Genomic DNA, 71524 nt, shown 5'->3' on the forward strand with positions numbered 1-71524 from the left:
GATTTATGGTACTCAGATTCTCCAAACATAAAGAAATTTTTTGTGGGACTTTTCCAAGTTCAAAAACCAATTGGTTTTGGTGATTTATGAATTTTGGAAATTTCTAATTCCTTCTCCAGCCCTTTAAGACTTATGAGAAATTTCATGTCCTAAAGGATTTTTGGAAATGAGTAAGGGAAATGTGTCCTTTTAAGTGATAAATATGACACTTATCATAAGGAAAGGTTAAGTCAAGCTTGGGTGAAGAACCAACCACCAGTTCTTGAGTTTTTGAAGAAAAAAAAAGATTTGAATTGATATTGAACGAGTAATTGATCTACTCCACTTAAGGTACATTTTTTGGTTTATTTAGAGCCTGATTTAGTGACTAATATAGTGGATAAGAATTTATCTTTCTTTGAAAGGGGCTGGTACTTGAAAGAAAGTTGTTCAAATTTGATTAAGCGGAATATTTTCAAATTTTATCTATGGATATTTTTTGCAAACATGAGCTTCCCAAGATTGAGATCTCAGTTTGAATACAAGCTCAAATTGTATTGAACCCTTACAAATCCCTCTTGGCTTAAAATTCAGATTGGGAGGAAAATTCCCTTACTAGGGTTACCTATCTTTTTGGACAACATATCATTGCTTTAAGTGGTTCTCAAGCTTTACAAAGTGACCTTACTTCAGTCCCAATCAATTCTTAAATATTGGATTATAGCAATTGTACCATCTTAATTGGACTTTTAGTTTGATTGGATCTCAAATGGAATTACAGCTCTTCTTGTTTGTGCTTTGTTAAGCATTTGTTAAATTAAGATGGCTAAAAGAAATAAAAGTAGTAAGAGTGACATACTCAAAATTACTACCATCCCCGTAAGAACATTATCTAATTATCTTAGTTGGTCTCAATCGGTTAGAAGGTTTCTTATTACTTGACACCTTCTCAGTCACTTAACTAAGCCTTTGCCCCCGCTTTATGAAGAAAGTCAATCCTATCTAAAGTGGGTTAATGATGACAGTTTTATAATTAGTTGACTTATTAATAGTATGGGAGAGCGTGTAGCCAACAATATTGTCCACTTAGAATCAACCAAAAATATTTGGGACACGTGTACGGAGTTATACTCTAGTACGACAACTTTATAAAAGTTATTTGATGTATTGAAAATTATGCTCAATACTAAGCAAGGAGACAATATTCATGAATATTTGGCTCAGTTCCGAGGTTTACTTCAAGAGTGGAAGATCACTCAATCATACTCCACTGATATTTCGGTTCAATAAAAGCAAAGGGAAGCTTTAGCGGCAACAATTTGTTTGACAAATATCAAACCATACCTTGAAGTTACTAAGACCCAACTTCTTAGCTCCTTCGTACTTTCGTCCTTTGATGATATAAGTGCCACATTACTGCGAATTCCCGATCCGTCTCCTAACTCAAATAAGGATATTTTATCTGCTTTCAGGTAATAGAGGTTCATCATCTTCCAATCGAGCCGTGAGAGAAACTCTAAAGGAGGCAGAACAAGAGTGGTAGAACCAGTCCTAGTTCCGCTCGCACAAAACCTCAAATATGCACCTATTGTGGGTCAAAACCACCTTGTGGAAACTTGTTGGAAGCTTCATAGAAAACTGGAATGGGGCACGACTACTCTAGCCTCTATTGCCAATCATAAATGGGAAAAAAAGGTTGAATCACAAATCGGGAAGATGACTCTCACTCATGAAGACTATGAAGCGTTTTAGAAATTGAATTCATTCATGGGGTCTTCCCTTAAATCTTCACCTACAACTGCACCACTATTGCTCCAGGTGTGTTTTCCTCCACCTCTTCCTCTTCATCTTGGATAATAGACTTTGGGGCCTCTGAACATCTCTCGGGTAACAAACATATACTAAATTTTTTATCTCCATGTATTCTTGATAAGTTCCAAAGTACTTGGCAAGGGATCATCTCCTATTACACCCACTATCCCACTTCGAGATATCCTATTTGTTCCTTAATTCCCTTTAAAATTACTCTTGGTAAGTTAGCTCACAAAAACATCTAAATTTTTTTGTCACCTTCTCACCCTCTTCTCGAATATTTCAAGATCTAACAACGAAACAGGTGATTGGTGGAGGCCATGATAAAGGGGGTTTGTATTACTTGGACCTACCTCCGTTAGCTGCACTTTCATCCTTGCCATCCAAGGTGCAACTTTGGCATAACTAGCTTGTCCATCCATCTACATCTTCTCTTCGGCATTTATTTCCTTCTCTAAAGTCTTTGTCTATTTTAAATTGTGAGGTTCGTTAGTTAAGAAAACACCAGAGGAGTACATATTCTCCTCGCCCTACCAATAAAAGTGTTTCTCCTTTTTCTCTAGTACACTCTGATGTATGGAGACCTTTGAGTGTCTTGAATATTTCTCAAGTTAAATATTTTGTTACTTTTGTTGATGATTTTACCTGGGTTACTTGGTTATATCTATTTAAAGAAAGATTTTAAATCTTTACTTTCTTTAAGGCCTTACTTAATTACACCCTTGTGTCATCCTTATGAAAAAAAACCATTTATTTACCTTCTTTGCCACCTCTTGACGTGGGAGTTTTTCCTAGTGTTACACTTGTGCCACTTAAGTTGTGTCTTCCAACACTCCCCCTCAAGTTGGGGGAGATAAAACATCTTAGATGTTGAGCTTGTTGCAAATAGTGATCTATATCTTCAATGTGACCGGCTTTGTAACAATATTTGTCATCTATCCTTTAGATGAAACATATCTGAGGGATAAAATTTTGGCTTGAATTTTTTTTTGTATAAAATAGCAATCTACCTCAATGTGTTTTGTTCTTTCCTGAAAGACCGGATTTGAAGCAATATGAATGGCTACCTAGTTGTCACAAAATCATTTCATAGAGGCTTCCTTATAGAACCCCAATTCAGTAAGAAGAGATCTGGTCCATAGAAGCTCAATGACTACATGGGTTATAGCTCCTGCTTCTGGAATGGACCTCACAATTATATTTTGCTTCTTACTAGTTCATATAACCAAGTTACCTCCAACTAAGGTAAAATACCTAAAAGTGGACATCCTATCAACAGGTGATCTATCCCACTACCTCCACAAAACCTTGAATGTTGATTGACATATCATCATTCTTGTGTCCTCAAGTAGATCAAGAAGATACTTTCTTTGAGATAATATGATCTTGTGCTTTGATTGGATGACCTCAATACCCAAGAAATATTTTAGAAGTTCCAGATCCTTTATTTTGAATTCTTTGCATATCTTATCTTTGACTTCTTCTATATTATCTTCCTCACTACCAGTTAAGACAATATCATCCACATAAACCACCAACAATACTCTTCCCTTTAAGGTATTATTGACAAAGATCTAATGATCTGTTGAACATTAATTGAATCCAAAATGCAACATTACTTGGCTAAATTTGTCAAACCAAGTTCGAGGAGATTTTTTTAGGCCATATAAAGACTTCCCCATAAACCACAAAGTCAGGTGGTTGATGGATATATATTTCTTCTTTAATGTCACCATTTAAAAATGCATTCTTCACATCTAGTTGATATACTAGCCAAGAGGAATTAGCAGCAATTGATAAGATTTGTACCAAGTTTAATTTAGCATTGTGTATACTCCTTTGAAACTAGGCAGGCCTAGTGGTGAGCAAAAAAACCATTTGGATTGTAAAAACCCATTTACAACCCGAATGATTCTTGTCGGGAGGAAGTTGAACTAAGGCCCAAGTCTGATTCTCATATAATGCATTCATTTCTTCTTCTATAGCCGCCTTCCCTTCTGGATGACTCATAGCCTCTTGATACGACTGTGGAACAGAGATGGAAGAAAGAGATGCAAGAAATTAAGAGTAAGAAGAAGACAAACGATGGTGAGAAACAAAATTGGATATAGGATGAGAAGTGGAGGGCCTAGTGCAAGTCCTAGGTTCCTTTCAAAGAGATATGGGTCCAGTATCAAACTGTGGACCAAATACAACAGGGGATGATAGACTTACCTCAAAGGAATACGTAAACTCCACAAGTGTGGTATTGGCCGATTCTTCAGGGGGCTCAAGTAGATGCACATCAAGTGGCACAATAGGCTTCAGAGCTGATTGAACAGATGAAAGATCCGAAGGACCATCCTTTGAAGAATAAAAGGATGTGTCCTAAAAAATTGACATATCTGGAGACAATTAACTTCCAAAGAGACGGATTATAGCACACATATCCTTTTTGGGTATGAGAGTAACCCAAAAAATACACTTAAGAGCTTTGTGGTCCAGCTTACTCTTGTATAGGGATGTGACATGAACACAACACGTGCAACCAAAGACCTTCACAGGAAGTGAGAAGGGTTCTTCATCCAAAAATAACAATGAGTATGGGGAATTATGACTCAGCACTGAAGATGGTAGCCTATTAATAAGGAAACAAGATGTAAGAATTGCGTGAGGCCAGTAAAAATAGGGAACATTCATAAAGTAGAATAGATTACAGGCTACCTCAAGAAGATGTCGGTTTTTTCCTTCAACTACATCAAGTGATAATCATGCAAGTAATCAAGGAGATTTTTACTCCACGTGTTAATCCAAATCTTTCTCAATTAAGAAAGAATTATAAAGGCCAATGAAATCTCAAGGGATCTTTGACAACTTAGGATCTTCTAAAGGAAACTTTCCTTCTATGTCACTTGCGCCAACTATCAATACAAGATCACAATCTTTGATTTCCTTCTTTCCTTAAATAATTTAGGAAAGAAATTCTAGAGAATAATCTAATATAGGAAGCCTTGAAATAGATAAATCACAACACTATCTTTTTTCCAACTTTCCTATTGGCAAGCTTTAGAAGAAGGAAATTTTTCTTCTATAGTGTGCCAACTTTGTGACTAAATCACAGCTTGCTCTTACCTTTTCTCCTCAATTTTCTTAGGTAAGATAATCCAGAGGATAACACAACTAACACAAGGCCAAAAACTGTTCAAAGGACCAGCATCTTTTCAAAAAAAAAAAAAAAAAGTTCTCCTCTCCGTGACCAAAAAATAGCCTTCATCGAGCACTTTTTAGAGAGTAAACATACAAACATCAACATAAACCAGTCTTGAATGAATTCAATCATGTTTTGATCTTGATAATCCACATATCGAGCAAATCTTCATCCAATATATGTTTTTCAAGGAGAGAAAATTGAACTTCTATGCTTAAACCAAGTATTTAACATTCTATTTATCATCTTGCATGATTCAAAGCAAACCGAGCAAAAGAAATCTTGCATGAGATGTAATACTTATCTTCTATCCAGATGAGAAGAATCAACCAGTAATGATCTTGCCGAGATCAAGACGTCATAAAAAAACATCATAAGAAAGGTAGAGAAACAAAAATAAAACTTATCTTGGCTTGCAGAGGCTTTGCTTTGCCAACAAAACCACATGAAGCTTAATCAACTCACTTAATCACCTCCTTAATGTCGGGATCCTAAATCCATAGCTTTGATACCATGTTGGATTTAGGATGCCATGATAAGGACCTCAACCAAGATGGTGAGACAAGAGAGAAAGAGGAAAAGGGGAAGAAAATAGAGGAAGAACGAAGAGATGAGAAAGGAGAGGGAGAGGGACAACTAAACGAATGGAGAGAGAGAGAATTTGGGAGAAAAGTCTAAGGACAAAATTGAGAGAGAAGAGCGTAGACTTAATGCTCTACCTCATGAATTGAGCCTCTATTTATAGTAGAGAAAAAAAGTTTACAATAACTACAATGCCCTTAGGACTACAAGCACTAAAAAAAAGACATAAGTATACATACGTCATATTCTTTAATTACACTCTTGTGTCATCCTTATGAGAAGACCTTGAATTTACATCCTTTGCCACCGCGATGTGGGGAAAGTATTTACCTTAATACTACTTTGAGGTGTCTTCCAACAATTAGTAAGAGTAATTGAGGGTGTAGCAGAGGAAGATCCCTTCCCAAGAACTTTGGTTTGGGTTCTATCGGATATGGTAACAAATTTATTTGGTAAGCATGGAGACATGGAATGTAATAGACTCTTATCATCTATAATATGCTCGGAGGCTCCCGAGTCAATGATCCAAGATGAAGACAAGGAGGTAGTAGTAATAGAAGATGTAAGAGAAAATACCATCAAGGTCTTCATTATCTTTAATAATTCATAATCATCATCTGTGACAGTATTCTTGTCTTTTTGTAACTGATTTTTTCTTCATTTTTCTCATTACTATTAATCGAGGCCTGGTTTGTAGTAACCAAGTTTGATTTGCCATGAAGCTTCCAACAAGTGTTCACAAGATGATTCAGTCCACCATAGTGAGTACAGACCCAATTATGTTCTTGAAGGACTAGAGCCAGTTCTACCACCTCTTGCTCGGCCTCCTCTATAATTTCTACTACGTCCTTTGATGGAAGAATTTGTACCCCTAGTACCTGAGTACATGGCAAATGATACCTTGGCTTGAGATGTAATATTTATGTCATCGAAGGATGGAAGTGCGGAGGAGATGAGAAGTTGAGTTTTGGCCACCTCAAGATATGGCTTAATATTCGCCAAACAAATAGCAGCTACTAAGGCCTCCTGTTGCTTTTCTTGAACTGATATTTCAGTGGAGTAAGGTTGAGTAATTTTCCTTTCTTGAATATATCCTCTCAAGTATTCATGTAGATTTTCCCCTTGCTTTGTATTAGATATGTTTTGGAACACATCATATAATTTTTGTAAGTTCTATGTACAAGAGTACAAGTTAACACATGTGTCTCAAATCTGTTTTGCAGTCTCAAGGTAAATGACATTGTTGGCTACATGCTCCTCCATGCTATTAATTAACCAAATAATAACCAACGTGTCATTCCTGGGCCATTTAACATAAGAACTATCTTCTTCATCATTCGGTGGAGCCGGTTTGGTTAGATGTCCTAAGTGGTCTCAAGTAATGAGAAACCTTCTAACCGATTGTGACCAGCTCAAATAGTTAGACAACCCTCTCAAGGGTATGGTAATTATTTTGAGAATATCACTTTTACTTCCCATGTAATCTTCAGCCATTAATCAACAAGTAAACAATCACTTATAAGCAATATGTCAACCAACTACTAATCCAAAAAAAATCGAAGCAAACAATATAAACCAACTTGAGCCAATATGTCACTTGAGAGGAAAGCAATTCAAGCTCAATTATGATTCACCATCAATCAGAACACCACATGTTGTCAGTAGGATAGATTTCATTCCTTTCTCACATACGAACTTAAATAAGCCAAGGGAATCTTAGGCCGAGAGAGATTAGAAAGTAAATTACTATCTTGTTTTAATCATGCACTTAAACTGGTATAGAAAAATAATTACATCTTGGTGATGTCAATTAGAGAAGATTTTAAATCTTTCTCAATTATGAAATTATCTCAAATCAAATAAAATCTGTAAAAGGTCTTGAGTCAAACAAGAATCTAGCTCGGGTATCTTATAAAGATGGAAACTTGCCTTCTTTGCTACTTGCACCACATAGCAAATAAAGATCACAATTTTTGCTTTTCTTTCCTTTAATCAATTAGGAAAGGAATTCCATAGATTATTCTAATAGAGTAAGGCTTCAAATAAGTTAAATCCAGCACTTTCTTGCTTAAAAAAATCTTGGTAAGCCTTTGAAGAAAGAAACTTTCCTTCTATAAATATGTGCCTACTTTATGATTCAATTACAGCCTAATCTTACCCTTTTTCCCTCAAAAAGTTTTAGGGAAGTTTCTCAAGATAAGGCCAAAAATTCGTTGCAAGAACCGCAACTCTTTCAAAGAAAAATTTCCTTTACGGTAATCAAGAAAAACCTTTACCAAGCTTTTTTGTGAGCATGCCTTACAAACATCAACTTAAACAGTTTTAAACGAAATTCAATCATGCTTTGGTCATAATAATCCTCATAAACAGTAAAAAACTTAACTTATCTTCTTCCTCCAACATGTATTTTTCGAGGAGAGAAATCGAACTCTAATGCTTAAACCTGTACTCAAAAAATTGTCCATCAATCTTGCATGATCATAGATAAACCATGCACTAGAGTTTCATAAATCATATAAAACTCAATTTTGTATTCAATTTGAACAAGAATCTCATGTATCAATCAATCTTTCGAGACTCAAGAATGATAAAATATGTTATGAATGAGAGGGAAAAAAAGCCTAATCTATGTGCAAGACCGAGTTCTTGTTTCACTTAGCAAGAGATCCACTTGAAGATTGATAATCCACATGTATTTAACACCATACTATTTTCAGGATCCTAAATTCATTGCTTTGATACCATGTGACAAAGAACCTCAATCAAGAAGAAGAGGAGAAGAAAAGAGAGGAAGAAAGAAAAAGAGAGAAGAAGGAGAGAGACGACTAGAGAGAGATGGAGAGAGAGAGAATAGACTAGTGTAATCCCTATGAAAAAAACATTTATTTACCTCAATTATCACTTAAGTTGTGTCTTCCAACAAAGCAGAAAAGTTGAACCATCGCAAGAAAGCAGCAATGTTGAATTGATGCGTAGAGGCAGTGAAGTTGAACCAACTCACTAATACAATGAAGTTAGTCATTAAAATGTAAACATGATGAACTTGGCTCAAAGTATGGATTTGGCAAAGTTGAATCAAGTGTGGAGTTGAACTGAGTCACAAACAAACTAAGATGTGGTCTAGCAATTAAAAAAAAAAAGAGTTCAAGCATCATGAAATGAAAAAAGAAAAGAAAAAAGAAGACAAAATATACAATAAAAAGAGATAGAGAAAAAAAGTGAGAGAATAAGAAGAAGAAATAACATAAACTAAAAAGAAAGGAAAAAAGAGGAGAAGAATAAGCAAGAAAATAAATCAAGAAAAAAAAAGAGAGGAAGGGAAAACAACAGTCCCTCTGCTCTCTGGATTTATCAGGTGACTCCATATGATCAACAATCTCTGGATAACTAGTAAAAAGACAAAGAAAGGAAAAACTGGAAAAAAAACTAGAGAATTGAAGCCTTACCTGGAAGAGATTCTCGAAGGTAGAGAACTCAGTAGCACCAGATGACTCTTCAGTCAGTCACGAACTCCACAAAGCAGCATCTCGAATTAAACTTCTTACAATACAAATGGGGAGAAAACTACTAAGATGACGAAACAAGAGGCAAAGTTAGAATGATGTTCTAAGTCTGTAAGGAGGTGAGCTCCAAGAAAGAACCACAATGCTCTCTCATGGTGACAACAAACTCTCTGATGAATAATTCAGTTATGAGTAAACATATCATAAATAAGCAAAGAGTGTATTATGAGAGTCGAAGCCTACCTGAAAGCTGAACAACTGGAGAAAGCTTGAGTTATGCCATAAGGTCAATGGGAGCAAAATAATTTTCTTAGCCCTATATGTAGATGATATTCTACTTACTTCAAGTGATTTAGGATTACTTCATGAGGTCAACCAATTTCTTTCGTTGAAATTTGATATGAAGGATATGGGCGAAGTTGCTTATGTCATAGGCATAAAGATTGATAGAGACAGATCCCAAGGGACATTAGGATTGTCTCAAGAAGCCTATATCAACAAAATTCTAGAGAGATATAATATGAATAATTGCTCATCTGGCGTTGCACCTATTGTGAAAGGTGACAAATTAAGTTTGGAACAAGGTCCACAAAATCATTTAGAGAGGGAACAAATGAAAAATGTTCCAGATACTTCCGCAGTTGGGAGTTTAATGTATAGTCAGTTTTGCACAAAACCTGACATAGCATATACAGTGGGAATGTTGGGCAGATATAAAAGTAATCCCGGCTTGGGCCATTGGAAAGCTGCAAAGAAAGTCATGTGATACCTTCAGGAGACTAAAGAATACAAGCTGACGTACAGATGATTGGATCATCTGGAAGTGATTGGATATTCAGACTCTGATTTTGATGGCTGTCTTGATTCGAGAAAGTCGACATCGGGATACGTCTTCTTATTAGCTGGAGGAGTCATTTCTTGGAGAAGTGCAAAATAATCCTTGATTGCAACTTCTACCACAAAAACAGAGTTTGTAGCATGTTTTGAAGTGTCATCACAGGCTATATGGTTGAGGAGTTTTATTTCAGGGCTTAAAATTGTTGATACCATTTCTAAGCCATTAAGGATTTATTGTGACAATTCCGCAACAGTGTTTTTGGCCAAGAACAATAACAGTTGAAGTCATAGTAAACATATTGACATAAAGTTTTTAACTATTCAAAAACATGTCAAAGCAAACAAGGTGGTTGTGGAGCACATCAGTACTGGATTAATGATTGTTGGTCCGTTCACAAAAGGTCTACCTCCTGCTATTTATAAGGGACATGTTAAACATATAGGACTCGGTTCTATTAAGTAATTTCTATAATTGAGATTCGTTTATGTTTGTATGGCAATTTTTGTCAATGAAAAACTCCATTAAGTTCTTTTGTGTCTTCTATTATTTGGATATATACATAAAGTTTAGAAAATGACAATATAAGATGATTCCGAATGAGCATTATGAAAGTTCATCCATAAAAAAATGTGCCACATAAGGTTCTCATTCAAAGGAGACAGTTGCATTGTAATACGTGGAAGGTAATACTTTCTCTAAATGACATACAGTCACGATTCATGTAATTTAATTTTCTTTGTTTGAGTATAAGGATATTATATTTATGGAAAACATTCATGAAGATGTATCAATGATACATATTAAGTAGACGTATGGGTCAAGTAGGAGAATGTAAGATGGTTCACGATCCGTCACTTAAGTGACCCATCCGTCGGACGGTTTTCCACTGATGGTGGTCGCCGGTTACAACCTTACGGTTTCCCATTGATTTGGTGGTCTCGTTTGATGGAGAGGAGGCTATAAAAGGGGTTTGGTCTAGCAGAGGTAATGCCTGAAGGTTGCCATCGATGAACCTTTGTGATATACGAGACATTTTGTTCGTCAAAGACGATAGCTGAGAAGCTTTGTTCGTCGGAAGTTGACACCATGTTAAGAGGTACGATTTTGGTTTATGAATTTCATATAAGCTTTCGAAATTCATTTTAAAGTATTTCTACTTGAATTTTGATTTATTTACTTAATTGTTTCTCTACTTATGTAGACCTTAAAAGCATCTAGTGTTTCACTTCTATCATAAAGCAAATAGAGATACATATATCGTGTATGGTCATCAATAAAGGTAATGAAATACTTTTGACCATTGAAACATGGATCATAAGAACTTGAAATATCAGTGTGTATGATTTCTAAGACATTAGAAGTCTTCCTGGCACCTTTCTTGTACTTGTTGGTTTGATTTCCTTTAATGCAATCCACACATGTACTAAAATCAGTAAAATCAAGAGCCTCGAGGACTCCATCATTAACTAATCTTTAATTCTATTAATGGAGATATGACCTAATCTCCTATGCCACAACATGGAGGATTTCTCATTTATAACACTTCTCTTGATGCCAACATTAATACCATGTACAGTAGTAAGAATGCAATCAAATGTAGGGTTTTAAAGAAGTTTGAACAATCCTTCTTCCAAAATGCCATTTCCAACAAGAAAATGGTCTTTATACAAATGAAGGGAATTTCCAAGAAAATTAAAACTGAATCCAAAGGGTAAAAGTTTGAAAACTGAGATAAGGTTTCGAGAAAAAGATGGAACATAAAATGTCCTTTCAAGGTCTAAGACAAAGTCAGTATTTAGGACAAGTCTGAAAGTTCCAACCTCCTCTACATGTGAACCCATCTTATTTCTTGAATAGATGGGGCATTCACTTGGTGTCGGTTTTCGTTGGTTCAAGAAACCCTACATGATGTTGGCAACATGGATTGTAGTACCAGAATCAATCCACCAAGTATTATAAGAAGCATGAGTCATATTAGATTCAAAACACAGTAAGGAACACATTTAGGTTATCAGGGTGCTTGCTAATGCCTTATCGGAATTCTCAAACTGTTCCTGAATAGCTTGAAGATATTCCTTGGCATCGGCACATTTAGGAATAGATCCACGAAAACTCTTCCCAATATGAGACTTAATAAACATCAAACTTAATCAATTGGATCTCTCCCAAAGTTCAAATGATGTTTTCTCAATTTGGGTACTGGATTTCATGGGTTTCGGAGGTTCATCCACTCTAAGTGCCAAGTCAAAATCCATGCACTCTAATAACAGGAGAAGTTTCTCCTTCCACTCAATATAATTTTCTCAGGAACAATAGAGGAATCAAAGGTTGGGATAGATAAAGTTTGAAGAGTTGCAAAAAGTAGATAACAAGCTTACTAAACATGTAATGAAGCCAAAATTTGAATATTTACCTATAAAAATCATCCAAACAAATAAATCAACGAATCATTATAATCTTTCTTGTGGGCTTAGATTATAACACAAATGCGATTTATGTCTCTTTATGATGGGACCTAGAAATTTGCCAAGGAATATTCTAGGTAATCCAAACAAATAAATCAGCGTGCCATTATAATATTTCATGTGGGCTTAGATTATAACACATATGCGATTTATGTCTCTTTATGATGGGACCTAGAAATTTGTTTGTCAAGGAATATTCTAGGCATGTGGGCAACTAGAAATTTTTTTTAAATATTTCTTTCCCATCCTAATTAATCACGTAAATATAACATTTACCTTGTGGAATTAAATTATTATATCTCCATGATGAATCACAATTTTTTTTATGTCATTAACTTTATGTGACTAAACTTAATGGTACTAGATATTTGCATAATTAAGAATGTTGTGGCAATTACTCTATTATTCAAATGTATGCCAAAAATATGACATACAAATAATTGGCTAAAATGAATGTCAATCAATAATCCTTATATTTAGGTCAACATAAAAATATGCATAAAAAACTAGAGTATGCATAAAACCTAAATAATTATTTTGTACAATTATAAAAATTGCATAAAAACAGATTACTGCAATTTTAATCTATATTTTATGTGTATCAAACAATATGTGTATCAAACAATAACACATACAGCCAGACAGCCTAATGGTCTCAAGGGTTTTACCTGTTTCCTACGCTCGGGTTCGAATCCCCACAGGCGTAGGATTTTTATTCTGTCGACCGAGTCGACTTGGCCAATTCACGGACGGGACGGGTCAGCGAGTTGGAACCGGCAAGCAGAAACGATCCACCCGTCCACGCCACGACTCAACCTGTTCGAGTCTACCCAAACGACTCGTTAAAATCCAACTCGAGGCAACTCGTCCGACTCGCTTCAGTTAGACTGATCTTGTACAACCGGTACAAGTCGACTCAGCCGAGTCAACTCGTTATTTAAATGAACTTCCATACCTAAGTTTCTATTTTTTTTTATTTATGTGCGCTAGAGATTGTCTTCAACCTCCAGCCACGCATAGAGAACACGCTCAGCGTCTACCGTTGCTCTCTGTCAAACGTTGTCTCCCGTCGGACTTCGGCCATCGTTGTCGGATGGAGATGTCGGCCGACGCACAACACCGAGCAAGACGCCGGTTGGTTCCACAACATTGGCGCTCGCAGCGTACGCAAAGAGCTCATCTCCACATAAATGACTCCATATCAGAGAGGGGGGATCTGATACCACAAGTAGGAATACTTTAAAATGAATTTCGAAAGCATATATGAAATTCATAAACCAAAATCGTACCTCCTGACATGGCGTCAACTTTCGGCGAACAGAGCTTCTCGGCTATCATCTCTGGCAAACAGAACGTCTCGTCTATTATAGAGGTTCATCGATGGCAACGTTCAGGCATTACCTATGTTAGACCAGACCCCCTTTTATAGCCTCCTCTCCATCAAATGAGACCACCAAACCGACGGGAAACCGTAAGGTTATAACCAACGACCACCATCAGTGGAAAACCATCCGATGGATGGGTCACTTAAGTGACGAATCATGAACCGTCTAGGTGACGATTCGTGAACCGTCTTACAATGAATAGCCACAGACGAACCAGTGAAACTAGGACTGAGAAGAACTCGAACTTAACCACAAAATGATAGCAGTAAAGTTCTCCTACAATCTCAAACCACTAAGAACCACTAAATTTATTGAGATATCAAGTTGGAAATTAATTAGACCTGGTTTTCCGCGACAAACAGTATCTAAGTTTGATTGGGAAAATAAAAATGAGTTGTTTCTGACAAAAACTCTCCCTATCATCTTAGTTACTCAATTGAACCAGAGTCTGAACATAATATATAACTTGATAAGTGAAAAATGAGTATTTTCAGCTTCCATAATGTTTGGTAAGTCGGGTTGATCCCAATAAATCAAACAGGATATGCCTTGAATTTGATTCAAATTTCCATCGCCAAATACCCTCATTTGAGAAATTCTATGTTACTTAGAAGAATCAAAAGCCAATAGATTAGCTTGCATTGTGCTTTAAAATTGAACCAGATAATGGTATTCAGTGGTTCATCATACATTGGCTTCTAAATCTTAGTAGGAGATACGAATTGGAAAGGCCAGTGTATGACTCTTATAAGTTAGAACCGCCAAATCATGCAAGTCCATTCTCGTTTTGGTTCAAATTGATCGTAGGCACATACTTCTCTTGATCATGGCAATGGAATACGCACAGACCGGTTCTATGAAATCAACTGAAGACATTAGAACCAATCAAGAAGACAAGGAAATGCTAGGAGTTCAATCAACATCCAGGTTTTCTTAAATTAAGAATTGAGATGGTTGTATCTTAAGTCGGGACCTCTTTACCAAACCAGTGCAAGCTTGAAATTGAAGGTCAAAGGCGTGTAAAAAAGAAGAAGAAGAAGGGGCTTTTAGCCTTATCCATCCACCTCATGAACAAAGTCTTGAAGAGGGGGCATCTGTAAACATGGAAATTTGATCGCCAAAATTAGAACATCGATCTACGATCTAAATCATCGACATGGATCAATAACCAAATTGATTGATCTACGATCCAAATCATCGACATGGATCAACTACCAAATTGAAGGCTGAAGAAGAAAAAGAAGAAGGAGTTCAAGCCTTTTCCACCCACTTGATGAACAAAGTCTTGAAGGGGGGGCATCAGTAAGCATGGAAATTTGATCACCAAAGTTAGAACCTCAATATACAATTCAGATCATCGACATGGATCGATGACCAACTTGATTACTAATTGATTAGAGATCAAAGTCAAAGTTCTCGATGGTCAATGAATAGATATTTGGTCAAACAACTCACTAACTGTCAAAATCAAAACTTTTGTCAAAATCTGAATCAATTATCAAGATCATAGCCCAATCAACGATCAAGAGGAAGTTGATTGATTTGGGCCACTATTACTACCAAATTAAAGGAAAATGCCACTTGGATACCACCTAAGTACCACACAAGCAAAGCAAAAGACTTAGTTCTACCACATGTTGCTATCTCATGGAGTGAAGAGTTGGCTCTGCCACATGTCACAATCTCATGAAGTGAAGACTTGGCTTCTCCATGTGTTGAAATCTCTTAGAGTAAAAGCTTGGGTTTGTCATGTGTCTAAATTTCACCAATTGAAGACTCGGTAAAGAGAGATTGAAGGAGAAAAATGTTGAACCACCCCTCACCTCTATATAAATAGTGAGTTCTCTTTGCCATTTGATGGAGCTTAATAAGAGTCACTAAGTTTGGACAGTTGAAAAAGAATCTCTATGCTAGAGAAGAAATTCTAGAGGTTGAATCGCTCGAATATTGATACTTTATTAAACTTTCACTTTAGAATCACAACAAGAAGAACGTTCTTGTCGTTACTCTATTGTAACTCAATTTTTTCATACAGAAATGCGAGACCAAAATTTTTATGCAAGCACCAAGTGAAGATTACCAAATGTATCAAAATCAAGCCAACATTACTTCTTCTATGAAGGTGGTCCCAATTTGTCAAGTGGATACCAAATCAAAAGGTTACTAGAGACAGGACATGAAAATCATTTGAAATTTTCTCTCTCTATGTTATACTGCTCTAAAAGGTTGCATTGTTTTATGAGTCATCTCATTTGTATGTCTCTGTAACACGACTAAAAAGTGCAAATATGGCCTCTATATGAGTCATACTTGTCAACCTTGTTCTACAGTCTTACATGACTCATGATATGTCCTTATCTCACACGCTACATGCTTTATTTACCTTGAAATTTAACAACTGTATATTTTGAAATTTTACATATCCTTGAAATTTTAACAGGTGTACATTTGAAATTTTACATGTCCTTGACATCTTAACAAATGTATATTTACAAATTTTACATGTCTTTGAAATTTTAACTAGTGTATATTTGAAATTTTGTGTCCTTAAAAATTGTAATAGGTGTATATTTGTTGAGCAAAATAACAACAGTATTTTCTAGGTTGTACTTTTAATATAGTGAAAATTTATATAGTAATTGATAATTAGTTTAGACATAACCACAACTCACTTAAAATCATTCACATTTGTGTGTTTTACTCCTAATTCGTGTCGATCATGGGGTTGAGAATAGGGTTTTTGCATATCAATTTGTTGATCTTTTTTAGTTGCATGGGGTATATTCATTAGTCTCCAAGAGTAACACAGGACTATTACAATCCAATTATCAAAAGATAGTGACATTATGTATATCACTAGTTGCTTCCCTCCAACCATCTCCCTATCCAAGTAAGAAGTGCGGATCTAAGGCATCAATTGCAAAGATACTCAAAATGCATCCCGTGAGAAATTTTTATGACAATAAAATAAGGTGGTTGAGCAGCCTCTAAAATATATGCAATCTTATTTTGTGTCGCTTATGTTGTTCATTTATTAAAACAAACATATTTTATTTTGTATTTTATAGGTTGGAATATGTTTCTTAATATTTTTTATTAATAATTCTTTCTGTTGGATTTTTGGAACTGAGAAAAATTTCACTAACTTGATATAATTTGAATATATAAACCTCTATTTATAATAGAAGAAATAAGTAAAATCCAATTTCAATTAAATTACCCTTGTCTCAGTTACACCCAAAATTAAATACTAAAAGATAAGTTTAAGAATAATTGAACAACTGGACATCAATATAAGACTAACATAACTAAACATCTCTAACCGAGATTTCTATGAGACATCTCTTGTGACTCTTGTAAGCCTCCACCATATTGATTCTGGCTCTGTGCATATATGTTCTTCAACACTTTCATTTTGTGCTTTACTTGCTTACAAACAAAAGGATCAATTGGATTTGGTTTGTCAATCAACCCAAATCAGAATTGAAGGTATGAATGCCATTTTTACTGTTTTTAGCTTTCTGTAGTTGAAGCTCGGCATAGTCGAAACATGTATGGGCACTGAATTCCCTCGTTACAGGGAAATTCGGTGACCATGAAAGTAAGCCTTGGCATGATTGAGAAGATGCACAAAGAGGCCGACAAGAATGATTCTTCCGAGGACTGCAAAGAGCTTCGACAGTGAAACAAGCCGTACCCCTTACTCTCTGATTAAATTCTTGATTCAGTGATTGTAATTTTTTTTTTTTTCGTACTTCCAGAACGATGAGGAACTAAATTACCTGCCCAGAAGACCAAAAATGATCTCTCAATAAATTGCCAGACGTCCAAACAGTCCGAATTATAAATAGAAACTTCAACATTTATCCAGTTGAAAGGTCGATGAACAATTCAACAATTTCCTTTCTTCGTCTTTACATCCAAATTCACAAATCCAATCGCGAATTTCTGGTTTCAGACATTTAAGATTTAAGGAAATTTACCGAGTATGAATCCCTTACTTTTGTCCGTATCTTTCGACTCTCTCGTCGATCCAGTCTCTCATGTCCTTGAGGATTCTCTCGCTGTTCTCGTCCAGCTCCCCCTGTATCAAAGAATGGTACATCCCTTCGTACAGCTTCAGCGTCTTGTCCTCGCTCGACGCCTTTTCATACAACATCTTGGACGACTCGGGGGACGACACTCCGTCGTCCGTCCCGTGAGCCGTCAGAAATGGCGCCGTCACTCGCTCGAAGTTCGCTTGTATGTAGTCGCACACTCTTAGCAGTTCCCTCATCGTCCCCACGCGAGGACTCCCGGTATATCGTCTTGGATTCCCCGCGATGATCTTCAGCTTTTCCGGATCCTTGATCGACTTACCCACCATCTTTTTGTCAGGCATGGCGGCCCAGGTGTCGGCGAGCCCAAATAGCAGTCCATATGCGAAGAGATGAGGCCGGGAAGGTTTCATGTCTTCAGGCATGACGAAGAGGGCAGCCGAGAAGATGAGGCCTGTCCAAGTCCCCGGCTCCGACTGGAAGTACATCAACATGGTGGCGGCGCCTCCAGCTGACTCGCCCAGGAGGAACGCCGGGAGATGGGCGTAGGGCACACGCTTACGCACGCTGAGGAAGAAAGACAGCGAGGTGGCCGCGATCTTCTCCATGTCGCCCAGGTAGCATCGAAGGCCTTCGGACCGCCCGTGGCCGAGCATATCGGCGCAGTACACGGCATAGCCCCACTGCGCGTAGGCGATGCAGATCTTTTGGAAGAGCCAGCCGGTGTCGGAGCCGTAGCCGTGGGTCATATATACTGTACCCTTGATTGGGTGATCCAACGGCAGGAATTCCTGCGTGAAGATCTTCCCGTTGGGAGTGTCGAAGTAGGATTTGGTGTTTTTAACGCACTGTGAGGTATAGTACTCCTCTTCCGGCATGTCTCCCCAGAAGTTTGGTGGCCGCAGAGGCGGCGCTTCCGACGACATCGTGGCTGAGTTGAGACAGCGGACGGATCGGAGTGGAAAGACCTCCACGGGGTTTTAAAGTAGACAGCGTTAGGACAGGCAAGAGGAGGGAACTGGGAAGGAAAAAAAGTGGTTTATACCAACCCTGCGCTGGTTTTGGCCGGTAGGAGTTGGTGTACCGACTTCGAGGTGGTGGAGAGGTCACGATGCACGTCGATGAAGTTTGATTCTTTGATAGAGGATACGGAAACCATTTTCTTTTTGCTTTTCTTAAAAGATAAAGTTTGGTAGATCGAAATGCATTTGTCCTTGATCACCGAGAACTGAAGTAGTACAGGTTCTTCACCATGTTCCATTTGTCCTTGATCACCGAAAACTGAAGTAGTACAGGATCTTCACCATGTTCCAGTGAACTTTTCTAACTAATAAACTCAATATATTTGTTCTCATTAATCTATGTAAAACTATTATTAAATATTTATATCAAAATATCGACTTTAGAAAATACAACTGGTATATTTCCTGCATTGAGCCTTATTGGGAAAATGCAACATTCATAACTGTTGAAGAGACTCAAAAACCAATGTTAATCACTATCAACCTATACTGGCAAAGATGCACAAAACTAAACAATTGAGATGACCTAAATTACGTAAGACTAGTGCACCCACCATGAACCAACCAGAACATCGTTCCAAAATCCAGTGAACATACAGAATCTAAAGAAATTTTCAGCTAGCACATCCATCTAGTAATACAAACCAGTTATGATGTCTTTGCTGGCCATGTCGCTTGAGCGGACATAATGATCCCAACAATAACTCCGAACAGCCCAAGTGCACTTCCAAAGATTTCAATCACCAAAATCTTTACAAAGAGTGAGGAATTCTGGGCATCAGATAATGCACAGCTGCTTCCAATAATTCCCACACAGATCCTGATGAGAGGTAACACATACAGAATAATCCCACACAAAGTAAACGTTAGTGATACAAAATCAAGAGTAGTAGTATAAATCACCATGCTCCATCTTCAATTTCATTCTTGATTTAATTAAATTTGAAGTGATAAACATACCCGCAGACCAGGTTTGCAAACCCCACAATGATGCCAGAACAAAAGATTGCATACCCAGCTCTCAGAGATTCAGGGGCATACATTTTCGATGAAGGAACACTCTCTAACTTGGTTTGTAAAATAATTGCCACAATGACTCCATAAATAGCAACGGCCTCACAAAAAATAACACTGAAAGAGAAGACACACAAAAGATATGTCCACACCACTTGCATGGGAAAAGCCAATACTACATTCAAAGTATAAGAAACAAAACATAGCAAAAAAACACCTAAATAAAAATTAAAAAAATGTCACTTCTGGAAACGTGCATTTACTTTTTAGTACTATATAAATACTATATGATGCAGATGAACCAACAAACCCATATGCCAGCATGCTAGCAGTACACCCAGTAAAAATAATTATGCAATGTGGATAAGATTCATCAACAGTTGGAAAGTAACAGGGTCCATTTGATAACTGTGTATCTGCAGTCTCAATAATGTTGGGTCAAAATTTCAAAACCCCATGCTTTTTTCTGCCTACCAATCATATGAAAGTGGAATAGCCCAAGGTTTGCAGAACTCGTTATTAGTCACACAAAAGTTCAATACAGAAAAGTAACAGACCCATAAGTCATCATACTATCACTACACACAGTTAAAATAGTTATGCAATGTGGATGAGATTCATCAACAGTTGAAAGTAACTAGGATCCATTTCAAAACTTTTTATCTGCAGTCTTACCTAATAATATTTGTGTAAAAATTGCAAATTCCCATGCTTTTTTGTGCCTACTAGTCATACGAACACGGAATAGCCCAAACTTTGCAGAACTCTTAATCAATCTTATAAAAAATCAATACAGAAAGAATGGCATGGTTCAAATTGGCCAGTTTAAAAGGGATGAACAAAACTAGACCAAATTCAGTATGTAAATATGTCTTAAAAAAGAGAAGGCTAATGAAAAAAGAAAGCTAACCTAACTTAATAATAGGATTTTTATACTATTTTAAAAAAGACAGTTGTAAAATTTCAAAGGAAAGTATGATGAACATAACTGTTGAATCAGAAAAAGTACTTAAACCAGAATACATGTTCATCTAACTGAATCCAAAGTAAGAAGAACCAGTGCCTTTGATTCATTCAATTTGCACATAATTTGGAATTTCAGATAACGTGGAGTCTTAATGTATTAGTCATGTGGATCCACCAAATCAAGTTTTTCAATACATGAAACTCTGATCAACAAATTGAAAAGAAAAGATAGTTACAGTTATGATCTCCTATAAATGTTCTCTTGGCTTAGAGGGACTGCGAATTAGAAAGTTGAAAGCAATGAATTCAGACTTTCTTGACCAAGTGGTGACGGAGATTCTCCACTGAGAAAACAACACTATTGATATCAGTAATTGGTGTAAAGTATAATTAAAACACTGAGGACTGGATTCCAAGGGGCGTTCCCACCAATAGGTCATCAAGCCTTTGGAGAGCAATTTGCAACAGAAAGAGTTGCTAACCAACAATTAACGGTTCCATGTCCAAAGAAGGCGTGAATATAAAATCCTGGGCAGAGCTTTGGCAAAGCGACAGTAAGATCCAAGCTACTCCTCTAGCCAGAGATAAAAATATCTCAGTCTTTTGATTTAGAATCTCTAGAAACTGGAACCTCAACTTTAGAAGGTCCCTTAATGAAACAGAAACAGCAGAATTCACAAGCCTCTTATCCCTCTTAACTAAGACTTTCACTCTGGATCAGGGTGAAGACTGCCCAATCTGGGGTCCGTGTACCTCAGAATCCTTCTCAATGGCCAGTTTTTACAGCCTTTTAAAACCTCAGTTGCAAGATCCTCCTTAAAATATCAGTACTGTATGGAAGATCAATGCTCCTGCAAAAATCTTCCTCAGGAATGCAGCTAGGAGAAGGATCTTAACGTGCGATGAATTAGAAAAAAGGATTGTCCAGTGGTTAATAATTTATGTAATATTATGTGGCTTCACAGCAGAAACAGCTTCCACATCTTATTCCATTCAGTTCAGAAGTATGGGGCTGATATTTTCAAAGTTTGGCATTGCAGCGTGTAGTCCAAATCAATTCTCAAGCTTTATCCTTCAATTCTGACACAGTCCTTTCCCTAAAGCAGGAAATCAATATAATACCCCCAATTCCAAGCTCCATCTTTTGCAGAAATTGGAAGTCAGTCCTGTGTTTTGTAGAAAATGGACCTAAAGACCTAAAGAAGCTCCACCTTCGCAGCCTCCCCCTCCTGATTATCTCAAATTAAATTTTGAAGATAGTAGTTGCGGAACCCTGGTCCCCATGATGTAGCAGGCATGACCAGAGACCAAACAGGATCTCTTCTCCTCATTCTTTCTGGACCAGCAGGCCTCAGTGCCTCTTAGAAGCAGAATTACTGGCCCTCCTGGAGGATATTTGCCACTTCACCCAAAGTTTCTCTCTGGCACAGATAATAGAAGGAATTCGGTAACAGTGATCTCTTGGTTTACAAATGGAAAGCCCCCACCATGGAAGTTGAGAAACATTTGATAAAATCTCCTCTGTATGTTCTGGTAGAGAGATTACTTGGCAGCACACACTGACACACTGTGTACTGCTAACGCGTTCGCTGACCAACTAACGAAAGAGGGTGTTTCCCACTCTATTAGTAATTGGAACTTCTCTTCAGCTTTAAGCTTTGGGCTTCAGCCCTCTATTTCTTTTCTATTTTTTATGCTTTCAGTGCTCAGCTATTCTGTATCCTATTATTTTTTAGCAATAAAGCTATTCACCGTTTTGTCAAAAAATTAAAAAAAAAAAAATCCTCTGGCAGCACCAACTTGGATCATCTCAAAGGACGAGGTATGAAGTGTGTTAGACCCCCTAGATCAGTGACATTCATTTTTTGTCAGATCCAACTTTTAGGAAATTTACAGGAACTAACAAAAAAAAAATAATTTAAAATGGTAAATGCTTTATGAAAAGACAACAGCAATTTCACAAAGAAGGGCTAGGAGAGCCCTCAATCCCCTAGCAGAGGGAGGGGTCAGCCCACAATGAAATGTTGACAGGAGACACCTCCTCAGCTAATGAATTAGCGAAGCAATTAGCATCCCTTGAGGTATGATTCCAAGACATCTCTAAAGAGTTACCCCCTTAACAAGGTAGGTCCGATTAACTCTTTGAAGTAATATTCAATTGATAGCAGTTACACCTCAACTAAAAGCATGTTGTAGCTGTAGCGTCTCCCAGAAATTGTTGCAGTGTGATCTCATGCTTTCTTTTTCTCTAGCTTGAATAACAGTGAATTCCAACTGATAGCAATTGGCTCACTTATTAACCAATTTACTGTTTGTCAACCAACATTTTACAAGAAACATAGAGCACAGTAATGCTCATTATGAACTCTTGGGCATAGTTCAACAATTTCATCATTAGTCATCAGTTATAAGAACTGGGATGATGGATATTTCAATTCAAAATTTACTGACATGGTAATCACACTTCTCTTGTGAACCCTCAATCGCATTTACCAACAAGCATGGCTTGCTCATATGGGCCACATCTATATTTTTTTTCTTGCTCATCAGCAGGTGCACTTTTGCATATCACATGAAACTACAAACTTGAGGAGTTCTTGGAGAGAACAAATATTCTTTATTAAAATTATTAATCATATCTCAACAACTATGACACACACTTCAACACTACAACAGGCAGAATTAACCACATAATCTTGTATGCCAGAACTTTGCAAGTAGCTGCAATTGTTTTTTTGAAAGATTAGCAATTAGCATCAATTGAATGGATACACCATAGCAATACAGTCGCAATTTTAAGTATGTCTATGACCAAACTGATTATTATATAAACTAATCATGACACAAAGATTTGATATTGATAAGACATGAATAGTACCGGCAGCAAAAGAAATCAAAAAGAAGACAAACCAGGCACTTGACAAACAAAATTACTTACCTAATAAGATTCTTGGAAGTAATACGGGGAGCTTTGATCGCTGCTCCAATCAAACTGCTCCCGGTAATATATATTCCCCTAAACAAGCAAAGCAGTAGGAAACAAATCACCATTGTTCAGAGAAGAAGTTAAAATTTAAGAAAGTCCAGACCCAAGAACTACTAATAAAATGTGGGAATTTCAGAAAATAGATATACGTACCAAGCAGCGCCTAAAACAGAAACGCCAATGGAAACTGCAATTCCTATTGCCGACCACGTATATGGAGAGATGTGGACTGCCATCACTGTGATTTGTTGGAGAGAAAGGTTGTCTGTGCTCCGACAATTCGATCTTCAATTTCACGAAGAAAGCTATCTAAGAATTATATGAGGCATCTATGGAATCAGAGGAACTCTGCTGTTATAGATCTGTAGCAGTAACTGTGACGTTAGGTTCAAAGAGAGATTACAGAGAATGCAGTGTCTTCAAGGATCCAACCCACCTAGCTTCCTGTAGATTGGGGAAAGCTGATTAAGCAAATGATGTATATGAGTCTAACCCAAGTGTCAATGCAAGCAAATGTAATTTTAGACCTTTATTGGACTGATCTCATAAGATCTAGAAGTGCAGAAGTTGATGGACGCCCTGATTGTGAGCCAGACAGATATACATCCATCTTTTTACACACTGACAGTTCCCTATCAGTCGAGCATCCAAAATTCAGAATTTTGGAGAAATTTAGGGGCTGTCAGTATCTCTCCAATTTCTAGTGAATTTCTAATGATCAGCTGCACTAGAAATTGATTTTTAAGCATTATCAGGCCCGTCAGTGCCCTTGCCAAGAACTTTTATCCAGGAAAAGCTAGAACCTGGTTATATATTTCCTAGGAATTTTTACTATAAAATCTTATCAGTGCCTCACTAGGAAATTGCTTCGAAAAGTTATCTACTTCTCCTTATATCTATTAGTAAATTTTACAAGAAAATCGATGGAAATTAATAAAACTCCATATATTTCCATAATATTTCGTAAAACAATATATAGAACATAATATCAAATAATAAACTTTAAAAAAATATTTTATTTAAAGAATAAACTGTTCATGTTAAATTAACTACTCCACTAGTATCCCACATGTTAGCTGTTATACTGTTGCATGATCAGCTAATTCTGCTTGCTCATTTCTCCTTTTTCTTCTAGATGTTGAGGTTGTAGATTGATCTATTTCTTCTTCCATATCATCTTCACCTTCTTCTTCCTTATTAAATTTCACATCATCCCTGATAACTTCAACTAGTTCCCCTTCTTCAACCCTTTATCACTGTAATATGCTATCCTTGTCTACGATCCTTCATCACTGCAATCTGCATTGGTCCACCTAAATGATGTTCCTGTCACTGGTATGATTGTGCAAAAAATGCTGATATATATCAAATAATCTGTACTAACATACTTGTGCCCCGGAAAATTAGTATGAAGGGCTTGGTAAAAAAACTTATATGGAAGGGGGAGGAGTTGTACAATAAATCACTCACAGAATAAAAACCATTAAGAAGTAAGAAAACCCTACAAGTCTTGTCTTGGGCAGAGCAACATTAATATTCGGCAATTGCACAGAATATAACCCATTGAGAAGTAAGGACGGTATTTGAGTGGAAGAATTGCCAATAATAGAAAAGGAAGAACAACCTAATATCCGAGAGATCGACTTCAGCAGGGAACGCATAAAAGCGAAGAAAACACCATATCTGTCCACGTATGCTAGATCCGAACACCAAAAATGAAATAAAGCACTGAAAAAAGATAGATTTCCATCCAACTCCTTTGGATAAACCAATAATCCGTAACAATACTCAATAAAAAGTCATAGCCTCAACGATCCATATACGAGAGAAAAGAAGAGATGGATAGGGAAGGAGAGGATTGTTACCGGTTCGGTAGTGAGATTTGCTGGGAGAAAAACCCAAAAGATTGTCGGGGACGTGAAAACGAACAAGCTTTTTCGACAGGGTCAGATTTTTAGATTAAGAGAGACACGCGGATGATTTAGAACGAGTAACTTTTTGTAATATATTTAAATAGAACATCTGTTTGATAGATAATTAACCTAAGTAAGGTTCTTACACTTATAAAAGTGATTTAATGTGTAGAATAAAATATATTAATAAATAAATTAATAAAATATTATATTATATTATTTAATGATTATAATTTATTATAAATTAATATAATAATTCTGTGTGATTAGAATAAATTATAAAATAAATAAAAAATAACATAAATGAATATAATAAAGAAATAAATTATTTTTTAATAACATAAGATATATTTTAATATTAAAAACCATTAATTTAATATAATAATAAAAAAATTAGTATAACAAATAAATAAATATATTATTTTATCAACAATATAATATATATTTTTACATATTATTAATTAATAATATATTATCATAAAATTTAAAATCATTGGTTTAATTAATTATAGTACTGGGATAATTAAACCAAAATAATTTATTAAATATTTTATTTTAATAATATTTTAATTATTACTATTAAATCACTAATTTAATACAGTAATTATAAAATAAATATATTTAATAAATAAAAATAATTATTTTATAACTACAAAATATAAAATATTTTTTTTAATAACAGTAGTAACTAGGTACCCCTACCTAGACCTTCAACTTCTAATCAACTTATCCCAGTTAATTGATCAATTTTTTTGTACTTTACTTTGCTTCACATTCGGACGCTGGCTCCTTCTGTTCCGTTCCGGTTCCGTGTTCAGAGGACGAAGTGGGAAACAGGTGACGTGAAGGGAGAAACCGCGGCCGTTGTCTTTTGTCTTCGTTGTCCATTCTGTTGGGTTCCGAGGCCTCTGCTCTTTTCGAGGTTTCTTGGTTGGTTGCATCATTCCTCACAACGCTGCACCAATCAGGACTGTTATCTTATTCTCTCAGGGAGCCCCCACTAAATTCCCATGACTATTCCCCGTTTTCATGGCCCGCCACTTCTCTGGTTATCGCCTCCACCGGATGGATTTTAGAGTAAGGATATGGGCGCTCGAACATTTACTCGGCATTTACTCGAACACGTCGGTTGTAGTTTCTTCATTTGGTAGGATGTGGGCGTGTCGACTGTCGAGTCCTAGTTTTGATTAAAATCACAAATGGGGTTGTGGCAATTAGATTGAAGATTGGGACTCTTCTTTGTACACGTGGGTTGGTGCACGGGAGGTCAAACTTCAAAAGACGTCTGCTTTCTGTGATTTTTATCGGTGTGGTTGATGACTGAATAAACGAACACAGGTGTTTAATCTATTGATTCATTCCCCTTTGGCTGTGCGCTGCCGCTCACAGGGCACGAGACTAGATTGGAGATTCAGCTTTGTATTCATACAAATCAAAGACGTGTGGGCGAAGGCGGATAGGGCGCTATCATATGATTTCTGTCTTGTGCCCACCTGCCCATCCCGTGATTCTCATTTGGAGCTTGAAAGTGATGATGCTTCATTTATTCCTAAAATTTCCAGTAAAATGGGCACTAGTGAGCTACTTGCAGACTATAGCTACATGGAATAAACTTCAGTTCTTCTCTTCTTGGTGCATTTTACTATTAATCAAAACCCGTATTGAATCTTACTCTTGGCTGGCCTTGGCCTTTGATTGTTTACATCTCTCTGTTTGAAAAGTCATGACTGACGCGACGCCATTAAACTGCACATTCAATAAAGAAATTCATTTAGGGAGTTTTTATAGGATCTATTAATTGACATTTACTTGCTGTATCCTCGGATTTCATGATAAGCGGGATGAATTAAGGGTTCTTTTCGAAGACCCTATTGGAGAAAATTATAATATTGCTTCCCCGGCGGGATATCCGAGATCTTGCACCAATGCATTACCTGGTATGAGGTCCCATACGAGTCATGAAGCTTGGTTCTGTTGCTCCCCAATATCAGAGGAGCTCTGAACGAGATAATTCTACCCGTCGATTACCCAGGTCCCCGTTTGGGAGTGGTAAACTGCTAGACGTCCCGACACCGAAAGAAAGACGAATAAACAGGGAAGAAGGGTAGTTTGGGGATTTTTTAGTTGTCCATTCTATTGGTTTCCTCAGCGAGAGCGAAAGCTTTTGGACATATTGCGCTTTTGCCTTTTCTTCATTGCGATGTTTTGACAGATGATACGGTACTTTTGATGCTGTTGGGGATTTCACGAATAAAAATATCACGCATTTGTCTTTTGTCATTAACTTACAAATGTGGTACTTTTCAGCCAATTAAGCTCATTTGTTGATTAACTTTAATGGAATCCTCATCCCCGGACCTTGCTTAAACTCTATATATCTTCTCTCCTACACCGCCGTTGAGATTTTGGGGTTATCTCTCTCTTCCGCCTCTGCTGAGGTTCTGGGTTTTGAAGGCTGAGGAGATATGGAAGCTGTTATCCAGCCAAAAGGGGTTCTTTCCCTTCCTTCAAATCCCAGAGCTAGAGATTTCTTCCCTTCCGAGAGGCTTACCTTTCGGCATCGCGCCAAAACGAACAAACCCCTTGGTGGTGGTAGGTCGCTATTATCTCTTAGAGAGATAGGAGTGCCCAGGGGACTTTCCGGTGGTTCCAATTTCCATGTGTTTCGCAACAGAGAGAGAAGTCTCCACGTTTGCAAGGCGGAAGCTGCAGCGGACGGATATATTCCTATTAGCGATACAAAAAAGCACACATTGCTGGGCGTTGAGGTTTCGACTTTGAGGAAGGTTATCCCACTTGGGTTGATGTTCTTCTGCATTCTATTCAATTATACCATACTGAGAGATACAAAGGACGTGCTGGTTGTCACAGCTCCAGGCAGCAGCGCTGAGATTATTCCCTTTCTGAAAACTTGGGTTAATTTGCCCATGGCTATTGGGTTCACGGTCTTGTACTCTAAGCTCGCGAATGTTTTGTCGAAAGAGGCTCTTTTCTATACGGTTATCCTGCCATTCATCGCCTTCTTTGGGGCTTTCGGGTTTATCCTGTATCCACTTAATAATCTAATACACCCCACTGCCCTGGCAGACAGGCTCTTAGCTGCATTAGGGCCTAGCTTTCTCGGCCCTGTTGCAATTCTAAGGATTTGGAGCTTTTGTTTGTTCTATGTCATGGCTGAGCTATGGGGGAGTGTCGTAGTATCTGTTTTGTTTTGGGGCTTCGCCAACCAGGTAAACTACTTTAAATAAGCTATGTTTTCGTCGAATTTTGTTCTATTTCTTATTTATGGTTTCTGTTTAAGGATTCCTTTGTCCCCTGTTATGAATTTCATCTAAAAGTGGGGTTTTCTCATCGGGTTTGTATGTTCTGGGGCAAACGACATTTGTTTAACTTGATTATCTTTCAGTTTTGGACTTCATCTAATAGGACGTTTATTTTCTTCTCTTTGTTTTCATCTTTTATTGATAACTTCATCTGATTGTGATTGGTTATGCCTCAAATTATCTATTGGAGCTTTTGTGAATGTTGAATTTATATTCTAGTTACATTTTATTGTGCCCTGTTGTTTTCTGAATATGGAGACCTGAAGTAGGTTCATATCTCTTCAATGAACTAGATATCATATTTCTTGAGTTATCTTCGTAACCTTATCTGCATATCCCCCTCCCCTTTTTTTATTCTGTTCATCCTCTGTTTCTTATTTTACACATTATATTTGTGATGCTTGCATTCCGTGATTTTTTAGGTTACTTACTTACGAGCATATCTAATTTAGTATTGCTTTTCAAGAGTAATATCCTGCATTTAGCAGATATTTTGGAATTTTCTTCATTCCAATCTTCGCTACTGCATTTAGCATATTTTTGAAAATTTGCTTCATTCCCATCACTAGTGTTTTTTGGCTTTATTTACCAATTAGTTTTATAATATGTTAACCTTTCACCATTCAAAAAAAAAAAAAAAAGGTTAACCTTTCATCATCAGAAAGATACAGTTTGTACAGGACAGAATTGTTAGTTAATGTAGTTGCCTGTATAATTGGGGAGATGCAGATCTGTGGGTTCACTTGGAGTTTCTCTCTGTTTTGAATCGGTTTTACAGAAACCCATTTGATAAAAAAAAAAAAAAATAATGCTGCTAGCATCAATATGATTAGTGAAATGTTTTGCATTTCGTCTGATGTTTAAATAACTCATTATTCTTGATGATGCAAAAAGCAATCCTCCATTTGTACTATGTTTTTCTGGTTAACACATTTCCTCTGAAGTCTGAATGGGGTGAGCTCATAGTATAGGGTGAAATCTCAATTCTCAAATCTGACCTTCCATTTTTTCATTACCAAAATTTGACTGCATGTGTATGGTATGGTATCAGCTTTACGTAATTTTTTTGGTTTTCCAGATAACAACAGTTGATGAAGCAAAAAAATTCTATTCTCTTTTTGGCCTTGGAGCAAATGTAGCTCTCATATTCTCTGGTCGAACAGTGAAATATTTCTCTAATCTCCGCAAGAATCTGGGCCCTGGGGTTGATGGTTGGGCTGTATCACTAAAGGGAATGATGAGCATTGTAGTGATTTTTGGTCTTGTGATATGTTCGCTATACTGGTGGGTCAACACTTATGTTTTGAATGATCCATCTCTTCCAAAAGTGAACCGTAAGAAGAAGGTAAATCCTGTTGGTTAGTGTTTTCCCATGCAACATTGCTTCTTCCATATGAAATTTATATAGAGAAATCCATCTCTAATTCTTTGCAGGAGAAACCCAAGCTGCCACTGAAAGAGAGCTTAAAATTTTTACTGTCGTCAAGATATGTTCGAGATCTTGCAACCTTGGTGGTTGCCTATGGTATTAGCATAAATCTTGTTGAAGTCACCTGGAAGTCAAAGCTCAAAGCCCAGGCAAGCAATTTCTTTGCAATTTATTCCCTCCTTACATCTGCTAACCAAGATAGTTTTGCAACACTTATTTGCTTAAAATTTGTTTTCTTACTTATTTTTCAAATTGCAGTTTCCAAGTCCAAATGAATACTCTTCCTTTATGGGTGATTTCTCAACTTGCACTGGGATAGCAACATTCGTTATGATGCTTCTAGGCCGCTGGATACTTGAGAAATATGGATGGGGTGTTGCAGCCATGATTACTCCTACAGTGTTGCTACTCACAGGAGTTGGATTCTTCTCATTGATTTTGTTTGGGCAACCTTTGACTCCTATGCTTGCAGGTCTTGGAATGACCCCTTTACTAGCAGCTGTTTACGTGGGAGCCATGCAAAATATTTTCAGCAAGAGTGCAAAATACAGCTTGTTTGATCCTTGCAAGGAAATGGCCTACATACCTTTGGATGAAGATACAAAGGTTTGTATCCATCCCTCTGGCTTTCACAGATCATTTTGAAATTTGAGAATCTTAAGATGAGGAGTTGCTCATGGTGTCTGATGGAAATGTTACGGATCGATCAGCTTTCTACATGAGTGTCTAACGTTAGACCCATAAAATGGTGGAGAGGATGGGTATTCCTAACTTTACATATTTATCAGATGCAGATTAGATAGCTTCATGTCACATTGTCACTTTCCCCATGCATCTCATTGTTAGGATGTGTTTCTTACCAGCAACTTACACAACAAACCAGAAAGCTAAGAAACATCTACTGTTTATATACGATATACTATAACTACTTTAAGATTCTCAAGAGTTGTTGAAATGTTCCTGATGATCCATCTTGTTGTGGTTCTCTTAGGTGAAAGGGAAGGCAGCCATAGATGTTGTTTGCAATCCTCTTGGCAAGTCTGGAGGGGCATTGATCCAACAAGTCATGATTCTCTCATTTGGGTCCCTTGCAAATTCAACTCCATACCTTGGAGGAATCCTCTTGGTGATTGTTCTGGCATGGCTTGCTGCTGCAAGGTCTTTGGATGCGCAATTCACGGTATTAGAAAAGAAAGAAAAGGAGGTGGAGACAGAAGAGTTTGCCACAGAAGCTCTAATAGAGTCCTCTTCGAATGGGACCAATGGCTCACTAGGCAATGGCTCTCTTCATGAGAAAACTGCGTCAAATGGGTCGGCACTGAAGGCAACACCAACTGATGAGTCTGAAATTTCAACTGGAGGTTCTCTTCCTCTTTCCCAGTAAGAGCAATGTTTTTGGCAGAGGAGGTGTAAGGGTGGGGAAGAGAGGGGGAAGGTGGTCGTTCGATGTTATTTTTGTTCGGTGATAATGCTATTTCGTTTAAAGCTAGCCTCAGGGAGAGAATGTAAGGAACCTAAATTTGGTTCATTTAGAAACTTGTCTTTTCTTTTCCATCATGAATAGGAAATAGACTGCAGATTATCATCATTTGTCAAAGCTTTGTCAAACGAATTGGTGGCGGGGATGTTTTGGACCTGAACCGATTAATTTTTAAGATGAAAGGAAATAAAATAAGAAGGTGGTTGAGATTATAGTCTGAAGGTCCAATTACCCAATCAAGTGGTCACCTGTCCAATGTGCTATACTCATACAACATTGTATAGTAAAGTGACAGTTTATATGCTTAGTACCCCCCATATGTGACTATATAATATATAAAGGTCTAAATATACTGCCCAAATTTTCATTATTATTCACCCAGACAAAATTTTGAGCATTAGGCTTGAGAACTAAGTGTCAATCCACATCCACCTCACAATAATCAACAACTAATGAGATGAATTCATGAAAATATTTGTATGTATTTACATAAAAATAGAATAAATTCATACAAAGTGTATCATATTGTGATCATAATTGTTTGAAAGCACCACATTTTTTGTCCCCTTGAATTGATAATAGCTCAAATAACTAAAGAGAAAAAAAAAAGATTGAAATAGAAGAATCGAATTGAGGAGTGTGTGAATATGGATGCCAATTCAAGAAGGCACACATCTCCCAACTTCTAAAAACATTACAAAGTTGAAAAACTTAGTTGGCTTGCTACATTAGTTTCTAGGGTTTCATAATCTTAAGGTGCTTAGTGGAGAAGAAGAAGAAGAAGAAGAGAGCTACAGAGGTAGTGATATTGTGAGAAAAGATGATAATGATGTGGTAGAGTATATAGCATTTTGAGGAGCTCCTCCTTAGGTTTAACTTAGGGTGACCTACTCTCTTGAGCGAATTTATATCATAAAATTCAATAATAATTACTACAGTCCCTTTAAGCTCCTTAAGAACAATGAAAGAGAAATCAAAGTGACAAAAATAAAAACATCATATTTCTTAACACTCCTCATCAAGTTGGTGGAGCAAATACATCAAACACACCAAGCTTGGAGCATGATTGCTAGACCAACTGGAACTGATTTGGTAAAATATCTATCAATTGACCCTTTGATGGAATGTAGTGCATACAAATAATTCCAGCTCTAAGTTTTGCTTTAATAAAATGATAGTCAGTTTCAATGTGATTTATTCTCTCATAGAATACTAGATTTATAGCGATGTGAATGACTGTTTGATTGTTACAATAAAGTTACATAAAGGTTTTTGTTGAAAGACCAAATTTTTTGGGTAAAGACCTCAACCAAAGCATTTCACTCATTGTATGTGTTATAACTCTATTTTATGCTTCCGTACTAGATCTAGCTATAACATTTTGCTTCTTGTTGTGCCAAGTAACTAAATTACCTCCAATAGTTGCACAATAGTCACATGTGGATTCCCTATCACTTGGTGATTGCCCAATCACATCTACAAAACCTTCAATACTAAAATGACCGTGATTCTTATACAACATCTTTTGACTTGGATTTTTCTTCAAATATTTCAATATCCTTTTTAATGTTTTCTAGTGAAAGAGTTGGGGTTTGTGGATGAACTGACAAATGGCACTTGCGATAAAGGAAACGTCTGGTCTTTTAAATGTTAAATAGATTAGTTTTCCAACCAACCTATGAAACTTATCAACATCTACCTCATTACTCGATGTCGCACATAACCTCACATTTGGATCCATGGAAATGTTAAGTGTTCTACAGCTAAACGTTCCTATTTATTCAAATAAATTTAAGACATAATTTCTTTGAGAAAAAAATTATACTATCATGACATTGTAACACTTTAATATCCATAAAATATTTGATTAAATCAAGTTTTTTAGTTCGAAAAGCTTTACCTAGCCCCTCTTTAATCTAGCAACTACCCTTTTGATCACTCTTAGTGAGAATAATATCATCCACATATACAACCATAAGAATAACACCACTAACAATTATGTTTAACAAAAATAAAATAGTATATCTCACATCTTTTAAAACCAAACCCACAAACAACTTTGCTAAATTTGTCAAACTATGCTCAAGGAGATTGCTTAAGGCCATAAATTGATTTATTAAGCTTGCATACATTTTCCCCCTCAACCACAAAACCAGGTGGTTTGAGCATATAACTTCTTCAAGAATGCCACTATTTAAAAACGATTGACATCAAATTGATGAATAGACCAATTTGAATTTGAAACAACTGAGATGAAAAGTCTTAAAGAGTTGAGTTTGGCAACTGGTGAAAAAGTCTCCTCATAATTGATCCAATAGGTGGAGTAAAGCTCTTAACAATCAATCGAGCTTTTAACCGAGCAATCAAGCCATTAGATTTATGCTTGGTTGTAAAAGTCCATCTACAACCCACACACTTCTTTCCATTGGGTAAAGAATTGAAGTCCCATGTGTGATTATGATATATGATTGTCATCATTTCCTCCATGGCAACTCTCCAACCTTAATGTTTCAAAGCATCAACATTATCCTTTGGAATAAACGAAGAAGACAAGGCAACAAGAAATGTGCAACACTCTAAGGAGAGCCGGTGAATAAAAATAAAATTAGACATTGGATGGGAGGTGAAGACCTTGGAAGGTACACATGATCGAAGCTCTTTTCGAATAGCTATTTGACGAGTAGCAAAAAGAGGACAAAAACAATAGGAGGAGTATCAGATTCACTAATCTCAGAATCAACATATGGAGTAGGTGAATGGTTGGTTCGTGTGAGGATGGAAGATGTGGTGGTTGCTCTGGCAGTTGGGAAACATGTTGGTCTAATGACTCAAACTGGTTGCGGCATTCCAGTAGACTTTGCGCAAACCCTGGAGGTGGAGGAGCCTTAAAATAGAATGACTATTCTTCAAAAAAGTTCACATTATGAGAAACAAACGTCTTATGCAATGATGGACTATAGCACTCATAGACTTTCTTGATTTTTTTATTCCCCAACATGTATACTTCAAGGTTTTAGGGTTAAGTTTATTTTTTCTTAGAAAATGTTAGAACAAAATAAATACACCCAAAAATTTGAGATAAAATGCGAAAGGGGCTTTGTGTTGGTATAAGAGATGAGAAAGAGATCTTATGATCAAGAACACTTCAAGGCATGCGGTTAATAAGAACACAAAGTCAACGGAACATATGGCTAATATAATTGAGGGACATGATATTTCATGAACATTGCCTTTTTAGCGACAATCCCTTGAACATTGGTTTGTGAGTCATAAAAAATAGATACAAACCCATCAACACAACATGAGAACAAAAAAGATAAATTGTCTAATTTCCTAGCAAGATGTTATGAGGCACCCAAGTCAATAATTCAAGAAGGGTTTGGCATATAAAAATGAAAAGGACATACCTGTACTAGGTAGTGGTAATAGTGGTAGGAGAGGTACTAGAAGAAGAATCCAACATACTCTTGATTTTCTGAAGAATTTCAAATTTTCCTATGTAAAAGGTTTGGAATGTGCTGGTGGGAAGGGGTTGGCTCCTTTATTTTTTGACATACCACTCACCCGATTCATAACTGCATGTTTACCATGCAGTTTCCAACATCTCTTAACCAAGTGATTGTTCAACCCACAATAAAACAAATCCAAGGAGAAGAAGAGTCTACAGGGTTTGAAAAATCCCTTGAAGACTCACCAAAATTTCTACCTCTACCTCTAACTTTGCCAAAAATTTTGTCTTGGCCTCTACCTTGAAAAGTCAGACCCCCACCTTGATTAACCATGAAAAGTCAGACCCCCACCTTTGAAATTCTAAGCATTATAACACATATGTCATCAAACGATGGCTTTACAGATGAGCTTAAAATTTGGGTTTTGGCAACATCTAGGTATGGTTATAGATTAGCAAGGCAAATAGGTCCAACTAATTCTTCTCTTTGTCTTTCTTGAGCACCAAATTCAGTGGAATAAGGCAAGGCAAACTTTCACTCTTGTATGAATCCTCTAAAATGGGCTAAATACTTGTTGAGATTTTTTGAAGCCTTGCTATTGTATATAATAACTTGAAAACATCATATAGCCTTTGCAGGCTGTCAGTACTAGAATAAAGTTTGAGACACGTATCCCATATATTTACCAATTAATCACCAAGGCATCTTCTTTAAGCCATGTCTCACAGCTAGAATCCTCCTCATTGAATGAAAGAGGTGATTTTGTGAGATGTTCATCTGAATCACAAGTTATAAGAAACCTCTTGACTGATTGAGACCAGGGCAAACAATTTGAAACCTTTTAAAGGAATTTTAGTAATTCTTAAGAAATAAGTTTTTCCCAATTCATGGGAAGAATTAAAAAATCAGAATTTCAGAAATTAAGAAGAACTCAATTGAATACTAGAAAAAAAGACTATGGAGACACTTTCAATTATAAAAGAAGCAAGCATAAACAAATTCTAAGAACAAGGCCTTATCAATAAACTTTAGCATGTAAGAGTTAAATAAGGCAGATTAGGACATAATTTGAATTCTTCATGGCAGCACATGAGTGCATGATATTAAAATCTAGAACACTTAAAATTGATGCTTAAAAATATTTTAAGGACCTGATTCAATCAATTAGACAAAGAAAGAAAACTCTTACATGCACTAGAAGTAGAATTCATAATGGGCTGAATCACATCAAACCCTTAGGTTTCAATTTCATATGACATACAATAACTCTAAATTCTTGTAGGCATAGGATGAATCACTCTAAGAAGAGTTTTCAAAAACTCCATGGCCTTGAAATAACTCAAATCTGGCCTGGTTTGATCAATGAAACTTAATGGGAATTCAAATAAACGAGTTCATAGGAGACTCTTATGGAGGAAATGAATTTCAGACATATGCAAAAGTTGAGAAACTCAAATAGAGGCTTTAGGAACTCAAGGAGAGATCCTAAAACACAAAATTTATGAATACTTATTTGCTTTATGAGATTTATAAAAAAAAAAAACTCAAACTTGTTCAATAGATTGGCTGAATTACAAAGTCGGCTTCCTTCCTTCACATGGTGTGTGTTGAATTCTTCTAAAATTGTATGAAAAATCTGAGTAGCTTCAAATTGAAAACCTGGAATCCTAATACCTTGTTATATTTTAGGGTTTCATAATCTTAAGGTATTTAGTTGAGAGGAGGATGAAGAAGAGAGAAGAAACGAGAAGAGAAGAAGGGAGCTAACAAGGTGATGAGATTTAGAGAGAAGACAAGAGAATGAGGTGCCAAATAGAGAGCAAGTTGAGGAGCTTCCCCTTATGTTCTTAGGGTGAGCTCCTCACTTGAGTGTATTTATATCATAAAATTCAATAGTAATGACAAGAGTGCCCTTAAGATCCTGATGAATAATGTAAGAGAAATTAAATTGATTAACTCAAATAAATACATCATGCTTTTCTTAACAAGCAATTAGGGTTCTTTATTCAATCTTCCAAATAAATAATGAAAAAAAGATAAATTTACACCTACAACTTAAGAGCCACTTTGTCTCCCTCTTTCCACAAGTCTAATTGACTCTATTGCTCCTCCCCCCCACCCCTTACAAAAATAGTATTTCTCTAAAGAAAACTCAAATAAACCTCTACCCACAAAAACTTACTAATGACATAAAACAAATGTGAAGGACTAAAATCATCAACCTACACCTGCTTTAGAGAACCTTGTTTTCAAGGTTTTAAAAATCTAAAAACTGCTGACTAAAGGTATCTTCAACTTCCTATATTGCATCGACTTTAGTTAGGTGCTTCTAAGATACTAAGATGTCTATGCCGGGGTGCCGACAACTTGAACTCTTCTTTGGCGAAGGATGTGGGTCGAGTCCCATAGAGGAAGTACATAAGTGAGTGAAATCTTACCTCCTAATTCCAACTTCAGCTACAAGACATGAAAAACTAGGTGGATCAGACATTTGGGGTCTGTTTGGAACCCTTGGAAAAGAAAAGAAAAGAAAAGAAAATAAGAATTTGATCATTATCTCATTTTCACTAACTATTTTCTAGAATAATAATGGCCAAATTTATTTTGAGTCAACTCGACGAGTCTCCAGACTATGGATCTATCTCTAGTGTGATGTGAGAAGTTCCTCTCAGCCCACATTGACAAGCTGAGACATGCTTTTCATAAATTAATTCATGAAAACAATTTCCCTAATGTCCACAGACTCTAATATCTTCTGATATGCGTCAGCCAAATTGGTAGAACATTTTAAATGCACTTGTGTAAAGACACTCTCAAAGAATAACGAGACTAACAAGGATTTCCCCACCATGGCGATGTTTTTAGACTGCCAAAGAGAGCAGCAACTATATGCTCCATCTTTACATGTCGTTTTCCATCTTCGGAGCTTTAATGAGATTTTGGATACGTTCGCCCAGTGCCAGAGAGAGAAGGAATAATTCATTTAAAGAGGCGTTTATCACGGTATCGTCTCATCTTCTTTGTTGAACCACCACAGCTGCCTCTCCCCTTCTTCTTCCCTACCTCCCCCCTAGTCGTTCTTGGTAAATTTATCGAGTAAAAATGCAGCAAGACACCCATGGACTGGAGTTTCTTGATCAGAGACGACCTGTCTGAGTTATACTCTACTGTTATTTTCCACCACAAAGAAACTACCCAGTGGCTGTAGCTCTCGAATTGGGTTCATGGGTAATGGCGCGTGGGGGACCATGCATTTCTGATGCTCCACCTTGCCACATCTTCTCCCTTCTGCTCCTGATCCGTAAGTCTGTAAACACAAGCTAGAGACAAGAAGTGCCACCGCCGAGAGAGAGAGAGAGAGAGAGAGCAGCCGCTCTACAATTCTCACCTGCATTTTACAGCTTAGAGTGGTCAGGCATGATGAGGCCTCCCGTCCCAAAACGCCCAGAAGAAAAGACCGCGTTGCCGGAGTCCACCGCCGGGAAGCAGGTATCACAGAATTTGGCCATGGAATGCTGGTTCGACGACTCGTGCATCCTCGATATCGAGTACTTCCTCAAAACCCTTTCGAGTATCAAGGCCAAGGGTGTCCGTCCGGTCCTCGTCGGCTCCATCATTGCCAACTACGCCTCCAAGTGGCTCCCCGACCTCTCCTGCGTTGAGAAACTCAAGTACCAAAAAGACCATTCCCACGAAGCCGCCCCAGAAAGCGTCACCGCCTCCTGGATGAAGAAAAAGTTCTTCGTGGAAACACTTATCGGAATACTGCCGCCCGAGAAGGATTCCATCCCCTGCAACTTACTCCTTCGGCTTCTCCGGACGGCGAATTTGGTCGTAACGGAGCCGGCTTACCCGGCGGAGCTGGAGAAGCGGATCTCCTGGCAGCTGGACGAGGCGTCTCTCAAGGATTTGATGATCCCGGCCTTCAGCCACACCTGTGGGACGCTCCTGGACGTGGAGCTAGTCCTCCGACTGGTGAAACGGTTCATGGGATTGAATGAAGCCATCAAGAGCGGAGCGGCGGTGGTGAAGGTAGCGAAGCTCGTAGATTGCTACCTAGCAGAAGCTGCCCTCGATGCTAATCTCACCTTGACGAGCTTCCTCGCACTGGCTGATGCTCTTCCAATCCATGCTCGCGCAACCGACGACGGTTTGTACCGCGCCGTCGATACTTATCTCAAGGTACCTACTAACTTTGAAAGATTTTACTTCGCCTACTGGTAGACCACTTGGCCATACCGGCATTATTCATCGCCGAACAGTTCCGAATTGCTGATGAGAAAAGATAGAGAGTGCTTCTTCTTCATCGCGAGTGGGAAAAAAGGGACGAATTAGTTAAGATTTCAATTTCCCAGATGCCGTTCGATGTAGAAGGGAATTTTACCAAAATACCATTTTTAAACAACTTATTTATGAAAATAACGAAGACCACAAATTATTTATAAAATTACCGAACTTTGACCGGTCCACTGTATATGTGGACAGTCAAAGGTGACACGTAAGCTTTGACTGCTTACGTGTCGCTCCATCATCAGAGTGATGTTGTAGATGAACACATAGACTGCCACATCATTATTATTGACACGTCATTTGCCACATCATTATATGATAAAATTTTGAATAAATTTAAAAAAATAAAAAATCACATACACTTTTTATTAGCTTATATCTAAAATAAAAAATTATTTAAAAAAATTTAATAAATAATTAAAAAATTAACTCTTACTTATTTAACACCATTTAATATCAATTAAAATATTTATTAATTAAAAAAATTATCGTTACACTTTTTATTTCTCCATATTTTACAAAATAAAATAAAATAAGTAAATAAATTAGATTTAAAATATTTATAAATAAAAAAATACAAAAAAAAATATTTTAGAGTTTAAAAATACAATTTATTTGTATATTTTTATCACCTTATTTACGAAATAATAATATTTTCAAATTTTAAATATTTATAAATTTAAAAAATCTTACTCTTAAGTCTTACCCATATATTATCGATTTAAAATATTTAAAATTTTAAAAAAATATACAAAAAAACTATTTTAGAGTTTAAAAATATAATTTATTTGTATATTTTTATCACCTTATTAATAAAATAATATTTAAAAATTTTAAATATTTATAAATAAAAATAATCTAACTCTTACCCATTTACTATAGATTTAAAATATTTATAAATAATTTTTATTTTATTTTTAAGTCTTACCCATATATTATCTATTTAAAATATTTATAAATAGAAAAAAATTTACTCTTAAATCTTACCCATATATTATCCATTTAAAATATTTATAAATTAAAAAAATATACAAAAAAGTTGTTTTAGTGTTTAAAAATATAATTTATTTGTATACTTTTTATCACCTTATTTACAAAATAATAAATTATTAAAAAATATATTATTTAATTAAAAATCTTACAAAACTTTACAATAATTTTAATTTGGCAAAATTTTTATTAACATAAAATCAGAAATTAAACAGTAAATCACATAAAAATCAATACAGTAATTAAACACCTAAATTCAAATTAATATTATAATTAAATACAATAATTCTATTCGATTAACAAAAACCTTAAAAAATCACCCTGTTTCGAGAGAAGGGCCGGCGAGAGGACGAACAAAGGGGAGGGGAACAGAGAGCAAGAACGTCAGCGGCGAGAGGATGAACAGAGGGGAACGGAGAAAAAGAACGAGCGATACGAAGAGAGAGTGGTTGAGCGGAGGGCGAGGCCGAGTGGCGGCAACAGGGGCGAGGTCGAGGCCTAGGCATGCCGAGGCAGAGCAGCGGCCGCAGGCGAGCGGCGGCAACAGGGGAGGCGAGCGGCAACAGGGGAGGTGAGCGGCGGCAGCGGGGACGAGGCCGAGGCAGAGCAGCGGCCGCAGGCGAGCGGCGGCAACAGGGGAGGCGAGCGGCAACAGGGGAGATGAGCGGCAGCAGGGGAGGCGGCAGAAGGCGAGCGACGAGAGGAGAGCAGCCGAGACGAGAGGCGAGGAGAAAATCGTGGAAGAGAATTAAAAACATATGCGAGGCTGACGTGGCACATGTTTACGTGGCCATTGATGACATGGCAAAAAGAAACACAATAAAAATGACATGGTAAGTTACGTGGCAGATGATGTGTCCATAATGATGATGTGGCAGACTCTGAGTTTTCGCTTTGATGACGGGGCGACACGTAAGCAGTCAAAGCTTACGTGTCGCCTTTGACTGTCCACATATACAGTGGACCGGTCAAAGTTCGGTAGTTTTGTAAATAATTTATGGTCTTCGTTATTTTCATAAATAAGTTGTTTAAAAGTGGTATTTTGGTAAAATTCCCTGACATCCACGTCCCAACTTCAATTTTCAGGCCCATCCCGATACAACGAAGCAAGAAAGGAAGGTTCTGTGTCGACTGATAGACAGCCGGAAGCTGTCTCCAGAGGCATCCCTGCATGCTGCACAGAACGAACGCCTTCCGGTTCGGGCTGTAATCCAAGTGCTCTTCTCCGAGAACGACAAGATCAATCACTGGAGCGGCTCCTTCAGTGGGTCTCGAAGCCCGAACACGAGTCTTGAGCCTGCCGTCCGATGCCTGTCAAAGCGCGAGGTGTCGGCACATCAAACGGAGATAAGGAAACTGCGCGAGGATGTGACGAGGCTCCAAGGACTGTGCAACGCCATGCAGGTCCAGATGGAGAAGCTGACTGACAAAAAGAAGGGTGTCTTCGGGTGGCGAAAGCTGGGCACGTCTGTACTCCGTCCAAGCAGCGCTAGCGAGAAGAACATGGATGATGTCAACAGAGAAAGGGACGTGGTTATGGGGCGTCGAACGCCTATGGAGATGAAGACAAGGCTGGTGCAGTACAAAACTCCTCCCAAACGGAGACAATCACTGTCTTGAAAATCTTTTTATTTTCTTTAACTGTCGTGCCTTCAGATCTTGTTTATCTTTGATTATCATTCTTGTAATTGTTTTTAGGTTGAGCCTCAAGTATTTACAGACGAACAATTGCATAGCAGTAATTAGATGAACCTTGTATCAACTGATAGAACCATCATAGTTGTATCTCATCTTATGAGCCTACTCCCCATGACTAGAAACAATAATAGGATAAACTCCCCATGACTAGAAACCAGTAGGATAAACTCCCCATGACTAAGAAACAATACCTACAGGTACAGGAACCCAAAAGAAGAAAAGACATATTTACTACCAAAGTAGAGCCAAGAGTAAGCACTTGAATCTAAAATCCAACTAGAGCCAGGAGTCACATGAAGGGCGGTAGTACCTGAATGAATAAAAGATGGTAGTCAATGTGCTCGATTGTGACCAAAGACTAGTCTCTTCCAAAGGAGAATGACCCACTCTCCACTTCTCAATAAGTTCTGATAGCTCATCCACAAAAATACTATATCCGGAACAACTTGCTGAACCTGGAGTTATTCTATGGTTGGCCCAACCCTGTTTACCAACATGCTCCCAACATTATGTAGAAGTATGCCCATCCTTACCACATATAACATTTTTTTTTATCACGGTTATCCCTTGTATGGCCTCTACCAACAACTCAACCTCTACCCCTGCTTCTATTGTGACCACAATTTCCTCGTCCTTCAGAAGTATCCCGTCGACCAGTTAAACCGGAAGAAGAACATAAAGCAACATAATCTTGAAAAGGAACCAAGGGGATAGAAGCACAAGGCCTTGTAGTTTGTACTTTTAGCTCAATGAACTTATGACTAAGAACTAACTTGAGTAGGTATATTAGTACTAGACAACATCTTAGCACCAATACTTTCAAACTCTATGCCCAACCAAGTAAAAAACGTGTCACTTCTAGTTTAGCATGTTGTTTCCTCAATTGAGCATCATCAATAGTGTGAGGATGATAAACTCAGAGTTCCTATAATAAGTTGTCCAACTCACCAAAATAGTTAGTCACACTTTTCTATCTATGTTGAATAGACAATTAGATGTTGAACTAAACCACAATCCTTTCATTGATTAAAGGTGGTATTTATATTGTTTACAATATGAAACAATAAGCTTTACATGAGAAGATAATTACAATATGGGATAAATACAATCGGATCTTTTCTGATAACTGAAGAGAATATGTTTGTTGAATTTATGGAAAAGAGAAATACTTCATTAACTTCAATAATTTGTTGTAATCAGAGTACATGAACCTCTATTTATAATAGAGGAAGGTAGTAGAGTCCAATTACAATAAAACTACCCTTATCCCAATTACACCCAAACTCTAATACTTAAAGATAAGTTCTAACATAATTAAATAACTCAATATAGATAAAAGACAAACATAACTCAAACTCAAACTCTTCTTTGACGTGACCATAAGAGAAGATATTTTTGTGAGTCCATCTTGATCTTCCAACTAATATGATAAGGATGTCAGCTCATGGTAATAATCTTGTGGGCCTTCCTTGGTCGTGTGGGCTTGAGCTTATCTTCCAACAATGTTAATCCCTTATCATGCCCTCTCAAGATAGGCCACGGTTAGAGAGACCAATCTTGTCTCATAGCAACTGAAACTGTGAACTTGGCACTTGCATTGTAAGGAGATTTGTTTCGAGAGTTCTTGGAAGCAAAAGAACGGGAAAAGACGTGGCACTGGTAGTGGCTGGGTAGACGATATCAGAGAGAGTGTATCATTTGACAAAGAGATGTGTTTCACGAGTTCTTGGAAGCAAAAGGACGAGAAGAGACGTGGCACTGTTAGCGGCTAGGGCAGATGAAATCAGAGAGAGTGCATCATTCGGTGAAGATATGTGTTTCAGGGGTTTTTGGAAGAAAAATAGGACAAGAAGATATGCAACACTAGTAGTGGCTAGGGCAGACGGAATTGGAGAGAGCGCATCATCTGACCAAGAGATGTGTTTTAAGGGTTTTTTGTGGCCAATGTTTGGAGTCATTTATGTACCCAAGGAGATCATACCCAATAAAGGAGAATTTGAGCAAAAAAGGAAGAGACTTAGTTGGGGATTATTTCTTCCCCTGGTCTTAGGTCTCCTAACGAATGGTAGTTCCGTAGGAACCTAGTTTGGCACCAGCAAGGAAAATAGTAATCGGATTTGCACCAGTGATTGGCATGGGAGGATGGCGTCGACGGAGGTTCGTGCTAGTGGTGGCATAGGAGTGAAGGGATTTCGGCAGGAATTCGTCGATGAGAGAACTGAGTGAAGGGCCGATGGGGTGCAGGTTCTGGCTAACCAGGGCAATGACAGTGATGGTGATCTTGGTGGTGTTGACAACGTCAACAATCTTGATGGCAATGAGAGAAGGAAACAACAAAAGTTTGAGGAAGAAGGGGAGACCATTGTAGCAGCACGTCGGAGGCCGGAGGGAGACCATTGTAGCAGCACGTCGGAGGCCGGAGGGCGTCTACTCAGATTGCGCTAGTGACTAGTGGGGTAGTGAGGGATGCATCGTTGACGGGAAGCATGGCGGAGGGTTTCAGAGTTAGTGGGAGGGAGTGGGGGAGAGGGGGAGAAAGGGGAGGGAAGCCTTTTTTTCTTCTTGATAACGGCGAAGAGCGAGGTAATGGCGAAGGAGGTAATGATGAAGGGGAAGGTGTGCGAGGAACTTTTTGCGGAGACGACGGAGTTTCTCAAAGAGCTGGGATTTGGTGTAAGGTTGCGGCATGGACTATGAGATTAAATTGATGGAGATGACATCGGCGGTGAAAGGATGGAAAATGGGATGAAGAAGAGCGAGTGCAGAGTGATGGTGGACGTCAGAACTGTGAGGGGTTAGTGCCAATGGCTAAGAGAGGGAGGTAGGTGACGGGCCAATGGCTGCCGATGTCGTAAATGATGGAAGAGAGGTAAGTGATAGAAGGGTGACATCAGAAGCAATCCATCACTGCCGGTGGCTCAGTTTGAAATGTTGGAGGGTGTTGCATTGAGGGAGTTTTGGCCGGAGAGGCAAAAGAAGTGAAACAAAATATTTAGGAGGATGGTAGATGCAGAAGCTCGATCTATTTTGATATCATATTAGATATTGAATTGAATCACAATCCTTTCATTGATTAAGGTAGTATTTATACTGTCTACAATCCTAAACGATAAACTTTACATGTGAAGATAATTACAATATGGGATAAATATAATGAGATATTATCTGATAAATGAAGGGATTATGTTAATCTATGAAGGTGTTTATTCGTAGCGCCGCCAGCGTCGTTAGCTCTCCTTAAACCCCATCCATCCCGAAGGTTCGTGGTTCGCAGTTCAAAACCCTTCACCCTCGGCCTCCCGACATGAAAAAACTGCTGTAAGAAATGCTATTTTCAGCCTCCTCCTCCCGTGGAGCAAATGTTGGTCTGTCCAAAAGCTTCTCTACTCTTCAAACCCCAGACCTGCTTCTACTCTCTCTGCCCATCTCAAAGCCCCAAAACCCCAAATTACTCAACCTCATTAGTCCTCAACAGTTACAACTCAAGGCCACCAAACATGTTTCCTCTTCTCTCAGTGCTTCTAACTTTGTGGATAGCTCAAATATCAACTCTCAGATTTCTGATATGTGCCTTCAAGACCAATTTCAGGAGGCTCTCCAGCTCTTGGGTTCCTCGGAAGAACTTGTTGACGAGGAGACCTTGATTTCTTTGCTAAGGCTATGCCGATTCAAGCGCACTATATCCGAAGGGAGGCGACTGTACGACCACATAAATTGCAAGTCCTCTGTGAGGTGTTTCAGCAGAAAACTGGGAAACGCTTTGTTGAGCATGTTTTTGCACTTCGGTAGCCTCCTCGAGGCCGGGCTCGTGTTTGGGAAAATGGAAGAGAGGGATATTTTCTCTTGGAATGTGATGCTGGGTGGGTATGCCAAAGCGGGCTTCTTCGATGAAGCCTTAAATTTGTACCATCAGATGTTATGGGTTGGAATCAGGCCGGACTTGTACACGTTTCCATGTATTTTGAGGACTAGTGCGGGAATTCCAGATTTGGGCAGGGGCAGGGAGATTCATGTTCATGTAGTTAGGTTTGGTTATGAGTCAGAGATTGATGTAACTAATGCACTAATTACCATGATGTGGTGATATTTTTAGTGCAAGAAGATTGTTTGATGGAATAACACAGAAAGATCTCATTTCCTGGAATGCAGTGATATCAGGTTATATTGAGAACGGGAAATGTTTGCAAGGGCTTGAATTGTTTTCTATGATGCAAGCCCGTCCTGTGGTTCCCGATGTGATGACGATGACTAGTGTGATTTCAGCTTGTGAGGTAACCAGTGACATGAGGTTAGGTATGGTGATTCATGGGTATGTGACAAAAACTGGCTTTGTGCATGATGTTTCAGTATGTAATTCTTTGATTCATATGTACGCTGGTTCCAGGAAGTTGGAGGAGGCTGAGCAAATATTTGTGAAAATGGAGTCCAAGGATGTGATTTCCTGGACAGCTATGATATCTGGATATGAGAAGAATTTTTTTCCTTCAAAAGCTGTGGAAGCTTATGAGAAGATGAAGTTGGAGAGAGTTGAACCAGATGAGGTTACACTGGCAAGTGTTTTGTCTGCTTGTTCATGTTTAGGCCTTTTGGATAGAGGTATTGAGCTTCATCAACAGGCAAGGAAGAGACGAATGTTGTCATACCCTATGATAGCAAATAGGCTCATAGATATGTATTCCAAATGTAATTGTGTAGACAAGGCTGTGGAGATCTTTAGAAGGGTGAATTCTAAGAATGTTATAACGTGGACTTCGATGATATTGGGCTTCCGGATCAATGGTAGGAGCTTTGAGGCACTCAATGTATTTCGGCAAATGCTGTTTGAACTGTCGCCCAATAAAGTTGCATTGGTTGTAGTCCTCTCTGCATGTTCTAAAATAGGGGCTTCAATATGCGGTGAAGAGATACATGCCTATGCACTAAGGAATGGGTTAGCATTTGAAGGCTTTCTACCAAATGCAATATTAGACATGTATGTCAAATGTGGGAGAATGGAAATTGCAGAGAAGCAATTTAAGATACATGGAAGTAAGGATGTGACTTCATGGAATATCATGCTGAGTGGCTATGCTAGGCAGGGGTATGGCTCCCTTGCCTTGAGATTTTTCAATGAAATGATCGAAGCAGGTGTTGAACCAAATGCGATAACCTTCCTTTCACTCCTATGTGCTTGTAGTAAGTCAGGGATGGTTAGTGAAGGTTGGGAGTATTTCAACTCTATCAGCCAACAGTACAATATCGTGCCAAATCTGAAACACTATACTTGCATGGTTGACCTTCTAGGTCGTTCAGGTCATTTGAAGGAAGCATATGAATTCATAGAAAGGATGCCAATAAAGCCAGATGCTAGTGTTTGGGGGGCCTTATTGAATGCATGTAGGATCCATCGTCATGTTGAGCTCGGACAACTTGCAGCTCAGTCTATCTTTGAAATGGATTCTCAGAGTGTTGGGTATTATCTTCTGTTGTGTAATTTTTATGCTGATAATGGGAGGTGGGATGAAGTTGTAAGAGTGAGAAAACTGATGAGAGAGAGGGGGCTATTTGTGGATCCTGGGTGTTGTTGGGTGGAAGTTAAGGGGAACGTTAATGCTTTTCTAAGTGGAGATGAATCACACCCACAAATAAAGGAAATCCATGCAATTTTGGAGGGCATTTATGCCAGGATGAGAAAAGAGGTTTTTGATTCTGACAAAAGCAGTCAAGCGGATGTGCTTGAAATGTCGAAGGCAGAAATCTTTTGCGGGCACAGTGAGAGAATGGCTGTTGGTTTTGCTCTCATCAACACAACCCCTGGGACTCCAATTTCTGTCACGAAAAATCTCTATATGTGCATCAGCTGCCATAACACAGTCAAATTCATCTCCAGGATTGTTCGACGAGAAATAACTGTTCGGGAAACTGAGCAGTTTCACCATTTTAAAGATGGGGAATGCTCTTGTGGGGATAAGGGGTATTGGGGTCAGCGAGTCTAGAAAAGAACTGTGAATATGGAACCACCCTTGCTACTCATTTACGTATCACTTATACTTGAAGTGGATCCAAAACAAAATTTGTACACTTTGTCTGAAAATTATAGCAACCAGCAGACTTCACAAGAGGATGAAGCTGTATGCTTGTATATGCTAACTTTTGTACAGTAACAGAAAACCTCATTGTACTGTTCTGTCAATGGAATTATGACTTAAATATGTTCGGAGCTCCATTTGACATTGTATCAAGAATATCAAGGTAAGATGATGCCTGTTGCTATCTTTGTTGCCTTTCCTATTGAGAGATATAAACAAATGAAAACACATGTAGAAACTCTTATAGCTGGATTTGGCTAGACTTTTTCATCAATTATGGTAATTCATGTGTCAACAGCAGAGGAACAAGATCTGTCTTGTGCTTCTTCCCGGCTTCATCAATGGTGGGTCTTCCGTGATTCCAGATGGCTGGAAGAGACAACGGTTGAGTAACAGCAGCAATCATTTTCTCGGCAAAAGGTAAAGCCGCATTGAAATGGGTAACCTCCCATGCCGCTGGTAGATGTATCTCGTGGGTGTTTGTAGACTACCAAACAACAGTCGTTTGGACTATAGGCTACTTTTGTCTCCTGTTTTTGTGGAATTTGCTCTATGAGAAAATATATTCATGGGTATTTTGGTTATTTTACCTTTTAGGGGTATTTTAGTTATTTTACCACTTCAATGATTAAATTTCTTTATGTAATCTTATTCTACATGTTAAATTATATCGGTAGTTATTTTTTATGATCAGTCATTGCCAGATAATGATTGATCATGCTAAAGCTAGCTTTCTAATCTAGGCTCAAAACTTGATAAAAATTTATCAAAGTGGTTCTAACATGTTTAAAAGCTGGATATGCATCAGTAAAATATGTTTTGAATGCAATATGCCCTATAGCTCTAAAATGTTCATTTTTACCTCAATTTTGAAGATTTGGATTTTCTCTCTTACATGGTTAGAATTTTTTAGATTTTCTAGACAATTTTGACTATGTACTTGCATTCTTCATTTCTTCAGTTGTGGGTATTTCTTCAAGATAACTTGACAAGTCGATGGAGCTTGAGGTCTTGAGATGCATGTGTCAGTTTTTTTGCAAAAATCTTGATTTTTGTCTCTTGAAGGAAAAACCTCTTAAAAACTAAATTTACAATTAATAGTTTGATTAAATTTTGTTATCATAAGATATGGATGAGAGTTAACTCTTGGTCAACACCTAAATCATGCAAACTTGATCTTACACTTCCTCAATGGCATGATGCCATGAAAGAATATAATGTTCTTCAACAAAATTACACTCGGGAACTCATTCTTAAACAACCTGATATGCTTGTTGTTAGATGGTATTGTCCACAAATGTAAAGCTCGTCTCATAGCTCAGGGACATAGTTAAATTCTAGGAATTTACTATGATCAAACTTTTAGTCCTGTAATTTGTCCTCAAACAATTTGAGTAAGTAACCCTATACTAACTTTTCTTCATGGATCTCTTCTCTCAAGTAAGCACCTCTAGCTTGGTATGCTCAATTTAGTGATTTTTTACTTCATTTTGGTTTTCAAACTAGTCAAGCAGATTCCTCATTGTTCTGTTATCATTCTTCATATAACCATTTATACCTCCTTTGTTTTGATGATATTATCCTTGCCAAAAATAACACATCCTTCTAAAATAGCCTTGCATAATGCCTTTTGGTTAAGAATCTAGGACCACTAGATGTTTTCTTAAGCATTCAAGTTCATTACACTTCTAAAAGCCTATTTCTCAATCAAACTCAATACCTTAGAGACATCCTACATTGAGCTGGTATGAAATCATGCACAACTATATTAACACCTTGAAACAAACACAGAAATCGATTTTCAAAGTCCAAATTACTCTTAACCCCACACACTATCAAAGTCTAATAGGAGCACTCCAATGTTTACCTCTTACCAGACCTGATATATCCTACTCAGTCAATCTTGTAGCTCAATATAGGCACTCCCCTACTAAATTTCACTTCATCTTGGTCAAACAACTTCTTAGATATCTTAAAGGAACACTTGACTATAGTTTACTCTTCTCCAAACCTTCATCTATAGACATCATTTCCCTTTTTGACGTAGATTGGGGTGGTTGCGCACTCACAAGGAGATCAACCATATTTTCTTAGGACCTAACTTCATTTTGTGGTTAGCCAAAAAAACAACCTACAATATCTCGATCAACTATTGAAGCGGAATATAGGACTATGGTTTTTAGAATTCCCAATTTTTTATATTGGGTGTGTGTCTCCGTGTCATCTCCTTTTTTTTATATATTGAGAGATCTCAATCTATTTTTTTTGCTCATATTACTGCTTCTCCATTTTTTTCTTCTCTATTGTATCATGTTTTGAAAACTAAGAGGGAAGCAACAACTCTTCATTGTCTCTGGAAAACAGAACAAGACAAGGAATCCGAATTCAAAAGCAGCAAAAGAAGAATTTGGAACATTGCTCGCGTTGGTACTGCTATCTTGTTGGTACTACTATCTTCTGGCATTGGTACACATTGAGACAGTGTTACGGTCCCGGGTCATGGATTGAGTAACACGGCGTCGGAGTTGTGAATCCAGCACATTGAGTCCACAACAGACAGGCTTTAGAAATTATCCAACCAATTGACGATTGGTATTATCCAACGAGTAGCTGTTCGTTGGTAATATATCTAAAATATGAGGGAGAAGTGTTGTTTATCTTCTTTGTTGTTTCATTGTTGTTTATTTTCATTCCCTGTTCACGATGCTGGTTGTTGCTTCCTGATGAATTGCATTAATCTGGCATTTATTGAGAGATAAAAAAACATGTAACTTGTCTTGGACATAATTTTTTTCTATGTATTCATTTGCCATCCAACTTCGTTGGCACTGCTGTCATCCAGCACTCTGAAGAATGGAACTCAACAGAGATTGAGATCTTACTCCCGGTATCATGGGCTGGCTCGTCTTCATTCCAACAGCTGCAATCGTGTTCCAAAATTCAAGGTGACGATTGCTACAAGGTGGCCCCATGCTGGATCAAACTACACAAACATCTGGCTTGTTGATTCATCTTGATTCGGATTAATCCAGTCAGCAAAGTTGTTGTCATATAGCGGAAGTCTCTGCCCGATAAGTGTTCTATCATTCCAAATTAATCTCCAAAAGTTATTATGTTGATTTCTCGTTGATTTCTCTGCTGGATTGAATCATTTTCAGAAAGTTCTCGGGACTGATCTTTTGTGCTACTCCGTCGTTGGCATTTCCATACCGAGATACAGATTCCCCCATTACATTTTTTGGAAAGTCTGTGTTGTTGTCTCATGGTTGTATGATGTTGGTTTTTTTAGAAACTATCTTAATCTTGCCGTAGTTGTCATCCGAAGACATGTCTCTGATCAGTTTGCTTCCCCGCTCTTTTTGGAAGCCAGCCTTGTCGTAGACTATGACTCTACTGATTTTGGAAATTGCTTCACTGGCTATTTCTAGTTTTCGCTGGTTCATCGCTGAGTTATTTACTATTATTGCCTGTCAAAATCTTCTTGAGTCATCGCTGTTCTTCACTAACCATCTCTTCTGTTCACTGAATGTTCCTTGTTGTTGTTGTTGGAGAAGATGACTCTGTGTCAGTTTGTTTCTATTCGCTGGGAGAGACGAGATGTGGATGTGCGGGTTTAGGGTTTAATCTTTCATGGTTATGCAAGGGAGAATTTAATCAACCGAGTCATGATTTTAAACAGTCGAGTTAACCCAGTGAACTGATGACCCGAGGATCACTTATTGGTTCTATTCATGACCGAGTCAATTCAGACCAACTCAGTCTAAACCGATGACCCGAGGATCACTTATTGGTTCTATTCATCACCGAGTCAATTCGGACCAACTCTGTCTAGGTCCGGGTCAACTCATCCGATCAACCTGATACGGCCCACTTGCTTATTGCCACTGTTATACAGGTCAGGATACCAAGTTTCATACCTATTTCTTCCTCGACTTGGCTATATTGGTCTGATATCTGACTCGACTCGACTCGGCCCTTTTCTCTAGTTGGATTATTATTTTGAAGTATTGGCAGTTTATTATTTGGTTCTAGCATATTATTTGGTATAATTTATTTATTTAGTGATGGACTATCTGCAAATTATTTCAAGGGTCATTTTAAGGATTTTTCAGTATTTGGTACGTGATATTTGGGTTCTGGCCCATTTTAGCTGCTACTGTTGTGTCTCTCTGATTGAGATAATATTATTGAAGGAGGACTTCTCAATTGCTAACTTTGATGAAGAAGAAAGCTCATGGTGGCCCCAAAATATTATCTTCTGGTGATTACCCTTTTCCCTCTTTATTTGGCATATTTACCCCTACCATTTGAGAGTCAGTACCCTTTGTTGGGACATCGTGATAGAGGAGTTTATTACTACACTCTCGAGTAATGCCTATAGACTCACTACTTACAGAGGATAGGAGTGTGCCCAACATCTAGCGTGAGTCAAGTTTATTATTCACCCAAGATGTATTTTTTTAGCTACCCTAAGAAAGTGGGTAGAGTTTGTGCCCCATAGTAGGGCTACTTTTCCGTCTGTAAAATTGAGTGGAAAGTATTTTTGACTATGATCACTTGACTAAAGTATGGAGCGATGTCTTACGGCTAGGAGTGATTTTACTCTCTTATATGATGCCAACGGAGTCTCTTGGAAAAGAACAAAAAGACCACCAGCTTGAGGGAGAGTGTGGGAAAATATGGTAGACTGTTTTTTTTATATGAGAAGATCTTATACAACATTTGCAGTAAGTTGGACGTTAATTATGTTCTCTCACCCTCAACTTGAGGGGGGGTTTTGGAAAATGGGCCCAAGCCAACACGACCACGGAAGGCCCACAAGTGCAAGTGTTTTAGAAGATGGACTTAAACCCACAAGACCAAGGAATACCCACACATCCAAGAGATGTGGAAGTTGGGCTCAAGGCCCAAAAACCAAGGAGAAGGCCCATAGGCTCACACAAGTGATGTCATGATAGTAAATAAGGAGTCATCTCATAAAGATGACATATATGTAATTAGTTTAAGTTTTAGGGGTATTATTGTAATATTATAATCTTATTCATCTATAAATTGAGCCTCAGGGAGAGGGTTATGACACAAGTGCATAACCATTTTCTTCCTCTTGTTTTCTCCCCAAGATGTTGTCTCTTTTTTTCTCCATGAGTTAAATCCATGGTGTACTGAAAATCAACATATGGCTAAACATTTTTTTTTCAACAAATCAATGAAAACCAAAAGGTGCTTCTAGCCTCCTTTCATCTAAAAGGAGATACGACACAATGGTTCCAATGGTACATTAGCACTAGCCTCTCCTCACTTGGCAAGAGTTTGTACAAGATCTTTGTATATGGTGTGGACCAACTCAATATCAAGATTTTGATTCTCTTCTTGCAAAGCTCAAGTAAACCGGATATGTCAAAGAGAATCAAATGAAGTTTGACCAAATAGCTAACCGAGTGCATTGGCTGAAACATATTCAAACTGGTAGCTTTGTTGGAGGCCTTAAACCGGAAATAGTAGTTGAGTTAAGTGTGTTCCATCGTAAAATCTGTATAGAAGCAATTTACCAAGGCTGAATACAAGAAGAACAATTGTCCCTCCTACGGTTCCAACCCAAGGTTTTCCCTCTCTAATCCATTCAAACTACAAATTCACATGTATGGAACAACGCTTCTTTTGGGGATGGACAAACTTGAAGGATATTCAAGAAGCTCACCTTTGAAGAAATGGACAAAAAGATAAGCAAGAGCCTATGTTTTAATTATGACAAAAAAAATTTACTCTAGGTCACATATGGAAAACATTCTAGTTGTACTTACTTGAGGAAGAAGAAGATGACCCGTCCTCACTTTGATATTATGGAAGAAGATATCTCAAACTATGAGGAATCCTTCCACGAGTTCTCCGAAGTTCTAAAACCTTCCATGCAACTTGGCGGACAAATCAAAGGCCGCAAGGTATACATCTTGGTTGATAGTGGAAGGACACAATTTTATGTGTGGAAAAATTTCAAAAAACCTTGGGCTTCCTCTATATCAAAATTTTTGTGTTTGTGGTTATGGTTGAAGGACCAAGATCCAATATTCATCAAAGGTGCTGAATGTGCCAATATTCATCAAAGGATTTCTTTGTCCTTCTGATAAAATTAGCGGATTTAGTACTAGGAATGCAATAGTTGCACAATTTGGGGGATGTTATTTTGGATTTCAAAATATAACCATGGAATCATCTATCGAAGATGCTCGAATTAAGTAGAAGGGCATACTAAATGGTGACCATGACTCATTGCAGCTAGAATCCTTACAAAAGGTTGCATGCCATCCTATTCCAAATGGTCAATCAAACAACATGGCAAGATGAACATAAACTTCCTCATCCATTACAATATCTGCCCACTACCTTCAAGATGTTTTCTTTGAACTAAAAGGTCTACTTCCAAGGCTACTCCACGACCATCGGATTTGGATTAACCCGATGCCCCCGTGTGCCTTACCTCTACCCATATGTCCAAAAAGTTTTTAGCAACTAAATGGCCCATGCATGTCTCGAACCTGCGACCTTCGCGTTATTAGCACGACGCTCTAACCAACTGAGCTAATAGGCCAATTTATTTAATTCCTCTAACAGATATTTATTCTAATAAATTTGACACACTCAAATGGCATCGCCTAGGAGAGCATTCATTTCAACATCTGAAGTTAATTTTAATTGATTTTGAGCTTAAAGGAAGAAAGCTTGCCAACTTTTGAGAAGCTATGAAACAAGGGATTCAATCACTTTTCACCGAAAATGGTTTACACCAATTGAAGTATATGCAAGTATTTGTACTTAACAGTAATCAGTTGAGATGAAGTGGTCTTTTGAGTCCAGTTTGTGAGGATTATTTACAAGCTATGGCATCTCCATGAACTGAAGAAGAATAATCCTGTGGAATGTTTGGATTAATGTTTTAGTTATATAACCTTCTTAAGTTAAAAAAAAAATCAACTAATCCTTGACCCAATGATAGTCCATAGAAATGTATTTTTACTAAAATGTCTTTTCAATTTTTTCAAGAGCCACGAGGAAGAGACAATTATAGTTTATAAGAAAAAGTTCTTTTTCACTTACTTTTGATCTTACACATGTGAAATCGTCTTCTCGTGGAGGGTTGTGTGTGTGTGTTTTTGTCTATCATCAATAGCCTTCTCCTCTACAAAATAGAGGGAACTTCAGGTTTCCCAATATGGAGGGCAAAATGCATCTTTCTCATAAAATGAACTTGGTTGACTTGTTTCATTAAGAACCTACCATTCTCCTTAGTTCATTAATTCCTCGCCTTCTGGGCGAAAATTATCCAAGATTCTCTCTGCGCTTTTAGTTTTCCTTCTGGGCCTGATCCTCTGTTTCGTTCGTGATCCCTCAATTGTCAGAGATCTTAGCTTCGGTCCATCCAAGTTTCATGCAGTGAAGATCACATGGAACGACTGGAAAATTGGGTTTCTTAGAGCCGCTATTCCTCAAATTCCACTTTCGGTACTGAACTCGGTGATCGCAGTCTGCAAATTATCTACAGATCTTTTTCCAAACAAGGATGTATCAGCTACATCAGTCTTGGTGAGTGTGGGGATGATGAATCTAGTTGGTTGTTGGTTCGGGGCGATGCCGGTCTGTCATGGGGCCGGCGGTTTGGCGGGGCAGTACCGATTTGGCGAGCGGAGCGGTGCGTCAGTGATCTTCCTTGGCTTGGGGAAACTGATTTTGGCTCTAATTTTAGGGAATTCATTTGTGAGAGTTCTGGATCAGTTCCCAATCGGGATTCTGGGGGTTTTGCTGCTCTTCTCAGGGATCGAATTGGCTATGGCCTCGCGGGACATGAACAGTAAAGAAGAATCTTTCGTTATGCTGGTCTGTGCTGCCCGTTTCTCTGACGGGTTCCAGTGCTGCTCTAGGTTTTGGATGTGGGATTGTGCTGTTTTTGCTGCTGAAGCTTAGGGACCTGGATTTTGCTTCACTGCGTCTCTCTACATCGAGGCCGGCTGGGGGCACGGATTAACGCAGAGTTCCTTGTCTGGGTTTTGCAGATATAGGTCGCCTGGAGTAAAATTAGGCGCCGATGAAGCTTACAGAGGACAGGCATCGTCTGTACGTCATGTTCATAATGCTTCTTGTCAGCCACATGTAGAAGCTTTAGTATCTATTTATCCAGATTCACAGAGAGGATTTGAACTTTGAATGCAATTCTTTTTAGTTCAATGAACTGAACTGAACTGATCTGTGTTAGATAGTTTTTGTCTCTGTAGAGCAAATTTCTATGAGCTGCCACTGAAGTAACTCAGATGTAAATAACATCACCTGACACCAATGCTTCTGAACCTTGCTTCATTCTTGTTTTGATTTAGTTTAACGAGCTTTCAATTGCTTCCACAGCAAAGATAGAAAAAAAATAAACCAAGATTGAATCAAAAGAAAAAATTGTTTAAAAAACATTCTTTTAAAAAATTCAATGGAAATGTGGTTAAAAGAAAAAAAATACTAGAACTTATTATAATCAGAGTATATGAACCTCTATTAATAAAAGAGGAAGGTAATAGAGTTCAATTACAATAAAATTATCTTTGTCCTAATTACACCTAAACTCTAATATTTAATGATAAACTTTAGCATAATTAAATAATTTAATATAAATAGAAGACAAACATAACTCAAACTAAACTCTTTTATGACGTGACTATTAGATAAAGATATGCGCGTGGTTATCTTTGTGAGTCCTTCTTGATTTTTCAACCAACTTGTGGTTATCTTTATGAGTTTTTTTTTATCTTTATCTTTGTGAGTCCTTTCTTGATCTTTCAACTTATGTGATAAGGATGTTAGCTCGTGGTAATCATGGTGGGTCCTATTTTTTTTTTGTGCTTGTGCCCATCTTGTGGGCCTTCCTTGGTCATGTGGCTCATCTTATAATACTCTTAGATATGTGGGTCTTCCTTGGTTGTGTGGGTTGGAGTCCATCTTCCAATAATTCCATACTCAAAACTCTAGTTTCCAGGTTTCCCTTTTTATTCATTTTATTTTATGAGGCCAATAGAAGTAGGGTTTTTCTACTCAGGATCGGACTTGACCCAAATTTGTTAAAACTTGTGATCGGAATCCAATTGGTTCGTCAAACCCCGTTCAAGTTAGCTCAACTTGATTCGATTCTCGGGCTAGATTCGAGGTAGGTTGAAGGAAACTTGCCTAGAACAAAAGGAGCGAGTCTGACCCCCTAACTCAATTAGATCTAACCTCATGTAAATCGTAATTGACTCGCCCATTGGCTAAAAAACCCATGGATAGAACTTGAAAATAGTCTCAAGAGTATAAGCATAATTGAGATATGAAGTAGGAGAAAAGGTTATTTTATGTAGGGCTTTTTACAAAATTACCTATTTTTAAAAACTTATTTCGATAAATTACGTCACTTTGAACTTATTTTGAAAAATACCCAACTTTGATCGGTCCACTGTACATGTGTACAATCAAAGTTGACACGTAATCTTTGACAGATAACGTGTTGCCACATCGTTAACACTGCATGAGTAGAAAGACACATTGACTGCCACATCACACTTTCGACCCGTCAGCAGCCAAATAAGAAGCCACATCATTAAATGTAAAAAAAATTGAATAAATTTTTTATTTATTTAAAAAATCAAATTTATAATACATTTTTTATTACCTTATATTTAAATTAATAAATTATAAAAAGATAATAAATAATTTAAAAAGTTAACTTTTACCTATTTAACACCATTTATTATCGATTAAAATATTTATCAATTAAAAATATATGAAAATACTATATTAAATTTTAAAAATAAAATTTATCATTACACTTTTTATTACTTTATATTTTAAAAAATAAAAAATAAAAAATAAAATAAGTATACTACTTAATTAAAAATCTTACTAACTTATTATCGATTTAAAATATTTATAAATAGAAAAAGTCTTACTCTTACAATTTATTATCGATTTAAATATTTATAAATTGAAAACATTATACAAAAAAGTTATTTTAGAGTTTAAAAATATAATTTATCTGTACACTTTTTATCAACTTATTTATAACATAATAAATTATTAAAAAATATTAATAAATTAAAAATCTTATAACTCCTTTTATTATCAATTTAAAATATTTATTAACTGAAAAAATATTAAAATTTTATTTAGAGTTTAAAAAATAAATGTATTGGTACACTTTTTATTACCTTATATTTAAAATAATAAGTTATTAAAAAATCTTACTCTTACCTATTTATCACCTTTTTATTATCAATATAAAATATTTTTTAATTCAAAATTTTGAAAATTTTTTTATTTTAAAAATCAAATTTATCACTACATTTTTTTCAAATTTATTGATACACTTTTAATTACCTTATATTTAAAATAATTAAAAATAAAATAAATATACTATTTAATTAAAAATCTTACTCTTACTTATTTAACACATTTTTTAAAACATTTAAAATATTTTTTAATAGAAATAATTATTAAACAAAATTTACTTTAGAGTTTAAAATCAAATTTATCTATACATATTTTGTTACCTTATATTTACAATAATAGAATATAAAATTATTATATTAATTAATTAAAAATTTTACTCTTACCTATTGAATACTTTTTATTATCAATTTAAAATATTTTATTAATTAAAAAAATTATTTTAGAGTTTTAAAATCAAATTTATCAATACACATTTTATTACCTTATAGTTACAATAACAAGCAAGGATGGATGTAAAAGGAAGTCATATATTAATAAATAATTTTCATTAAAATGTCAAAAAATATAAAAATTCATGTTTTCTGCCTCTTCCTTCCTTTCGACAAGGACTTTGTAGTCAAATAACTATAATTACTGGTCTGGCTTCTAGTTTTTGTATCATGACCTGAATTGGTGCTCTCTCGCTGCATAAGTCTAACATCCTCACGAATTAGTAAACACCCATCAGAATCCATCTCCAAGTCATTATCCACGTCCAGTTTTCGCTTGAGTTGATGACCCAAGGGCTGCTCTTGTCTTTTGTCGGTCTAGGAGGTCAAGTGAGTCATTTTTCAATTGATCGGAAAGGTCTTTTGCCACTCTTACCTGCTAGACAAGTTCTACAGACGAATCTGGAGGACCCATCAGAGTTTTTGATTGATTATTTCCAGATGGGGAGATCAAATCTTAAACCTACGTGAAAGGTGGAAAGACAAACCTTAATGCATTCAACTACGTACTTTATATGTTGAAATGAGACAAAGAATACAAAAGAAACGATATTGGCAAAGAGACAAATATAAGTGATCAAACTTGTTCGTTGTAGAGATCAAATGTAGTGATATAAAAATAAATCGCAAAGGGGAAGTGCTATTTGAGTTTGACAAATCAAATAACTCATCGAAACTTCGTACTAATAATCTTCGATCATGGCTAGAGCCTTCCTAAAAAAAGAAAATGAAACTATAGCAGGTTGAGAGACAAAGCAATAGATATCTGGCTTAGCTATAGAGCTTTCATATATTGTAAGAAAAACTACTTTCAACCCAAAACCATGAAAATAAATGTGATCCATGTACTAGGCATTAAAAGAGAGACCATGGTGTGTATCCTAACAATGGAAAAACACACCTAAGTCTAAATTCACCGAACACCCATGGTAGAGCCCCATATGACTTCGCAGTCACTAAGAACGTACCTCGTTAGTGATGGGGGTCAGGTTTTGTTGGCTAATGGACGCCCCTGCAAGCGACTTAACCTAGTTTGAACTGGATACAACCCACCCTCCATTACCCAACCTACTCTTAATCAAACTCACTACCCATCCCTAGGGACACATGAAAACTCAATAAAACATAGACAAAAAAAAATACCATGTGGTGGTTATTTATAACACCCGAATCTCCTCACCACATGGCAAAAATATTTCATAGCACTATAAAATTATTCAACAACATTCTACAACATTTAAAAATTAATCAAACTAATTCTATAGTAGATGACTCCTAACAATGCAAAAACACACCTAAATCCAAATTCACCGAACACCCTTGGTAGAGCCGCAAATGACTTCACAGTCACTACGAATCGTACCTCGTTAGTGATGGGGATCGGGTTTTGTTAGCTAATGGACGCTTCTGCAAGTGACTCAGCCTAGTTTGAACTGGACACAACCCACCCTCCATTACCCAACCTACTCTTAATCAGACTCTCTACCCATCCCTGAGGATACATGGAAACTCAATAAAATATAGACAAAAAAATACCATGTGGTGGTTATTTATAACACCCGAATCTCTTCACCACATGGCAAGATCATTCCATAGCACTTCAAAATTATTCAAAAACATTCTACATTATTTAAAAATTAATCGAACTAATTGTATAGCAGATGACTAGTCCTAACAATGCAAAAACACACCTAAGTCTAAATTCACCGAACACTCCTGGTAGAGCCCCATATGACTTCGCAGTCACAACGAACTGTACTTTGTCGGTGATGGGGGTTGGGTTTCGTTGGCTAATGGATGCCCATGCAGGCGACTCAGCCTAGTTTGAACTGGAGTCAACCCACTCTCCATTACCCAACCTACTCTTAATCAGACTTTGTACCCAACCTACTCTTAATCAGATTTTGTACCCATCCTAGTAACTAGGGCAAACATAAACACAAACATAAAAAAAACAAAAAAAACCCATGTGGTGGATATTTATAACACCCAAATCTCCTCACCACATGGCATGATCATTCCATGATACTTCAAATTTATTTAACAACAACTAGCAACTAAAAATCATGCAAATCTTATCTCAATAGAGTAAACTACAACTTCATAAATCAGAAAATTAAACTAAATTATACTAAAATTAAACTAGAAACTTCATAAAATGCAACATTCAGTGGCATAGGAATCCATAAAAATACAAAAAAATAATAAATATGGAGGGAAATTCAATCAAGTTTCAATTAAACTTTACAATAATTTTAATTTGTTTGCAATTGATAGAAATTTCATTAGCACAAAATCAGAAATTAAACAATAAATCACACAAAAAAAATCAATACAGTAACTAAACACCTAAATTCAAATCAACATTATAATTAAACATAATAATTAGATTCAATTAACAAAAACCCTAATAAATCACCTTGCTAAATCGGCTTCTGAAATTCAAATTTGGGTTTGGAGGGTGAGTAGGGCTTCGGTTTTTAGAGAAAGGGCGGCGAGAGAGTGAAATGATAGGGTTTTAAGAGAGGGGGTGCTGAGAAAAAATTATAGGGTTCGGTTTTGAGAGAGGGGGCAGCGAGGAGATGCAATGATAGGCTTCAGTTTTGATAAAGGGTGGCTAGAGGATGAATAGAGGGGAGCGGAAAAGAAGAGTGAGAGATGTGGCTGAGACGAAGTATGGGTTGAGGTGAAGAGAGGGCAGTTGAGAGGGGGGGTGTCGAGGCCGAGGCCGAGCGACAACAGCAGGGGAGTGGGGACGGCTGGCATGGCAAGAGGGCGAGAGGAGAGGAGAGGAGATGAGAAAGATCAAGCGGGGAGAGATAGAACGAAAAAACATAAGAAGTGATGAGGGCTTACGTGGCACGAGATGATGTGGCATCTTACTTGGCAAATGATGTGTCAAATAGTGATGTGGCAACCGACGTGTTTATCTACTCACACATTGATGATGACATAGCAACACGTAATCAGTCAAAGCTTACATGTCACCTTTGACTATACACATGCACAATGGACTAGTCAAAGTTGGATATTTTTCAAAATAAGTTCAAAGTTACGTCATTTATCGAAATAAAATTTTTAAACGGGTAATTTGGTAAAAAGCCCTTTTATGTACTCTTATAATTCCTTAATGCCTTTGGTTGAAAATGTATCCCAAAAAAAAAAGTCCTACTTTAGGTTTCTAAGAAAATTTTAATTTAATCTCATTAATGCAATTGCCTAGAAACGCTTTAGGAATTTGTAATGGGCAATAAAAAATTTTCAAGGAAATGATGAAACATCATATTTTTGTATCATTAAATCAAATCAAATTTGGATTTAACCAATACAACTTGTTAGATCAAATTGATTATAGACCACCTAGTATATAATATGATGTAATATATATCACATATATAATATTAAAAGTTATATATCTTTTTAGATTTTATAATATTATATCAATTTTATTATAATATTTTAATAAATAAATAAATATTACTTAATATAATATAAAAAATTTCAAAATTTTTACCAAATAAATATGTAACATATAATATTTATACATTTCTCAATGTAACATTTTAAAACTAGATTATTTACAATATTAAAAATAGGGCATGAGGACTTTCTTCATCCCTTCTCTCCTGGAATCAATAGGATGGGGTGGCACTGGCCTCGTCTCCTCCTTCCTACTATGGCGAGGAGAAGCCCCTACCCAACCCAAAAACAAAGAAGAAAAAAGGCTCCCCTCTCTTCTTTGTTTTTCAACATCTTTCTCCCTGTTTTGCTCGACCAAGGAAGAAGAACTGGTTGACAGGACTACTGCCGTCAGAACTCACTGGCATGATGAATACCAGAGTAGCAGCAGTTCGTAACTTTTTAATGGTTCAATTAGATGCACTTGCATTTAATGGCGGAGACGGTTTGCTTTTTAAACGCATCGCAACTGAAGCATTAGCGTTCTTCTAATTCGGGAACTTCTGCAACACAAGAAAAGAATCCAACAGCCCAACTCCCTTGATACTATGCCACTGTGGTTCATATGCTGGTAAATAGCAATTACTGGCATAACTAATTGGCAATGAATAGGATTTGTGCTTCTTCCCCATCTCGATAAGGAAGATGAGCAGTTCTCGTTATTTCTTCCTTTTTTCCGTTAGTTTTGGATGTGTAATGAATGATTGCAGGAGTCGTTTTTCTTTTTGTTTTTTGTTTTCGTATTCAGTTTTTTGTTTTCAAGTTGAAGATTCTAAACAAGACATTAAACCAGAGCCACGAAACGAAGCTCAGAACTTTTACTTCGTTATCGTTTTGCATTTGAATTTTTTAACTCTAGACATTCTTCCTTTTTTCCTGACAAAAAGAACAGATACGCTCCATTACAGTTCACAAAGTCAATACTACAGCAGACGACGAAAAGTTTGGTTTTCAGCTGATACGATGCAAGATATTTAACATGTTTTTTGAATTATTAGGGTCTAAGTCATGGGAGAAATGTTAAAAGTGAATTTGAATAACAAAATCAAGAATCAAATAGCAGAAATAATACTCTCCCACTTTCTGCGAATTTTTTGAGAAGTAATTTAATAAAAAAAAAACCACACACATACACATAAACCCAAAAAAAATTTTACGTGGAAAACCTTCAAAGCAAAGGGAAAAACCACGGGACTAGACCAGTTAAAACTTCCATTATCAATAATGATGTATACACAAATGTTCTCTCTATATAACACTAGATGCATACAATTAACAATATTCTCAAGAAAAAACACTTTCTTGACAACCAAACAATGTAATAGAAGAGATTTCACCTAAGAAGACGTGGTACTATTCACAACTACAAACACCAGAAAGACTGCTCTAAATCCAATCTCCACCGTTCAGATTATAGACCCTTGAGTCGTGAAAGTGTCTGCAAAATTGCAGCTTGATCGACCCTCTTTGTCTTCTCCTTCTCTCACACGCTCTCTTCTTTTCTTATAACAACAACACTTAGGTTTTAGTAAACATAAAATAAGTTAGGCCTATACCCTCTCTCCATGTAGGCTTAATGGACCCACATGGGCCATCCTCCATATAGGAGGGAACCCACACAAAAAATCTCCCCCTTCTCGACTATATGGGGGGACTCACCATACTTGCTTTTGCTCTGCATACTTCAAGTTTTTGCATAGGTAGTGGTTTTGTCATCATATCTGACCCATTCTCATCGGTATGGATTTTTTTAATCTATAACAACTTCATTGCTAAGCACCTAGCCAATACTACCCAAAGGACCGGCCTGTTAGGAGCGGAAGACATAGGTACTTAACCCAGGACCATAACATCACACCCCACCTTCACGAGCCGACGACCACGACGGCGCAACGACACTGGCCCAACTGCAGCATTGCAACAGCGGCGCGACCTACCAGTATTTTAATCCAGCCTTTGCGCGCAACGCAGCGGCACTGGCCCAACCGCAGCATCGCAATAGCGGCACGACCTACCAGTATTTAAATCCAGCCTCTGCGCCGTTGCCGGGATTCAAACTCGCGACCGAGCGCTAACTCTGATACCAAATGTTAAGCACCTAGCCAATACTACCCAAAATACCGGCCTGTTAGGAGCGGAAGACATAGGTACTTAACCCAGGACCATAACATTCATAGCCAATGCATTACGAATCCAGTGATACCTCACATCAATATACTTGGATCTTGAATGAAATGTTGAGTTCTTACTAAGATAGATGACACTTTTGACTGTCACACTAGAGAGTATACTTCTCTTGTTTCTGACCCAGTTCTTCTTAGAACTTCATCCATATCAACTTTTTGCTTACTTCAGTGGTAGACAAAGCAACACATTTCTGTAGATCGGATTGCAAGGACACAACTCCCCCTAATAAGTAATCAAGAACCCTAAAGTGGACTTTCTGGAATCAATATCACTAGCCATATCTGCATTTTTAAACCCTTCAAGTATAGGTTTACTATTTCCAAAGCACAAGCATACCTTAGAAGTACCTCTGAGGTGCTTCAAAATCCACTGAACTGCATTCCAATGCTCTTTTGCGGGATTTGAGAGGAAGCGACTGACTACTCCAACTGCATGAGCTATATCTTGCCTCGTGTATACCATTGCATACATTAAACTACCCACTACTGAGGCATATGGGACTCTTGCCATATCTTTTTTCTCTCTATTTGTAGAAAGACTTTGCTTCATGCTCAACTTAAAATTAGTAGCAAGAGGAGAGCTAACTGTCTTAGCTTTATTCATATTGAATCTACTGAGTACTTTTTCAATATATCGCTCTTGTGACTTCTCTTTTTTATCTCGGTAAATTTGAATACCAATGATTTGTCTTGCTGGCCCCAAGTCCTTCATAGCAAAGGACTGTTTTAACTGCTTCTTTAGATTTTCAATTCTTGAAGAATTTTTACCAACAATCAATATGTCATCAACATAAAGTAGTTATATTATGAAGTCATCACCAAAAAAATTCTGAACAAATACACAATGGTCAGAGGTGGTCTTCTTGTAGCCTTTCTCTTCCATAACTAACTCAAATTTCTTATACCATTGTCTATGCGTCTGCTTTAGACCATATAAACTTTTCTTTAGATGACACACACAATCTTTTTTTCCTTTCACCTTGAAATCCTCTGGTTGCTCCATATATATCTCTTCCTCTAAATCACCATGTAGGAAAGCAGTTTTCACATCCATCTGTTCAATTTCTAAGTCTAGGCTAGCTGATAAACTAATAACCACACAGATGGAGGACATCTTCACAACCAGAGAGAAGATCTCATCAAAGTCAATACCTTTTCGTTGACTAAATCCCTTAACAACCAATCTAACTTTGTATCGTGGTCAGGAAGTGTGTTCATCTTGTTTCAATCTATAAACCCACTTGTTCTTCAAAGCTCTTTTGCCTTTGGGTAACTCTACCAATTCAAAAGTGTGATTGTCATTCAATGACTGCGTCTCATCTTGCATGGCATCAACCCATTCTGCCTTATGTTCATCTTCCATGGCTTCAACATAACACTCAAGCTCTCCCCTGTCAGTCATTAACACATACTCGTTTGTAGAATACCTAGTGGAAGGATGTCGGCCTCGGATAGACCTCTTGAGTGGAACAATTGGTAGCATCTCTGATTCTGGCAATTGATCAAGGGTCTCATTCTATAAGGGAGCATCTGCATCACTTGGACTTTGTTGGTCATCTTGAGTAGCATGTTCAACCTGCGCTTGCAAATCGGTCAATGACATCGGCTCCAAGTCAATCTAACCATCATTGCACCGTATCACTACTTTATCTGTCTTCTCAATATCTTGTATGGTTTGATCTTCAATAATCACAACATCGCAGTTTCTCACTAGTTTCTTATCAACTGGATTATATAATCTGTACCCAAACTCATCCAGGCCATAACCTAGAAAGATACATTGTCGAGTCTTCACATCGAGCTTAGACTTCTCATCCTTTGAAATATGCACAAATGCTTTACAACCAAAGACATGTAAGTGATCATAGGTAACATCCTTACCAGTCCAAACTCTGTCTCGTACATCAAACTGAAGTGGAATATATGGAATCTTATTAAGAACATGTACAACAATATTCAAAGCCTCACCCTAAAAAGATCCAGGCAATTGTGTATGTGAAAGCAAACATCTCACTCTCTTAGTCAATGTTCTATTCATCCTTTCAATTAGGCCATTTAACTGATGAGTCTTCGGAGGTGTCTTTTGATGCCGAATACCTTACTGTCAGCAATAATCATCAAATTGGCCTGCATACTCTCCCCCGTCATCAATTCAGATGCATTTAAGCTTTTTTCCAGTCTGCCTCTCAACTAAGACCTAAAAATGTTTAAATATTTCCAATACTTGATCTTTTCTTTTCAAGGTATAAACTGAAGACTTCCTTGAATGATCATCTATAAAGGTCACAAAATACAAAGAACCACCAAGTGTGCTTGTCGTCATAGAACCACAAACATCTGAATGAACTAGATCAAGTATACCTGACTTTCTTGAAAGATGAGAACTTTTGAAAGAGACTTTATTTTGCTTCCCTGCCAAACAGTGAGTACACTTTTTCAAAGTTGCACTTTTCATTCCAGACAGAAAGTTCTTTTTAGCCAATATTGCCAAGGCTTTCTCACTCATGTGGGCAAGTCTTTTATGCGACAATTGTACTGTGATCTCATTCTCCGTAACATTAATAATGCTACTAGAAAGCCTTGTCTATAGCATGTACAAATTTGAAACCTTCTTGCCTTGAGCTATAACCATAGCTTCCCTTGAAAGCTTCCATTGCCCATTACAAAAGGTGTTGCAATACCCTTCATCATCAAGTTTACTTGTAGAAATCAAGTTCAAACGAATATCAGGAATATGCTTCACATCTCTAAGAACAAGCACCGTGATGTTATTAGTTTCCAAGCTCACATCTCCAATGCTAGTAATTTTAGCCAAGCTACGAATGTCCATCTTTACTGTGCCAAAATTACTGGGTACATAGTTTGCGAGAAATTCTTTATGCTCTAACATGAATTGAGGCACCACTATCAATCATCCAGGTAGTTTCATGATAAACAATGTTTACAACAACATTTTCATCACAAACAATGAAGAAGTCCCCAGTAGTAGTGGTGGCAACTTGATCATCTTTCTTTTCATCAACATCCTTCTTCTTATTCCCTTTCTCCTTGTATTTTCTCTTCAATTTTCTGCAATATTTTTTTAGATGCCCTTTCATGCCACAATGATAACACTCAACATTAGCAAACTTGTTTGACTTGTTTATGCCTTTATCTCTATTCTTCGGACCTCTACTTTTACTCCTCCCCCTCTTTTCTATGAACAAAGACCTCTGACTCCGAAGAGGAACCTTGTGATTTTCTTCTCATCTCTTCATTTAAAAGACTGCTTTTAAATAGATCCATATTGATTACACCACCTAGGGCTGAGTTGGATAATGACATTCTGAATGTCTCCCAAGAGTCTGGCAATGTACCAACCAAACACAAACCATGTACCTCATCGTCGAACTTGATACTCATTCCAGCCATTTGATTAATTATTCCTTGGAATGTATTCAAGTGATCTGTTAACGGAGTTCCATCTTGGTATCTCCAAGACATCAAATGCTTGATCAGATACATTTTATTGTTTTAAGTCTTTCGAGCACATTGTTGGAATGGGCATGTCTTTAATATGCAAGTTGCGCCTTCGCTAAAAGGTTGATCTTTTGGCGCAATGGTTAGTAACATGGTATCAGATCAGGTTGGTCTCGAGTTCAAGTCCCGCTCCCCCCGTTTGTTCCATCCCCGTATAGGTGAGACTTTGTCTTTGGCCGTCCCCGTATAGGTGGGATTGTGCATTTGCACTTGTACACGGGTGTTCCCCGTGGGAGGAATGTTGGAATGGGCCTATCTTTAATATGCAAGTTGCACATTCGCTAAAAGGTCGATCTTTTGGCACAATGGTTAGTAACACATATAACTGGTCAAGTTTATTCCAGAGTGTACGTGAATATGTCTCTCCACTAATATAGTTCAAAACATTTTCATCAACCCATTGTCTGATGTACCCACAAACTTGTCTATGTTACAAGGTCCATTCTTCATCAAATTTATTTTCAGGCTTCTCGTAGCAAACACCAGTAGATGAAATTGTTTCACAAATAAAAGGTCTTCCATTTTTCCTTTCCAAGTATGATAATTAGAACCATTCAAAGTAACCGTTTTACTCAAATTAACTTCCATTATTCAGCACAAAGTATTGAACTATAACCCCACTCTGACACCACTTTGTTGGGAGAAATGTTAACAGTTAATTAGAATAACCAAATCAAATATCAAACAGTGAAAATAATACTCTCCCACTTTGTGTGAATCTTTTGAGAAGTAATTTAATAAAATAAAAAAATTAGACACACACAAAGAGCTAAGAATTTTTTTACATGGAAAACCTTTCAAAGCAAAAGGGAAAAACCACGAGACCTAGTCCAGTTAAAACTTTCAGTATCAATAATGATGTATACACAAATGTTCTCTTTAGATAACACTAGAGGCATACAATCAACAATAATCTTAAAAAAAAAAAAACACTTTCTTGGCAACCAAACGATGTGATAAAAAATACTTCACCTAAGAAGATGTGGTACTGTTCATGACTACAAACACCATAAATACTGCTCTAAATCCGATCTCCATCGTTCAGATTGTAGAGCCTTGAGTCGTGAATTTGTTTGAAAAAATTCAGCTCAATCGGACCACAGATGACGCAGATCAGAATGTTTGACGGAAACTATAAGGCCTGCTCTATTTTGACGATCTCTTTGTCTTTTCCTTCTCTCACCCTCTCTCTTCTTTTCTTATAACTGCAGCTTTATGTTTTAGTAAACCTAAAATGAGTTGGGCCTAAACCCTCTCAACATGTGGGCGTAATGGACCACATAGGTCATCCTCGGTATAGGAGGGAACCCACACAACACTGAGCCGTCATTAAAACTATTTATTCATATGCTGCTAAGAACATTTCCAACGGGATAGTTAATTAATGGCGGGCGTTTAATATTTTTTATGGTAGCTTCGTTGTAAATTTTCAAGTTTCTGTTTATACGTCAGTAAATACCGAAAGTGATCGAATGAATTGAAGTAGCCGTTACACCACCCACCCCGCGCTGACATGGCAAGCCCCAATTCAAAACCTTGATACCCGGTTCAAACAGAATCGACCGTTGGGTGCTTAAAATACATGTAGGATCTTTTCGTCTCCGACACTTAGTCTTGCCTTGTTGCTCTTCTTTTCTACTTTTCTCTCGTCTGGATCGACGCTTAGTTACCTCTGGGAAGCATGGCTGCCGAGCTTCGCTTCACAGAAGAAGAAATGGAAGTCCACCCAGGACTGGGATACCCTAAAGCTTATGCCAAGCTCTGTCGACAACCACATCTCGGCAACCTGTACAAGCAAGGCCCTCCTTTCTCTTACACTCCTTACAGTTTGCACCCTCAAGAAGTAAGATCCGTTTATCGTCTTTTCATCTTTCATTTTTCTGAATTTTCATATTTTGCCTCCTTGTACCCTTACGGCAAAGTGCTAGTTCCCGCAGGGGAAATATTTTGCTTTACGGTGATGAATTTCTTTGGTTGGTTTGGTTTGAGAGAAATGCCGTGAATGGTTTTCTCTTCTAGGATTTTTTTTTTTTTTTTTTTTTGTGTTCAGCTTGTTCATGATGCCAGTGGATTAAATGGGAATTGAACTCTATCAGCGGTTTCTGAACTTGGCTTTGCTTCATAATTGGGGTTCCTTAAGGATGTTGATAAGATTGTTCTCACCCAGGTCTTTGGCTAATTTTGACTTGCTTGTCCCCTTTTGGATAAATATCATCTACGAAGCTAAACTGGGAGAAATCGGATTTTGGTATTAGAGTTCAGTGGGGAAGTAAAGGAAAATTCTTTTAAATTCAAGAACTTTGTGTTTTTACTTTTTCTTCTCATACTAGTTGAATTGGATTTGAGGCTTAATTCCTAATCCTCCCACCATCAGCACCCTTCTTTTCACGTTTCCAATTGCGGTTGAACATATTTGTTGAGTTAGATAGGTTCACTTCATGTTTTCTGTCGAAGAGAGGGTCTCATAAAAATGGCTCTTTCAGAATCTCTTCAATTTATGATTCTGGCCAAATGCTACTAACACAAGAAATGGTCACGGAGGTGAATGATGTGTTTAACAATTCTAAGGGATCTCCTAATTTCAAATTTTGATATTTGTCATTGTGGTTTTTTCTTCAGAGTTTGATGGCATCGGATTTGAATGAGCTATTCCTCATTATTGATCATAACAAACAACCCTCGATGAATCCCAGGCATTATGTCAACCTTTTGTGGAAGCAACTCAACCATCTAGGGTTAGCTCTGACCTTGGTCATCAAATTCTCCATAAGATCGAATTTGACATTAGATGCTTTACTTTGACTTTTGTTCTGTGTTTTTGCTCACACAATTTTCAGGAATGCTGGCTTTGATCCTACAAAATTTCGAGTAGATCCATATGGAAATGTGCTTTATTTCCATGCAGATATGGGTTCTCCCCTTGCTTGGGATATTGACCACTGGTTTCCTTGCTCGAGTAATGATCAAACTCCCATTAGATATTCCTCTTCTCGTCTTTCTTAGTTATGGCCTCATATTCCGATGAGATCAATCTTCCCTTGATACAGGGGGAGGAAGAACAGTTCCCAGCAATCTCAGGATACTGCAGTGGCAAGTCAGTCGAAAAAAGCATGACAAGCTGGAATTTCTTGTTCCATGGTGGGATCTCCAATTGGGTATATCTGTAAACCAATTCATTTCAATATTTGCATCCACAAATTCAGATTTCAGGTTGGTTGGT

General features: G+C 37.4%; 6 protein-coding genes, 1 non-coding gene and 1 pseudogene across 14 annotated transcripts in view; 5 read left to right on the top strand and 3 right to left on the bottom strand.

Moving 5' to 3' along the window:
• Positions 1 to 17552: 17552 nt before the first annotated feature.
• Positions 17553 to 18885, bottom strand: LOC137950658 (caffeoylshikimate esterase-like). The gene has a single exon (XM_068797242.1). It carries the CDS (start codon positions 18712 to 18714, stop codon positions 17749 to 17751), a length of 966 nt encoding a protein of 321 aa, XP_068653343.1. The 5' UTR covers positions 18715 to 18885; the 3' UTR covers positions 17553 to 17748.
• Positions 18886 to 19230: 345 nt separating this feature from the next.
• Positions 19231 to 25758, bottom strand: LOC137949833 (V-type proton ATPase subunit c''2). 8 transcript variants are annotated; one of them, XM_068796037.1, is made up of 6 exons: positions 25642 to 25758; positions 24180 to 24220; positions 23930 to 24085; positions 23729 to 23806; positions 19771 to 19941; positions 19231 to 19630 (listed from the first exon to the last, which is right to left on the bottom strand). In XM_068796037.1, exons 3-6 carry the CDS (start codon positions 24010 to 24012, stop codon positions 19459 to 19461), a joined length of 504 nt encoding a protein of 167 aa, XP_068652138.1. In that variant the 5' UTR covers positions 24013 to 24085; positions 24180 to 24220; positions 25642 to 25758; the 3' UTR covers positions 19231 to 19458. The 8 variants fall into 8 exon arrangements, with proteins under 8 accessions (XP_068652138.1, XP_068652136.1, XP_068652135.1 ...); XM_068796035.1 differs by adding an exon at positions 24304 to 24408 and having other exon boundaries at positions 23930 to 24220; XM_068796034.1 differs by adding an exon at positions 24846 to 25089 and having other exon boundaries at positions 23930 to 24220.
• A 2352-nt stretch (positions 25759 to 28110) lies between these two features.
• Positions 28111 to 32115, top strand: LOC137949809 (plastidic ATP/ADP-transporter-like). The gene is made up of 5 exons (XM_068795997.1): positions 28111 to 28919; positions 30091 to 30357; positions 30447 to 30590; positions 30700 to 31047; positions 31433 to 32115. The coding sequence occupies exons 1-5, from the start codon at positions 28155 to 28157 to the stop codon at positions 31823 to 31825; spliced, it is 1917 nt and encodes a 638-aa protein (XP_068652098.1). The 5' UTR covers positions 28111 to 28154; the 3' UTR covers positions 31826 to 32115.
• A 6762-nt stretch (positions 32116 to 38877) lies between these two features.
• Positions 38878 to 42270, top strand: LOC137949550 (root phototropism protein 3-like). Its single transcript, XM_068795616.1, has 2 exons — positions 38878 to 39552; positions 41737 to 42270. Exons 1-2 carry the CDS (start codon positions 38878 to 38880, stop codon positions 42268 to 42270), a joined length of 1209 nt encoding a protein of 402 aa, XP_068651717.1.
• A 3374-nt stretch (positions 42271 to 45644) lies between these two features.
• On the top strand, positions 45645 to 48504 carry LOC137950653 (pentatricopeptide repeat-containing protein At1g15510, chloroplastic-like). Its single transcript, XM_068797233.1, is given in 2 exon segments — positions 45645 to 46422; positions 46424 to 48504. Coding segments are annotated over 2 exon segments (2649 nt in total). The 5' UTR covers positions 45645 to 45673; the 3' UTR covers positions 48324 to 48504.
• A 5752-nt stretch (positions 48505 to 54256) lies between these two features.
• On the top strand, positions 54257 to 56745 carry LOC137949378 (molybdate transporter 2-like; annotated as a pseudogene).
• Positions 54929 to 55002, bottom strand: TRNAI-AAU (transfer RNA isoleucine (anticodon AAU)). The gene has a single exon. It is a non-coding gene; the product is annotated as a tRNA-Ile (tRNA).
• Positions 56746 to 69937: 13192 nt separating the features above from the next.
• LOC137950910 (uncharacterized) overlaps positions 69938 to 71524 on the top strand; it is a 3809-nt gene continuing 2222 nt past the window's right edge. The window contains exons 1-4 of the mRNA XM_068797571.1: positions 69938 to 70147; positions 70924 to 71039; positions 71142 to 71260; positions 71352 to 71514. Of these exons, the coding sequence (XP_068653672.1) occupies positions 69986 to 70147; positions 70924 to 71039; positions 71142 to 71260; positions 71352 to 71514 (560 nt within the window). The 5' untranslated portion in view covers positions 69938 to 69985. The remainder of the gene's footprint in view (positions 70148 to 70923; positions 71040 to 71141; positions 71261 to 71351; positions 71515 to 71524) is intronic.

This window comes from Aristolochia californica, unplaced genomic scaffold (assembly GCF_029961685.1).
Source record: "Aristolochia californica isolate CCGP_79_NKW_82.1479 unplaced genomic scaffold, dmAriCali1.0.hap1 SCAF_14, whole genome shotgun sequence".
Lineage (NCBI taxonomy): Eukaryota > Viridiplantae > Streptophyta > Magnoliopsida > Piperales > Aristolochiaceae > Aristolochia > Aristolochia californica.

What these genes read in the sequence shown, in the direction of transcription:
- LOC137950658 (XM_068797242.1), bottom strand. Translation starts at nt 18,714, where the DNA reads ATGTCGTCGGAAGCGCCGCCTCTGCGGCCACCAAACTTCTGGGGAGAC.
- LOC137949833 (XM_068796037.1), bottom strand. Translation starts at nt 24,012, where the DNA reads ATGGCAGTCCACATCTCTCCATATACGTGGTCGGCAATAGGAATTGCA. An exon ending in TCTGTTTTAGGCGCTGCTTG is followed by an intron (nt 23,807 to 23,929) that starts GTACGTATATCT and finishes TTGCTTGTTTAG; the next exon opens with GGGAATATATATTACCGGGA. An exon ending in TTTGCAAACCTGGTCTGCGG is followed by an intron (nt 19,631 to 19,770) that starts GTATGTTTATCA and finishes ACCTCTCATCAG; the next exon opens with GATCTGTGTGGGAATTATTG.
- LOC137949809 (XM_068795997.1), top strand. Translation starts at nt 28,155, where the DNA reads ATGGAAGCTGTTATCCAGCCAAAAGGGGTTCTTTCCCTTCCTTCAAAT. An exon ending in AAGTGAACCGTAAGAAGAAG is followed by an intron (nt 30,358 to 30,446) that starts GTAAATCCTGTT and finishes AATTCTTTGCAG; the next exon opens with GAGAAACCCAAGCTGCCACT. An exon ending in CTTTGGATGAAGATACAAAG is followed by an intron (nt 31,048 to 31,432) that starts GTTTGTATCCAT and finishes TGGTTCTCTTAG; the next exon opens with GTGAAAGGGAAGGCAGCCAT.
- LOC137949550 (XM_068795616.1), top strand. Translation starts at nt 38,878, where the DNA reads ATGGAATGCTGGTTCGACGACTCGTGCATCCTCGATATCGAGTACTTC. An exon ending in CCGTCGATACTTATCTCAAG is followed by an intron (nt 39,553 to 41,736) that starts GTACCTACTAAC and finishes TTCAATTTTCAG; the next exon opens with GCCCATCCCGATACAACGAA.